The sequence below is a fragment of the Equus asinus genome, chromosome 25 (assembly GCF_041296235.1).
Source record: "Equus asinus isolate D_3611 breed Donkey chromosome 25, EquAss-T2T_v2, whole genome shotgun sequence".
Taxonomy (NCBI): domain Eukaryota; kingdom Metazoa; phylum Chordata; class Mammalia; order Perissodactyla; family Equidae; genus Equus; species Equus asinus.
In genome coordinates this window covers 15585475-15656374 of record NC_091814.1, presented here as the reverse complement: position 1 = coordinate 15656374, position 70900 = coordinate 15585475, and the positions used below count along the sequence as shown (strand labels likewise).

General features: G+C 45.5%; 2 protein-coding genes across 12 annotated transcripts; both read left to right on the top strand.

Moving 5' to 3' along the window:
- The first annotated feature begins 18681 nt into the window (after window positions 1-18681).
- PGLYRP4 (peptidoglycan recognition protein 4) lies at window positions 18682-31112 on the top strand. Of its 5 annotated transcripts, none has more exons than XM_014864990.3 (9): window positions 18682-19031; window positions 19593-19687; window positions 20622-20729; window positions 21147-21348; window positions 22705-22823; window positions 24117-24269; window positions 25551-25749; window positions 28710-28828; window positions 29410-31111. In XM_014864990.3, exons 2-9 carry the CDS (start codon window positions 19639-19641, stop codon window positions 29586-29588), a joined length of 1128 nt encoding a protein of 375 aa, XP_014720476.2. In that variant the 5' UTR covers window positions 18682-19031; window positions 19593-19638; the 3' UTR covers window positions 29589-31111. The 5 variants fall into 5 exon arrangements, with proteins under 5 accessions (XP_014720476.2, XP_070353785.1, XP_070353786.1 ...); XM_070497684.1 differs by having other exon boundaries at window positions 18707-19031; window positions 24117-24224; XM_014864989.3 differs by having other exon boundaries at window positions 18713-19042; window positions 29410-31112.
- A 6530-nt stretch (window positions 31113-37642) lies between these two features.
- On the top strand, window positions 37643-51533 carry PGLYRP3 (peptidoglycan recognition protein 3). Of its 7 annotated transcripts, none has more exons than XM_070497592.1 (9): window positions 37695-38003; window positions 39258-39328; window positions 39958-40053; window positions 42346-42492; window positions 44849-44967; window positions 45916-46068; window positions 47332-47530; window positions 49969-50087; window positions 50755-51532. In XM_070497592.1, exons 3-9 carry the CDS (start codon window positions 40013-40015, stop codon window positions 50931-50933), a joined length of 957 nt encoding a protein of 318 aa, XP_070353693.1. In that variant the 5' UTR covers window positions 37695-38003; window positions 39258-39328; window positions 39958-40012; the 3' UTR covers window positions 50934-51532. The 7 variants fall into 7 exon arrangements, with proteins under 7 accessions (XP_044614142.1, XP_014720479.1, XP_070353692.1 ...); XM_070497590.1 differs by having other exon boundaries at window positions 37871-38003; window positions 42291-42492; window positions 47332-47524; XM_014864994.3 differs by having other exon boundaries at window positions 37871-38003; window positions 42291-42492.
- The last annotated feature ends 19367 nt before the right edge of the window (window positions 51534-70900 follow it).

The window sequence follows — 70900 nt, the reverse complement described above, 5'->3', positions numbered from 1 at the left end:
ACTTCCTCCTCATACTCTTGGCCAGGACCCTTTAGTAGCCCAAGAGTACCCTGCTGACTACCTTTCTAGATCTTACTCTATGTTTTCCTCTATCCCATGGAAGTCTCTCAGAATGTTAACACTGATGACACCTGGGTGTTTTCCTAGTCTAAATGCTTCAAATTGAATTTCTTGAATTCCTCTGAATTCTTCAAAAAGGAAGAAGACAGAGGTCCAGTGAGGCAAAGTGATTGCCCAAGGTCTCTCAATGAGTGAGAGCTTTCCCTGAGTGCTCCCCCATTCTCATTTGGTGATGGAAGTGTTCCAGGCTTAGGCAATTCCAAGACCACCTTCTCTGCATCCTAAATTCGTTCGTCTTCTGCCAATCCCACTTCACCACATCTTCAGCCTTTCCACCTGGCCTCACCCCAAGGAGAGGGGTCTCCACAGGCTCCTCTTCCTCCCATGCTTTCCATACTTCCCTCCTGCCTCGGCTTTGCTTCAGATCCACATCTCACACATGCAGTAGTTTCCTCAGGCGGGTGATCCAACAGACCTCCAAACCCAGGCCTTTGTGGTCAGGATTTGTCACTTCCTGGCCTCAGTTCTGAATCCCAGCCTCCCACACATCATCTCCATAGGACTTTGCATTCAATAAAGCAAAAGACAAACCCAGTCCCTCCCCCAAAATAAAGCTCCCCTTCTCTGTTTTCCTCATTTCTGTCATACCTGGGCTTTAGCAAGTTACTTAATCTTTCTTAAATTTTGTCACAAGCGTGCCCTTCTAGCCTGTTCTTCCAGCCGAACAGGAGCCAGGGGGAGCAGCCATTGGAGGGTCTGCCAGCCCAAGGCTGTGCCCTTGCTGCTGCTTCCATGGTGTCTCAGTCAGCTCTGGCTGATGTAACAAAATGCTATACACTGAGTGACTTAAACAACAGACATTTATTTCTCACTGTTCTAGAGGCTAGAAGTGTGAGATCAGGGCGCCAGCATGGTCAGGGTTCTGGTGAGGTGGTCTTCCTGACTTGTGGATGGCACCTTCTTGCTGTGTGCTCACATGTCCTTCTCTCAATGTGTGTTCATGGAGAGAGAGAAATCTTTCTGTTCTTCATCTTGTAAGGGCACTAATCCCATCACAAGGGTTCCACTCTCATGATCTAGTCTAAACATAATCATCTCCCAAGGCTTCATCTCCAAATACCATCACATTAGGGGCTATGTCTTCAACATATGAATGAGGAGAGAACACAAACATTCAGTCCTTAACATATGAGTTGCTGACATCCTGTCTAATTGGAGTTTGACCCCAAAGGGGCACCTCATCTATCCCAGACCTGACTCAGCACCAGGCAGGGGTTGGAGGGCATGGAGGCCCGCAATAACTTCTGCTGAATTAGAATGAATACAGTTCTCACCTGGGCACACTGATCCAATGCCTGTTCCTTAGGAAGATTATTACTTCCCTTAGAGGCCACGCTCCCTTCTCTTTCCCCCTGAGGCCATTTATAGGGACTGAAACCAACAGCCATACTGATTTCCAAACATTCATTAAGGTAAGAGATATTTATGAAAGACCTACTGTGTGCCAGGAACAGTGCTGATGCTAGTGACACAGCACCTGCTCTCAAACCCCCTAGTCCACTGGAGGAGACAGACATTGCACACACATCACATCAGTGGCTACAGACTCACAACTGGAGAGAAGAGCCAGGAAGAAGAGCAGCATGTTCCTAGGGGAATGTTTTCCAAAGAGCCTGGCCTAGACCAGAGTTGGGAGGAGGTCTGGCCAGAGAAGTCTTCCCTCCCCTTACCTGTGTTGCACAGAGCTAGCGCTCTCCTCCCTTCTACTGTCTCCCCTGTTCCTCCCAGTTCCTTCTTGTGGCCCCCTTGCCCCTGCCTTGAGAGAACCTAAGAAAGACATTCTTTACTATCCCATACCCATGGAGTGGAAATTCTGCACCATTCTCCCCTTGTCAAAGTTCTACCCTAAATTTCATGATGAAGTGTTTATTCCTCCAGTATTACTAAACCAAAGTGGGTTCACTTCCTGGTGTGTTAAAATCAGACTCTCCAGCAGAAGTAGTTGTCATACAATGTAGAGTTTATTTGCAGCCCATAGGAGACCACATGAAATCATTTCCAAAGCCATGGCTCTGCAAACAAAGGGAAGCAGGTGACTTTTATTTTGGGTGGGGGAATGAATATTTAAAAGGGAAGTTTTATCATCACATGTAGAGGGGGGTATTAGCTGGCACAGGTTCAGTCTGAAAACATGCTCTCTTGTACATTGTATGTTATGCTAATAAGACCTAGGTTCCTTGTAGGGCAGAGATTTTATTATTAAGATGCAGTAAACCACATCTTTTGTCCATCTCTGGGCTGTCTGTGCAAGCACTACCCTTGCAGTGGGGCTTGATCTGGTTCAGACCAGTTGATGCTGGTGTCTCTTCCTAACATAGCTCTGATAAAGAACCTTGAGGAAGTGTTAAGAACCTTTAAACTTCCTTCAAGCTGCTTAGGGCATACAATGGTGACAAAATCCCTCCTGTAGTTTTTTATCCTTCTCCTCATTCTTGAGGGTCATGGGTTGAAGGTCCATCTTCCATAATTACTTCCTGCTGGGTATGGGTCTTGTCATCATAAGGACCAAGAGAGGAGCAGAATTTTTCCCCAGCTAATCTAAGCTATGTTTGTGGGTCACCAGGCATTTCCCCAAGCTGTTGTATCCATGTGTAACCACTATTTGTACTTAGTTGCTTTAATGTACTTTATCACAAACTACACCAGGCAATTAAATATTCAGGTTACAAATAGTAATAACAAGAAGATCATTGCTACAGGTCTCAACAGGGGCATAAATTAGGTAAGACTAGGTATAGCCTTTTAAATTATTTTTCATATTTGGGCAGGCACTGATTTCCCAGAGGGGACTGGGAAGTGGGGTGGTTTCACTTCTCAATGATTTCAAGTGAAAAGGATGAAAAAAAAAAGGAAAATATTAGTTTGGAGCTTTGGACCAGACATTTGAGGAAGCTAGAAGTGTTCAGGATCTAGTCCAGTTTACAGACAGAAAACAAAAACCTCAAAGACAATTAATAGAACTAGAATTTATTATCCAGAAACGTACATTACAGTTTTTATTGAAACATCATTTTTTCTCTAAAATCATCCTCATTTTAACCAAAGATAGCCAAATTAAGACTCACTGGTTTGCAAAATGTCTAATTTTAATAAACTTGTCCTAATTACTTATATAAGTACAGCAAGAATATCAATTGATCGTATAGGCTCTTTCAAATCTGTTTTGCTGGAACTTTTAGTAAGGAATTTCAGATTGAATTTTAAAGGCCTCTTGAGGCCAGGCCAAGCCAAGGACTTGTCATCAGACTCCACCTGTAATATCTATTGATTTGGGTGAACCTCTCTTTTTGAGGTTTTCAAAATATCCTGACGTTTTTGCACCTGCTTGGGAAGTGACCTTCTTTATTCACCTGGTAAGGTTGCTGGGAACTCTGTGAGCAAGGTACCCGGCCAATAGATCCAAGTGGATTTATTTTATAAAATACAATCTTTGTTTCTTACCTGTCTGGTCATATCCTAGTCTGTATGTTTCTCTCAAACATAGCATTCCAATTAAAGCCTTGGCAATATGACCAATGCTTTTGCGTCCTGGTATAAGGAGATCAGATTCTTATTGATTTATGCAAATAACTATATTGCGATGAAAATAAGGACACTCACTCATCAAGAGTTTCCAAATTCTGGAGGGGTCTGATAGAGAGAAATAAACGTTTCAGTTCTGTTTGCAAATTTCTCTAAGTTGGCTTAAGAGAAAGAAGAAAGAGGTTTCCTTAAATCTGGATAAACAAAACATCAAAACTCAGCAATATCTCAAAAGAAAAATCATAAAAATGATAATTATCCTCATCACTTCATCCAGTATTATGTAACCAATGCTTGATCTTTTGTTCGCAGTTTTATGAAGCCATCAGTTTCTCCATTAAAGTTCTGTGATTTTTTTACCCAGCTCAGTTTTATAGTCTGAAAATTTATCAGAAATCTGGATTCTAGAGCAAATGTTTGAGTCCTTTTCATGAATCTTTTTGAAGATGAAAGACATCTGCAAAAACATCAGAGTAGAACAACAACTATCTGCAAATGACAGAAGACTCAACAAGGACAATTGGCAAAGAAACTTGGCTATTTCTGTGACATACAACACTTTAAGATAATAACAAAATTATGGCTGAGAACTAGGACAGATCAGAAGTTTAGAAATGTTATATAATTAAAAAAACCACTTATATTAATAACACTTACCCATGCAATATAACCTTAGAGAGTTTATCATCATTTATTTGACAATGCTTCCCATGTAGTTTAATATACAAGATAAGCCTGATTAGTTTACTATAATATACAAGACAAGCCTAAGTAGTTTACTATCTCCCTTTATATAGGAAGAGAGAATGAATTTTTTGAGAAGTTTCAGAGGCCCTTGGCAAATTCTCAGAAAAATTCTCAAGTTAAAAGAAAGACTTTATTTAGGATATGAATTTTGGGGAAGCTAATAAAAATATTGAAAGGTTTTAAAACACTTGGTCAAACAAGATCAAGTGTTTGTTTACCTTGTGTCACTATGAAACAAGGCTTAGTTATCCATTTAACCAAAGTGACAACAAGATGACAGCAACGACACATACAGAGTTAGATTTTAGCCTTTTAGAACATAGGAAACTATTTTGACAAAACACAGAATTTGTGTCATGAACTTAACCACTGTACCACTGGGCCAGCCCCTTTATCATTTAATTTAATCAAGCAAAACTTTAACGTTTCAAATTACCAAAGGGATTTTGGAAGTTACTTTAAATACACACACTACAAAATATAATCATTGCTAAAAGTTTATCCATAAAATCTTATCTCACTTATATCTGGACAATTTGTTTTCAACAATCCTGTTTAGATTACTCACGAAAACTTCATGTGACACTAGAGCAGTCAGTCATTATCTTAAGTTCTTTTAAGCACATACATCATAGCACATAAGTATTGTTAAAAAGTTTCTCAAATGCTTTTGTCTTTTTTAAAACAAATTTTGTAACAGAGATAACATGAGTTTGTTTGACTAATAATGCTACATGTTTCCATCATATCCAATGGTGATAACTATAAGGACATGTTAACTTTAATCAAACCAACAAACTTAAACAAGTTTTTATTTACCAAAGAGTATTTTATATCATGTTACGTTGAAAGACATATGGGCTAGTTTCTATCACATATAGGAATAATTTACACAAGTGCTTATTTCAAGCCAATTAAATAGAGCTCTCTTTAGAAATGATGTTATCCAGACACACATACATAGACATATAGACAGACACAAACAGAGATTTTTAGAATCTTAGCCATGTTTTAGGTACAAAACTGAAAAGAATGTTGGATATGGACCTGTTCAGATGCCTAAGATTTTTACTAAAGATTCTTTTTGCTGTAAGGATCCTTTTTTATAGCTGTTTTTAAAGTCATTTTACTTTTTAGGAGCTTCTGTATATTAATCAAAGAATGCATTTCATTGAGAGAGGGTTTGAATCCACTCTTTTAAGAGTGAGTCTTTAGGTAGACTTATCTGAAACAGAGGTTTCCCAGAACGATCATTACAATTTTAAATCTCTCAAAAGTTTGCTTATTTTTACTGTTTAATTTAGATCAGGAATTTTGGGGGAGTTGAAGTAGGGGAGCTCAGAGAGAGAGGAGAGGAGAGTAGGTTTGGTTTTGCTTCATTAAGATGGTTACTGGCACAGCTGATGCCTTCCAATCTGGAATTATTTTCTCTTAAAGAGGTAGTACATGATTCCTGATCTTGTTTAGAAACCTGTGTGCACTGGCATAGTGCAACAGTTTGTCTGGCTCTAGCCCAGTGTCAATGTCACTGGGACTAAGCTGGGCTGGGATGGTCTGGGCAGGGCTGAGCACAGAGCCCTCTCACTTGGCTACCCAACCACCCTCTGGCCAACTCCCCTGTCACCCTCACCACTACTGTCAATTGGGAGAAACTTGGCTGGAGAGAAATTTTTCAACAGAGAGAAAGGGAAAATAAAACTGGAGGATATGGGATTCTGCCTGGGGAAGGCTGATAAAGAAGGCAGGGAAAAGACTCAGTGACTTCAGAGAGAATTCAACCCCACCTATGGGGACCCCTCATCTTGTCACAGACACAACACAAACACAAAAGAGGACTCGAACACATAACTTATCAGCTCAGACCTGACAAGTTAACAGATGAATTGCTCCCATTTCCTGGGTCATGCAATACTTTTTCCTGTTTACAGAAGCCAGGCTTAAACATACTTTGTGAGACAACCCAAAGAAATAACTCATAGCCATGTTGTGGGGTTGGTACTGCTTACTTCTGTCAGGGGAACCTTGGAGCAAAAGAGCTCAGTGTGGCTGCTGGGTAATGATGCTGAGCAGCACAAGTGCTAGGAAGAGAGCACTTCTCAGCTCCTCCTGAGGTCCAATCCTCAACTCCCCATAGTGTGAAAGGGCTAGCCCAGGAGAGCTGCTGCAGCCTATCATCCTATCCATTGGGAATCTGGTGGCCAGAGGACTGGAACCTCAGAGGGACAGAAGTCCCTTCGTGTTCACCAGATTCGTTACTGAATCAAAGTGTGTTCACTTCTTGGTGAGTTAAAATTAGATTCTCCACCAGAAGTAGTTGTCACACAAAGTAGAGTTTATTTGCACCAAGTAGGAGATCATGAGGAATGACTTCCAAAGTTGTAGCTCTCCAAACACAGGGAAGCAGGTACCTTTTATTTTTGATGGGGAATGAATATTTAAAAGGGAAGTTTTGTCATTACATGTAGAGATGGATATTAGCTGGTGCATGCACAGTTTGAAAACATGCTCTGGTATTCATCCCATGTTATGCTTATAAGGCCTAGGCTCCTCCTAGGGTGGAGATTTTTAGTATTAAGATGAAGTAAAGGGCATCTTTTTGGGCTGTGTTAGGGTGGTCATCACGATGGTGGTGATGGGCAGTCAGGCTATGGATACATCTGAAGGTGGGAAATGAGAAATAAAGTATTATTCCAAAGGTTTTTCCTTAAGACACTGAGTTGTGAAGATGGGTTCCACTACTCTATCCTTCCCTGGCAGCCCTGTGCACATGCCTGAACACTTCCACAGCTGAAGCAAGTCCCCATAGTACTGCTGCAGCCCCCAAAGTGGGAACACACCTGTTGCAACTGTGGGAAGGGGCTGTGGCAACCATGGACTCACTTGTGAATGCTTTCCTGGATGGTGGGAGAGCCCACCATGTCACTGGGGTCCCAACAAGTGGCTTAGGCTCAGACCTTGTGAAGAAGCCCTACCCACCAAGCACAGCAGCTGGCAAAACTGCAAGAAGAGGCGGTGGCTGATATATGCATGCACATGAACACTTTCCTGGCTGGTGCAAGTGCCCATAGTATCTTTGTGGCCCTGAAAGCAGGGGTGTGCCTTGATGCAAATGTGGGAAGTGGCTGTGGCAGGCCTGGGCCCATGCACGAAAGCTTACCTAGCCAGAGGGAGAGCCCACCCTGCTGATGCACTCCCAATGAGTCGCCTGGACTTGGACCCCGTGAAGAAGCCCTGCCCACCAAGCACAACAGATGGTGCAACCATAAGAAGATGTGGCAGCTGATATACATGTGCATGCGAATACTTTCCTGGCTGGAATGAGTGCCCATAGTAGTGCTGCAGCCCAACAAGTGGGAATTGCCTTTGCACAGTGGCTGCCCTGATGCCACATGAGAATGCTTTCCCAGCTGGTGGGAGCACCCACCTTATCTGCACAACTTCCAGCAGATGGGTTGGGGCCAGAAACAGAGCTCCTGCTTCCCTCCAGAGGTAGTAGGTGGAAACTGTGACCTGATACTACCATAAACATGCCAGCAAAAGATTAGTTCATCAAACGCCATGAGAAACTACAGAAACAATTCAGAGCAGAAGGAAAATGAGAAATCTCCAGAAACCAACCTGGAAGTCACAGAAACTTACAATCGAAATGACAGAGAATTCAAAATAGCTGTCATAAAGAAACTCAACAAGTTACAAGAAAACTCGGAAAGACAGTCAGATGAGCTCAGGAATAAAAATGAGAAGAATAAATACTTCACCAAAGAGACTGAAACTATAAAAAAAAACCAAGCAGAAATTCTGGAGCTGAGGGACACAACTAATGACATAAAAAATAATCTAGAATCCTTAAAAAATACAGCAGGTGTTGTGGAGGAAAGAATTAGTGATTTAGATGATAGAATATAGACGCGCTTTAGGTGGAGGAGGAGGGAGAAAAAATGAAGGAATTCTTTGAGAAATATCTAGCTCAATTAGGAAAAACAACATAATGATTATAAGTATTCCATAGAGAGAAGAGTATGAGAAAGGAGCAGAGAGTTTGTTCAAAGAAATAATAGCTGAGAACTTCCCAAACCTGGGGAAGGTACTGGACTTACAAACATATGAAGCCAATATAACTTCTAATTATATCAATGCTAAAAGGCCTTCTCCAATGCATTTAATATTAAAACTGGCAAAAGTCAATGACAAAAAATAAATATTAAGGGTGGCAAGGCAGAGTAAAACAACCTACAAAGGAACATCGATCAGGCTTTCAGTGGATTTCTTGGCCAAAAACCTTACAGGCTAAAGAGAATGGAATGATATGTTCAGAATACTGAAAGACAAAAACTTTCAGCCAAGAATACTCTATCCAGTGAAACTATCCTTCAGATATGATGGAGAAATAAAAGCTTTCCCAGGTAAACAAAAGCTGAGGGAGTTCATCACCACTAGATGTCCCCTACAAGAAATGATTAGGGATGCCCTCACACCTGAAACAAAAAGGCAAAGGTCTACAAAGCTTTGACTAAGGAGATAAATAGAAAGAATCAGAAAACTACAGCTATCTTTCAGAACAGGGTAGCAAAAACTTATTTATAACTTAAAAGATAAGGGAAGGAAAGCATCAAAAGTAACTGTAAACACTTCGACTGAGTCACAAACTCACAACACAAAACAGAATAATTTGTGACAGTAATAACTCAGAAGAGGAAGAGGAAAGGGATGGAATCTGCTTAGGCTAATGGAGAGAAGAGGCTATCAGAAAATGGACTATCTCATCTAAGAGATGTTTTATACAAACCTCACAGTAACCACTAAACAAAAAATCAGAGCAGAGCCACAATTCATAAAAAAAGTGAAAAGTGAGAAAATCTCCACAAAAAAACACCAAAATGAATGGACAGTCAGAAATACAGAGGAAGAGAAACAAAGGAAATATAGAACAAGTGGAAAACAAGAGCTAAAATAGCAGTTTTAAGTCTTCATACATCAGTAATCACTCTAAATGTAAGTGGATCAAATTGTCCAATCAAAAGATACAGAGTAGCTGGATGGATTAGAAAACAAGACCCAGCAATATGCTGCCTCCATGAAACACATCTCAGCTCTAAAGACAAAAATAGTCTCAGAGGGAAGGGATGGAAGATAATAACTCCAAGCAAATGGCAACCAACAGAAAGCAGGTGTTGCCATACTTATATCAGACAAAGCAGACTTCAAGATAAAAATGACCATGAGGGACAAAGAGGGGAAATATATAATGATAAAAGGGACTTTCCACTAAGAGGATATAACACATAGATACATGTGCACCTAACACAGGAGCACCAAGTATATAAAGCAACTATTAACAGACCTAAGGGGAGAAATTAACAGCAGCACAATAATAATAGAAGACCTCAACATCCTATTTACATCAATGGATAGATTATCCAGACAGAAAGTCATAAGGAAATAGCAGATTTAAATGAAACAATTAATCAGGTGGACTTAATAGATATATATAGAGAGAGCATTCCATCCAAAAAGAGTATAATACACATTCTTCTCAAGTGCGCATGCAATATTCTCAAAGATAAACCATATGTTGGGAAACAAACAAAGCAACAATAAATTTAAGAAGATTGAAATCATATCAAGCATCTTTTCTGACCACAGCACTATGAAACTAGAAATCAACTACAAGGACATAGCTGGGAAATCTACAAATATGTGGAGACTAGACAACATGCTACTGAACAACCATTGGATCAATAAAGAAATCAAAGGAGAAATAAAAAATACCTAGAGACAAGTGAAAGTGAAGATACAACATACCAACTCTGTGGGATACAGCAAAAGTGGTTATAAGAGGGCAATTCATAGCAACACAGGCCCATCTCTACAAACAAAAAAATATTTTAAACTACACCTAACAGAACTAGAAAAAGAAGAATGAACGAAGCCCAAAGTCAGCAGGAGGGAAATAATAAAAATTACAATGGAAATAAATGAAATAGAGACTAAAAAAACAGTAGAAAGGATCAATGAAACTAAGAGTTGATTCTTTGAGAAGATAAACAAAATTGACAAACCTTAAGCCAGACTCACTAAGAAAAAAAGAGAGAAGGCTCAAATAAAATTAGAAATGAAAGAGGTGAAATTACAGCAGATTTTGCAGAAATACAAGGGATTATAAAGAATACTATGAAAAACTGTATGCCCCAAAATTGGATAACCTAGAAGAAACAGATAAATTCTTAGACTCATACAACCTCCCAAAACTTAACCAAGAAGAAATAGAGATTTCTTCTATATACAAATAGAAAAAGAGATCGAAACAGTAATCCAAAACTTCCCAAAAAACAAAAATCCAGGACCAGGTGGCTTCTCTGTAGAATTCCACCAAAAATTCAAAGAAGATTTAATACCTATCCTTCTCAAACTATTGCAAAAATTGAAGAAGATGGTCTGCTTCCTAACTCATTCTGGGGCCAACATTACCCTGATACCAAAACAGGCAAGGACAGCACAAAGAAGGAAAATTACAGGCCAATATCTCTGATGAACATAGATGCAAAAATCCTCAACAAAATATTGGCAAACCAAATACAGCAATACATTAAAAGGATCATACACCATGATCAAGCGGGATTTATACCAGGAACACAGGGATGGTTCATCATCTGCAAATCAATCAACATGATATACCACATTAACAAAATGAGGAATAAAAACCATATGATCATCTCAAAGATGCAGAGAAAACATTTGACAAGATACAACATCAATTTATGTTTAAAACTCTCAATAAAAAGGGGGGAAAAGGAAAGTACCTCAACATAACATAATAAAGGCTGTATATGGCAAACCCACAGCCAACATCACGCTCAGTGAGGAAAAACTGAAAGCCATTCCTCTGAGAACAAGAATAAGACAAGGGTTCCCACTCTTGCCTCTCTTATTCAACATAGTACTGGAAGTTTTGGCCAGAGCAATTAGGCAAGAAAAAGAAATAAAAGTTATCCAACATGAAAGACCTATACACTGAAAACTATAAGACATTATTGAAAGAAGTAGATGATGACATAAAGAGATAGAAAGATATTCCATGCTCATGGATTAGAAGAATAAACATAGTTAGAATGTCCATATTACCTAAAGCAATCTACAGATTCAATGCAATCCCAATGAGAATCCCAATAATGTTCTTCAAAGAAATAGAACAAATAATCCTAAAATTTATCTGGAAAAACAAAAGACCTCAAATAGCCAAAGAAATCCTGAGAAAAAAGAACAAAGCTGGAGGCATCACAATCTTGGACTTCAAAATATACTACAAAGCTATAGTAGTCAAAACAGCATGGTACTGGTACAAAAACAGACACACAGATAAATGGAACAGAATTGAAAGCCCAGAAATAAAACCACACATCTATGGATAGTTAATCTTTGACAAAGGAACCAAGAAAATACAATGAAGAAAGGAAATTCTCTCAACAAATGGTGTTGGGAAAACTGGACAGCCACATGCAAAAGTATGGAAGTAGACCATTATCTTACACCATTCACAAAAATCAACTCAAAATGGATTGAAGACTTGAATGTAAGACCTGAAACTATAAAACTCCTGGAAGAAAATATAGGCAGTATATTCTTTGACATCAGGCTTAGAAGGATCTTTTCGAATACTAGGTCTCCATGCCCTTCCAAGCAAGGGAAACAAATAAAAAATAAACAAGTGGGACTACATCAAATTAAAAAGCTTCTTCAAGGCAAAAGAAACCATGAACAAAACGAAAAAACAACCCACCAACTTGGAGAAAATATCACATATCTTACAAGTGGTTAATTACCAAAATATATAAAGAACTCATACAACTCAACAACAAGAAGAAAACAACCCAATCAAAAAAAATGGGCAGAGGATATGAACAGATATTTCTCCAAACAAGATGGCCAACAGACACATGAAAAGATATTCAAAGTCACTAATTATTAGGGAAATGCACGTCGAAACTACAATGAGATATCCTCTTACACCTGTCAGAATGGCTATAGTTACCAAGACAAAAATTAAATGTTGGAGAAGATGTGGAGAAAAGGGAACCGTCATGCACTGCTGGTGAGAGTGCAAACTGGTGCACCTACTATGGAAAACAGTATAGCGATTTCTCAAAAAATTAATAATAGAAATATCATATGATGCAGCTATCCCACTACTGGGTATTTATCCAGAGAATTTGAAGTCAACAATGCAAAGAGATTTATGCACCCCTATGTTCATTGCAGCATTATTCACAATAGCCAAGACATGGAAGCAACCCAAGTGCCCATCAACTGAGGAATGCATAAAGAAGATGTGGTATATATATACAATGGAATACTACTCAGCCATAAAAAAGGACAAAATTGTCCCATTTTCAACAACATGGATGGACCTTGAGGGAATTATGTTATGCGACATAAGCCAGACAGAGAAAGACAAACACCACATGATTTCACTCATATGTGGAAGATAAACAAACACAAGGATAAAGAGAACAGAATAGTGGTTACCAGAGGGGACTGGGGTTGAGGGGTGGGCAAAAGCGGTAAAGGGGCATGCATGAATGGTGACGGATAAAAATTAGACTACTGGTGGTGAGCACAATGCAGTCTACATAGAAATTGATAAATAATAATGTACACCTGAAATTACACAATGTTATAAACCTTTCTGATTTCAGTGAAATAATTGAAAAGAATAATATGGGAGTCTGGGTGCAGCTATATGGGAACTGTCTATACTGTCTTCTCAACTTTCCCATGAATCTAAAACTGTTCTAAAAACTAAAGTCTGTGTGTTTAAAAAGTGACCATGTATTGTGTACTCACAACATGCCAGACACTGCTTTACACACACCCACACTTAATCCTCCACCCTGTGGCATGAATACTAATAGGACGTCCATTCTGCACATGAAGAAAATGAGTTTAGAGAGGTTGAGTAACTTTTCTAAGTGTCAAACCCTAATTTGTCTGTTTTCAAAACCTTTGTCTTTATTGTAATTTTTTTCCCTAAAATGAGGAGAGTTTTTTTGTTATAAAAAAATACATGCTCTTATTTTTTTAAAAAACATAATTTTTGGTAAGTGTAGACAATCTTATATCAAACTCTGATCTTTCCTTCTAGTTTTTTTCCTAATACAGTCAATTCTTGAGTAGCCTTTTTGAAAATGCACCCCCTCTTGTCCACGCACCCCACCTCCCCTGAAGCACTGTGTGGAAAGCCCTGTGCCAGGCTCAGGAACAGAGAAGTTATCTGCAGGGCCATCCATGGTGACCATAAAGTTCGATTCAGGATGAAAGTAAAATGGGGTGGGGGAGCAGAATAGGATCCGCAGTTGGCAGGAGTGAGAGGCTGGACAGGGCTTCATAAAAAATGGGAGTCTGCACTTGGGGATCCCATGCTGGCAGTGGGTTCCCTCCCATCAGAAGGCCAAAGCAGGCCCCATGGTCCTAGGCTAGCCCAGGCCTGGGTATGGCCAAGGCTGATCCAGAGCTGACTGCTGCTGTCTTGATACATAGGTGCCCCAACCCCCTCCTAGCCTTCTTAGTGCCAGCCAAGGCCAGAGGTTGGGATGAGGGGTGGTGGGAAGTGGGTTCTTCTCCCTGGAGAAACTCAGAGCCTCCTGCTAGCGCATGAATTAGGGCAATTTTCCCAGTTCTGGACAGTGACCCTGCAGGTTGCCATGGGAAGGAGAGGGTCTGGTTTCTTCAGCTGCGTTAACCAATAGGCAAACAAGCAAGCAGGCAGAGGCTCCCGCAGCTCCAGTCCTGTCGCCACGCTCCTCCCCCAGGCCCGGGACCAAGGGTGGCTCTGTGTCTGTCCCTTTTTCTGCAGGAGTCCTGCCCTTGTCCTTCAGGGAAGTGTGCCCCTTCTAAGTTGTTGATATTAAGTCAGGCGCTATAACCGGTATTGTACCAGGCACACAGTGGGGCTTCCCCAGTCTCTGTATCCTTTAGTCTATGGGACCCCGGTTGAAAGCTTACAGCGGAGAGAGGGGCCGAGAGCTGGGTTCTATTTATAGCTCTGCCAGCCTTGCTGGGTGGGCTTTGAAAGTCACTTCCATATCTGGACCTTCATTTTCTTATCCATTAAGTCAGGGGTTTGGATCAGCTGGCTTCTAAGTTATTTCTAGTGCTGACTCCTGGTTTGATGGAACCTTGGAGAGCTCCACAAAGACCACAGCCAGGTGGCTCCAGGGCTCTGACTCTCCATTTACCTGCTACTCCCCCCGCAGATGAAGTCAGGTTCCCCCTCCCCACAGGGCAGCTGGAGCCTGGGGCCCAGCCCCTTCCAGCTACAACCTGCTGCCTCTTCCTCCACTCTTTCCCTTCCTCCTTCCTGCCCTCTTTACTTCTGCCCCGCCAAGAATTCCCAGATGCTCTTCCATGCAGATTTCTGGAACTGGACTCCTGACCACAGCCCCCCTGGCCTCCCCTGTCCTCCTGCTGCCTAGTCTGTGTCTCTGGTGCATTAGAATGGCTCAGAGAAATTATTCACGGGTAACTTCAGACCACTGTCCTGCACGTTTGGGCTCAGCCTACACCAAGCCTTGACCACCGCTTTGCATCCTCGGGCTTTCACTGACGTCTGTCCTGAGGTCTCTGAGACACCCTGCTCACAGCAGCCGGTTCCCTGCCCCCTGCTGCGCTATTCCGGCATCCACAGTGAGGCCCCTCCAGTAACCTGGCTTCCCAGATCCTTGACCACAGTGTTCCCAAGTCTAACAACTCTTCCTGCCTCCTCCTTGGCTGGCTTCTCCCACAACCCTCATGATTTCTGGGAGACTTTACCTTCCAAACAGAAAAATCTGGTGTTCCATTTTCTGTTCCCTGGTTCTGTTTTCCCAATCCTTCTCCTGTTCTGTCTTTTGCAGAAACTGGTTTTTGTTCTCATTATGTTCCCGAGGTTCCAGATCCTTCCAGAAATTCCTGGAGAGTATCTCGCTGTTGGCTTCCTCTGCCTCTCGGGAATCCCTTTGAAGTATTCAGCCCCTTAAAGAAAATAAGGGGCTTTCACATACGTTACCATGCTGGCATTCTAACTCCTAGCCTTTGGGTCCATCTCCCTCACAAGGTTGTTAAGTCTTTGAGAGCGAGGGTTCTGGTGTTTACTCGTCCCTGGATATGAGAGACATCTAATAAACGCTTGCAGCATAATATGTGGGTGACTTGGTTTTGATGGAATCAATGTCTGGACTACTGTTTCCTGTAATTAAGAAGTTGTGCAATAAGGTAGAATGCAGAGAAGGTAAAAAAGGAAGTGAGGAGGTGTGAAGGTGATAGGGAGATGGAGGAAGACTCCTGAGGGTGAAAGGCAGCCCTGGGATTATCAGAGTGCGTGCTGCCCCCTTGTGGCCGCCTGCATCAGGACAGCCTGCGGCGTTACTGCCTTCTCAATCTTTTCGTTATGGACTCTTTCACGCTTGAAAAATTATTGAGTATCCACGGAGCTTTTGTTCATGTGGGATACATAAACAAAATAACTGTTACATCTTTTAACATTAACAATATTAGAAATATTAAAATTTTACAATACTTATTAATTCACTTAAAGTAGTAAACCCATTATATATTAATGCATTTTTTAAACGAAAAATAATTATATGCTCCCAAAAGAAGCTACTGAAAAGAGTGACATAACTTTTAAAATTTTTGCACATCTGTTTAAAAGAAGACAGCTGGATTTTCATATCTAATTCGGCATTCAGTGTGTTGTATATGTTGTTTCCGTTGAAGAAATGCAAAGAATCCAGCCTCATACAGATACGTAGTTGGAAAGGGGAGGAATATATTAATAGTCTTTAGAAGTCATTGTGGGTAGTCTTCTTTGATAACCCACCAAAACTCAGCAAGTGGAAGTTTTTTAAAGATTAGTTGCAATATAGAATCTGAAACCATATCAAGGAATCCTTGGGGTCTATCACGAAATTTGAAATCATCTTTTATCCGGGCATGATTTTATAACTTCACCTATTGGTCATTTGGAAAATACTGTTTAACTGAGTTATCCACATCTTCCAAATGCAGACGCATTTCTCTATCTAACATGTACACACAAAATCACATTTATTAACACCACCATTGATCACGTCGGAAAAGTCTTTAAGCATTGGGAGGCTGTCAACTTATGGTAGTAGACACAAATTTTCCAAAATTCTAATCTATGCTTGAAAGCTCCAATTTTATTATGCTAACAAATCTCATTTGTTGTTTTCCTTAAAGTGAAGTTTCACTCTGTTCATTTTTGAGAAGATGTCTGCTACCTGTACCCTAGCATGAATATCCACAGTTGGGCTATTATTTGTTCCTTCAAGTAAAAAGTATGTTCCATGAAAAAAGTAGCTAGTCCAGCTCTGTTGACTCCATCACACAAGTGCTTTTCCTTGAGACGGCTATGGTTGAGGTCTAATAAAATGAACACTTTTCACTACTTCATCAAGAACATTCTCAAATAAAACTTTTTTTTCTTTTTGGAAGAATCCACTGTGAGGAATGCAGTGATGGCTTGCACAGTTTGGGGTCACCGCCTTGGCTCTTGCTAAGACACTCGCAGTTTTACCCACTGTTGATAGTGTAAGTATCAGCAGTGATGAAGAGGAGGACCTGGGGAGTCTTGGTTTGCAGGGAGCTTCCTGTGGTGGGTGGTTCAGGGTATATTATTCTGGAAATAGCGTTGACCTCATGGCCCAGGTTCCCCGGACCACTCTTTGAGAATCACTGCCTTAGGCGATGCATTACTTGAAGCACACATGTGTGCCCACCTTCTTTTCTTTTCCTTTCCTTCTTTTCCACAGGAGACCTCTTGGAAGAAGCCAGCATGCCGTGGAGCCTCAGGCCCGAGTGAGGAGTGAGGTGGGGATGCTCAGGAAGGGAGCTGCTCTGGCAGAAAGAGGTGAGAGAGGGCTGGGGAGGGTGAGCAGGGCCTAGTCATTCATAACCTAGCAGGTCCTGTTAGGATTTTAGTCCTAAGTGCACAGAACCAGAGAGGGACAGCCACACTGAACTCTTCCTCCCTTCTGATGCCCTCATCCAGAACAGGCGTTTGCCTCAGGGAGCCTCTCAGCCTGTCAGTCCCTAAGAATTTGTTGGTCTCGGGATGGGGCCCCAGGTTCTACTTGCTTTCTCTTCACTCAGAAAGCCACCACCCAGTCTCTCCCTGCGCTTCCTATTCTCCAAGCCTCTCTGCAGAAGGGAACCACTCTCCTCAGCTCCCTGACTTGATGCCCCGAAGCCGAGCCCCTAGGCCTTCTCATTGTTAGAGTTTTACTACCAGGCAGGATGGAGAGACCGCAGAGGCATGGAAAAGCAGAGCAAGTCACAAGGTTCGGGAATGCTACATGTGCCTACATAATTGGTCCCCAGGCTTCAGTTCTTCATCTCATCCATCTCTGTCTCCAGGGCTGCCCCACTTGCACCCTTGCCCCTGGACAAGCTCACGAACCTCCCTGCTCTCCTCACACTGCTCCTGGGCCTTTCTTTCCAGCCCTGGGCCTGGGTGGATCGACTCGAGAGAATAGTAGGCTGAACTGGCATATTCGAGGGGTCCCTTCGAGGGGGCTTTTCTGGGGACTCTGGGGCTGAGGGTGAGACTGAAGCTCCACTCAGGGCACCCTGTGTGGATTTGGGGCATTCCCTCAGAAAGGGCCATCCAGCAGTCTCAGGAGGCTGTCTCCCCCATGCTGGGAGGTGAGAGCCCCGGCAGGTCCCTGTGGAGGCACATGGCCTACTGCACGTGTGGAAAGTGTCATGTGGAGTTTCCCCTGTGGAGATTCAAGGACTCGGGGAGACCAGAGCTGCAGACTGTGGAACATGTTGGGTGATGACGCTAATGTGGCATTGAGCTGGGAGTGGGCAAGGGGCTGGAGATCCTGGTTTGTAGGAAGCATCCTGAGTGGGTGACAGAATGATGCTGAGCTGGGGGTGGAGGATGAATGGGCCAGCCGGCCACAGGGTCAGAATAAGTTCTAGTGGTGACGACACATTGTGTGCTGCCTCCTGGAATGTCCCTTTCTCTTGCTCTGCCTCCATCCTGCCCCTGCTGGTGACCCAGGTGGAAGGGGACGTGTGGGGCAGGGCGTTGGTGAGTGACCTCCACCCCCAGCCTTCGCACTCCTAGAGCAGATCTGTCTCCACAGGGAGCAAGTCTCCAGATGTTGGGACACTACCCCAGGTCCCTCAGGCACCTCCAGGTTGGCCGGGCTTCCAGAGGGCTGGGGACGAGGAAGGAGCTCAGGGAGCATTGGGCAATCTCGTCCTTTCCCAGGGAGGAGGTACCTGGGCTTATTCACAGGGCGAGTCCCTTGCTCTCAGCCTGAGTCTGTCTCACTGAGTTCCTCTCGGTAGTGTGGACAACACTGGCTCGGAGCTTCAGAACTCTGCCCTTCTCTTCTTCTCTACCTTTCGTTAGGGATCCTGGGCTTTCCCCTTCTCTCTGGAAAGCCAGAGCCCCAGTGTTCCTTCCCAGGGAGGGAGTGCCCTCCAGTGCGCGGGAGAGTGAAGGCCAGAGGAGGCTGCAACTGGAGAAGGGCAGGGCCAGGGCCAAGTCTGGAAGGGAGGAACTGCCAGCCAATGAGGGGCGAGCCGCCTGCACCCTGACCTTTGAGTCTGGGACAGCACGGGACCCACAGGTACTTCTGGGGTGAGTGTGAGTGTGTTTCTTCTTGAGAAGCCCTCTCCCATCAGAGGGACAGGATTCTGCCAGGTGGGGTGTTAAGATCAGGAAATGTCCTAGGCCCCAGACCTGGGGCACTCCCAGTCCTGTACTCCCTCAGCTCACCCTGTCCCCCCCTGGGAAGGAGTTCTCTGTACTAGACCCATCCATGTGCCTTTGGATTTCTTGGTCCTGGTATTCCTGGATCTTGCAGTCTCCTCTTTAAGAGTGGGGATCAGCGATCCTACATTGCAGGGTTAGTGTGAGGATTAAATAAGACTGAATGTGCCAATGTCCACACAGGCCTTGCACATAGTAGGCACTCAATGAAATCAAGTTGCCCAGGGAAAGAGGATGAGGGTGTTTCCCCATCCGATGACCACCTGAGATGTGCTGGGGACCAGAGAAGCCTGGCCAGGTGCTGGCCTCCAGGAGACCCACAGTGTGGCAGGGAGCCAGACAGGGGTGCTGTGCAGTAAGATGGCTGTCCCATTTGAAGAGTGATCACAGGTGGGTTAACTGTCAGCCTCTCTTCCAGGGCTGTCTCTACACTCTCCCTGTCGGTGTCCTGGGACCACGTGAGGATGCTGCTGTGGCTCCGTGTCTTTTCCGTTCTGGGTCTCGGGGTCTGGGGTAAGTTTTCCTTCTTAGATCAGAGAGTAACTGAGAAGGATCATCCTAAAGTCTCATAATAGGAATTCTTTAAATGCTTGCTCTCTCTCAGGGACAAAGAATAGCTTTGCATTTAGAACTTAGGACTGTGAGTCCATAGACTGGGGTTCAAATCCTTGCCTCGCCTCCAGCAAAGATTTCAAACAAGTTATTCAACTCTTTCACCCCTAATTTTCCCACATGACAATTCAGACAAAGTTATGATCTCCCAAGCTTGTTGTGAGGGTTAAATGCAATAATGCACATGAAGGACTTTGCATTTGGGCAATGAGAAAAATGATCTTATTTGTATTATTATCATGTCAACCAGAGTCAGCCTATGACTGGGGTTTGTGCTTGTCACTAAGAAAAAGTTCCTTGGGGGTAGGATGTCATCCCCATGGTCCCTCCCACAGGAGCGTGGGCATAGCAAGTGCCCCCCAAATCTATCCCCTCCAGAACAACTGACTTGATTTGCGCAAGTTGTTCTGATCCCTTCTGCACATAGTCTCGCCCGTAGCTTCCATTAGGTAAATCCACACGAGAGAGGATGTGGTGGTTGAAGTGTCTGGATGCATTTCCAGGTTGGCTGTTTTTTTTTTTTTTTGGCCAATTGTGTGTATAGATACAGCTGATGAGTAAAGGACAATATTTCCGACTCCCTACCCTTGGCTATTTGACTGTATTCCTGGGGGATAACTTGGAGTTGGTGTTGGAGAAAACCACGCCACGTGCTGCTATTGGAGGTGGTCCTCTGGTCAGCCTGGAGGTCAGCCTCCTGAGAGGGCTTGGGGATCTGGGAAGGCAGACGGGTTGTGGAGAGTAGGTGGCCACTTCTGGCCTGAGCCTGTGCCCCTGAGATGGCTCATTCTAGGGCTCTCTGAGGATTGATGCTGAGTGGAATATTCCTTTGCAGGTGACTCCCCCTGGGATGCAACACGAGCTAAACGCATGTCAGAGGGGCTTCGGTACCTGTTTGGCAACATCACCCAGCTCATTGAAAAAGGCAAACTCGGTGTCAATGGTGAGGAGGCCTGAAGACTGGCTGGAGTTTCTCATGTGATCAGAAGTGTTGCTCAGATCTGACAGCCACTTGTGGCTGGGATGGGGGCAGATGGGGCTGAGATGCAGAGAGGTGCACTGGCAAACCACCTGCACAGATGGCCATGGGCCTTGGGGGCTGGAGGTGGTGCTGGGAGGGATCCGAAACCCAGGAAAGGGAGAGGTAGCCTCTGCACTCACAGGTCCCCCAACCTGGGGGCGAGTAGAAGTGAAATGAGGATGTGGAAGTGAGAAGAGGAGGGCTGCCCCCTGGCTGAAGACCTCTTCCTAGGGCTCTCTCACCACCATGGGGCAGACACAGTCTAGAAGGCTTGTATGGCCCAGGGGCCTAATGCGGCAGCAATGGGACAAGATGCACTCCCCTGTGATTCTGCTACAGATGTCTCCACTGTGGTCTCTCGCAAGGAGTGGGGGGCGGAAGCTGTTGGCTGTGGCACACACCTGACCTCTCCAGTGAATTTTCTTGTCATGCACCACGTCCCTGGACTGGAGTGTCACAACCAGACTGTCTGTAGTCAGAGGCTGCGGGAACTGCAGGCCCATCATGTGCACAACAACAGCTGGTGTGACGTGGCCTACAAGTAAGAGGCTGGGCTGGAGGCACGTGGAAGCACGTGGTCAAAGCTTCTCCTTAGGGTGTTTCTCTCATTCCCTCTTATCACTGTTTTCCTCATTTTCCAGTTGAGGTTATATGGGGTTTGTAGTGAGTAAAACAGTAAAAAACTCTTTAAAATTCCAAATCCTTTGGAATTTTTATGAGGTCCTTGACTCTGAGATCTCCTAAAAGGAAGCAAGGAAGGTTAAGTAATAACTATACTTTCTGCTTGCCTCTCCCCTGCCACACAGCACATGGCAGGTTACCAATGACTTCCATGCGCATGAGTGCGTTTGCTCCACCGACGATGTGTGAGGTTGTAGGGCAGGCGTTACTGTCCCCATGCTGTGGGCGATGGGACCAAGCTCAAAACTGGTTCTTTGCCCATCGCCTGTCCCACTACACTGCACGAAGGCGCTTTCACCTGGGTGAGGCATCTCATACCCCAGAGGTCACTCTCGTAGACCATTTTGGTGCCTAGGACCACATACCCTTGGCCCATCTCTGACTTCTGCTAGGGTGGATAGCTCCTGTGCATGGTGATGGCTTTCTGCCACAAGTCCCCACTGCATCTCTCTCTTTTCTGCTTCAGGCTTTCATTCAAGACTCTGAGAGTGAAGGGGAGTTAATGCCCCCCGGGGAGCAGGAGTTGTATATAACTTCCTTAGACCAAAGTCCTTCTAAGGGGCAATTCTAAGGTGCATACACACGGTTACTTGGAAGGTCATGTGTCGGCAGAGGGACTGAGACCCAGGTGGCCATGGTGAAGCCAGCTCAGTTCCACCCACTTTGTTCCACTCACTCTCCTTGTTCCCTCACTCTGACTTCAAGGGATCCCTTCCTGAATAAACTTTGGGCATCCGTGTCCTTGTCTGAGGCTCTCCTTCCTGGGAAGTCTATGTAAGACAGTCACCCTGGCAGGGAGAAACCACATGAACAGGCTGCGTGGAGATTACACGGGCAGTATGCATTTTGGAGGAAGGAGGAGGCCATGTTTGAGGAAATGTGGAAGATGAGAAGAAGCTTACGTTGTGTGGTTGGGTTTGTGTTAGTTACTGTGGAGGCTCCAGGACCTCTTCTCCTTCTGAGTGTGCAGGATGACTTATATAAAACCCTGGCATTTGAACAAGGGAGGGAGGTGGGGAGCATAGGGGTGGGTCCTTCTGAATTCTCAGGATGAGTATAAGTGACTTGGTCTTTCCGTCATCTGGGATGAGTCCATGCCAATTCTCTTTAGGGAATGTGGCTGGAGCCCTTCTCCCTTTGGAGGCTGGGTAAGTGGTTCCTCTTGCAGGGATGTGCCATGTGCCAGCCACTAAACCTGTATTACCCTGCCCCACAGCTTCCTGGTTGGGGACGATGGCAGAGTGTATGAAGGTATTGGCTGGGACATCCAAGGCATGCACACCCAGGGCTACAACAACATCTCCCTGGGCTTTGCCTTCTTCGGCACCAAGGAAGGTAATGGTCATCTCAGCTGTCCCTTCTCGGAAGAGTTATCTACTTCTTTGTCTCCAGACTGTCTCCCCACCCTTCTCATACTTCCCTGATGATCCACTCTCTCCTGGAATTCTCCTCTCCCCTGACTTCCATGAATGGCGTTAGTGGTCCTCCTCCTACTGCTCTGGGATCCCTCTGTGGCATCTGTAGCAGAATCCTTTTCCTCTGGCCATCTCACAGTGCAGGTGCTAGCCAGTCTTCTCCCCACAGCCTTATTCTCCTCCCACTCTCATCTTGGAAGGATCACTTCAGCTCTCACTTTTGTGTCAACGACTATCACATATTCCTCTCTAGCTCTATCACTTCTGTAGCACCAGGCTGTGCTTTCTTATTTCCTGCTAGGAGCCTCTCCTTCCATCTTTCTCACTCCAAGATTTTCTATGCAATTATTAAAAACCACTTGAGGGCTCTGATCCCTGAGTCCCTTCCGCTTTCTTCTAGTCTCATTGTGGCCCCACTCCACCCTCATCCTACATACATACTCCAGGACCATCCATTGACTTTCTGCACCCTTGACTGGTAACAAAGCTCTTGCACATCTAGTTTCTCATTGTCCCCTCACAATACCCTTTGAGATGGTCCAGAGAAATTTCATGGTCACTAAGACACAAAGGTACAGCCTGAGTTTCAGAGAGGTGGGTGACCCAGGTGACACAGCTGTAAGGAGAGGAATCAGAGCATGAGCCTATATCTTCCATTTCCATCTCCAGGGTGGTTTCCAGGACACCAGAAGACTCTTTGTGTTCAGCTTGGTTTGTTTTCATGACCACTCTTTGCCTCCTGGGCATCACCTTGTTAGCTGTGGAACCTTGAGCATGTTATTTCCTAGAGCCTCAAGTTGCTCTTTGTGAGCGATGGGGTTAACAATAGAATCTACCTCAGAGGGTTGTGGTGTAGATTAAAGAAGTTAATGCAGGTAAAGAGACCAGCATGTGCCTGGAAGGGCCTCTACTGATGGGAAACCCTGACCCAGTCAGGTGGGTGCCCTTGAGCATGACACCGCCTTCCAGCTGTTCCACAGAGACAGAGAGAAAGAGGATGAATGAGATCTTGGTGGGTCATTGGGAAAAGTCTTCGTCTTGGGCCACCGAGTCTCTGTCTAAGTGGGTCCTTGACTCTCAGGCTTTCCGACCTGGGGGATGAGCCTATTCCCCTGCAACAGCTATGCAGGGGTTGGCAAGGCATCCCATCCTTTCCCACAGCCCCCTGAAACTCAGGTGAGACCAAGGTTTCCCACAGATCACCTTTTTCCAGGCCATAGTCCCAGCCCTGCTGCCCTGTCAGCCATGGAAGGCCTGATCTCCTCTGCTGTCCGGAAGGGCCACCTGTCATCTCTGTATGTTCAGCCACTTCTTGTGAAAGGTGAGGACTGCCTGGCCCCTCTGCAGAAGGCAAGTCCAAAGAAAGGTAAGGCCTTCAGGCCCGCTGGGCCTCCCTCCAGAGTCCCCGCCACCAACTTCCAAACACCATGGGAGTGACCCTTCCAGTGAGGCTACAATTGGATTCATTTTGACAGGCAAATGGTCACCTAGCTCTCTGAAACTTTAGGACTGGCAAACCTTGAGTGGGACCTTTCAGGTCATGTCTTTATCCTTCATATTCCTAGAATGATAGAGCCATGCACTATCTCTGGTGTAATATATGTGCACTCACTTCTTCAATCATTCAACAATCATCTACTGAGCACCTGCTAGTCACTGAGGATATTCCAAGGAAGGAAAGGCACGGGAACAGTGGCCCCATGGAGTTTCAATCTAGAGGGAGAGAAGGACAATAAAGAAATAAACAAGTGAAATATTTGGTATGTTTTATAGTGAAAAGTGCTGTGGAGGAAAAAAGAACCATGGAGAGGGATGGGATATACGAACACACAAGCACAAACGCACATCTTTCTGAACACAAAAACTAGAACAATGCGGATAGACTGAAGTGCTTAAGTCACTGCTTACACTGAATTCAGAGGAAGATTTTAACATAATTTAGGTAATAAAAAGCAGATAAAAGGTAGATTTTGGGTTTAACACGCAGGAACATCAAAATCAGTATAGTTAATGAGCACTTACAGCCTTTTCTGGGGCTTAATAAAGTTGTAAAGAAAATTAACTCTATTATATTAAAGCTCTGAGTAAACTTGATCTCTGCCTTTGGATTGGTGCCATCTTGCAATATTAATAACTGCTTACTTTGAAAGAGAATTTTGTGGACTATAAGTAACTTTCAAAGACATGTCTTCAGATGAAAATTCAGCTGATTTCTCCAAAAGGCTCTGTTCCACTTGTACACACACACACACACACACATATGCATGCACACACACACACACACACACATATGCACGCATGCACACACACACACACACACGAGACAATCCTGCAGATAAATAAGCACACCATGCTCTTGGAATAAATCATCCATGTCCCCTCAGGATCAACATTCCCACTGTCCTCTCGGTTCTATTTTTTGGGTTATAACCCACAGGTTTATGGTTCCTGCCTCTTGAGTCCAATCCCTCTATGCAGACTTACGCTGTTCCCAGGTGGGCTGTTCTGAGAGCTGCTGGGATCTCTCGAATTCCACAGTCAGGGTCAGGTCAGGATGCCCAGAGGGTGGTGAGGATGTTCAGTAGTAAGGTGGTGACAAGGTGGGCAAAATGAATCCTCACGTCCATGTTTTCCTGCCCCACCACAGCTTGCCCCTACATTGTCCCTCGGTCTGATTGGGAGGCCAGGGAGACCCACTGCCCCAAGATGAACCTCCCGGCTAAGTACGTCATCATCATCCACACCTCTGGGAGAGTCTGCAACATGTCTGATGAGTGCCGCCTGCTGGTCCAAGATATCCAGTCCCTCTTGATGGACAGATTCAACTCCTGCGACATTGGGTATAAGTAAGTCAACCTGAGGACATGAGGGCTTCTTTTCCATTGCGGGCAGACCCTGAACCTCTGAAAAGGAGGGGAAAGGGAACTAACATTTACTGAGTGCTCACCATACGAGAGGTGCTCCATGTATAACCACGTTGATTTCTCACACAACCCTGGGTGGGTCCTAGTTAGGATATAGCTAAAGGAGTGGTCATTCCCCTCGAGCATGTTCTCCAATCGTGTGTCCTTTTTAAAGGTCATATATTGACATGATGGAGGCCAAGGCTCTGCTGAAAAGATATTAGAGGAAGTTGTATGCATGCAAGACTGTGAAACCTGTAGAAAGGATAATCTAAAGGTTGTGCCTTTTTCCTGTAATAGCCTCCCACTACTCAGTGGCTCAGGCTCTGCCCCTCAGTTTGGCCACAACCTGAAGTGTGTCTCCTTGGTGCTAGACTGTTCCTCTGCATCTGGGAGCTCTCAACCTTCTTGGGAGAATATCTTTCCTGTTTCAAGGCAGGGGAGAGACCAGATAATACCTTTTTATTTCTCTAATGCGAAGGCCTGTAATTCTTTAATAGAGAAGGCACTAACCTAATGGGAGAGTAGAAACTTCTTGAAAGATGCTCTCAGAGCTTGTGGATAAGATGTCTGGGATTGGATGCCATCTAATGTACAGAAACAGTCACACTGAATTTTAAGTGTTAGGATGGGCCACCACTGGCCCAGATGGCATATTGGTGCACAACAATCAAAGGAGCCCTTTCCTAGGGCTCTTCACGGCTTAGCTGGTGCAGCTGGACTTTAGTCCCTACTTGCCCCAAAGCCAGGCTCCTCTCTGCAGGGTGCAACCACCAACCTGTGCGCAGAGACCCTGCCTTAGATGGATTTACCATTACTTGGCATATCTTCTGGGCTGACTGCCTCTCCTCTCTCTGTTCCCATTTTAGTAACAACCCTTTGAAGATAGGAGAAAACTTTTTCTCTAGGATCTATCATCTATTGGAGCCTACCACATGCTTTGCTAGGTCCTGCTATGCAGAATTTTTGCAGAATTGCTCTTTTCAATTAGAGTGGATACCTGAGAATTGACTATAAATTTGGAAATCCTACACTGGAAAATGATATAGGCTGAGGGAGGTCCTTTCCCTTTTCCCATTCAGGTTTCAGAGGGCAGTTTCCTGTCCCTTGGCTTTGGCCTTTTGTTGTGTCCCCTGTATCATAACTCAGTGACCATGCTGTTTGCTTACCTTGAGATGGTCTGCAGTCAGGAGGAAACACCCACTTGGTATAAATTAACCCACTGAGAACATGATTGAGTGCCTGCTCTGTGTGGACATTAGGCTCTGCTCTGGGGACGCCATCAGGTGTTGCTCAGATATGGTCCTTACCTTCTGGGCTAATAGTCTGGTGAAAGAGAAAGATAATTACACAAATAAATCCTAATAGAGTACATTAGGGGTTATGATAGAGGATGCACAGGGTGTAAACAGGAAGCGTTTGAAACACTCAGGTTTCTGAGGGAATGGATGTGAAGGAAGCGCTAGGGCAGGGAGTAACACATTAGCTGGGACCTTAGGGATGAGTGGGAGCTGGTCAGAGGACAGAGGAGTGTTTCAGGCAGAGGGAAAGGACCTCTGTGGAAAGGCCTGGATGCAGAACTGAGAATGGTGGCTTTGAGGAGCTGAGAGAATTTTATCATGATAAAAATAGATGCCAAAGAGGGGTATGGTGAGAGGTGAGGCTAGGGAGGAAAACAGGGGCCTTATCATCAAAGATCCTGTCACTTAAGCTGGAGGGTTTGGACTCTGTTACAAGGGCTGAAAGCAGCAGGGTTTGATATAAGATTTGTATTAGAAGGCCACTCACAACTTCAGGAATGGAGAGGAAAAGGGCAAAACTGGTGGTGGGGAGATCAATCTGAGGACTGTGCAGCAATCCAAGCAAGACAGGTGGTGATACGGCTGGGGGCTGGCAGCTGCCGTGGAGAGGAGCGGAGGAATCTAAGAGGTCAAAGGATGTTGGTGGTTCATGAAGAGGGTGCAGGGGTCGATGCGGGAGAGTGGTTGGGAGAAGCAGTGGGTGAAGCCGGTGGTTGATGCCTGTATTTCTGGCTGGGGCTGATTAGAGGATGGGTGGTGGTGCCTTTCACCAAGATGGGGGTCCCAGAAGGCAGAACAGGTGGGGAAAAAGGTGGGTCCAGATATGGACAAGTGGACTTTCCTGAGTGGCAACTGAAGCAAAGGCAGCGGATGGGTTAGTCCTGGGAGAACGTGTCGAGTGAGAAGGGGAGAGGGCTTAGGGCAGCATCCTGAGGAACCCCACATGTACTGGAAAGGGCACAGGAAGACGAGGTGCAGAGAAGTCTGAGGCGCAGAAGCCAGAGAAGAAGACAGCTGGGAAAGTGCAGTGGATGGGAGCTGAGGGGAGAGAATGCTTGAGAAGCTGCAAGGGAGGGGTCTGCAGGGCACATGTAGAGGGATCAGGTAAGGCACCGTCAGAGAAGTGTGTTTTATACTTAGTCGTATGGAGGTCACAGGTCACCTTGGGGGAAGCAGTTCCATAGGTGAAGTGTGACAGGCCAGGTGGCACACTGTCATCCTTTTTTCTTCATAGACTGAGAGCTACTGGGGGCAGCAGTGGTGTTGGAGCCAGATGGGCTCATGAGAGTGGATTGGTGGAGATTCAGGAATTTCGAGAACCAGTTGTTAAATCATTGGTAGCCCGTAATCAGCCATGCTGGGAGTTTTACACCAGAGAAATCAGCAAAGGCTACAAATCTGGGCTTCTTGCTCTTCCATCTCCCCCGTGTGAGCTGGTTTTCTAGCACACTACTGGCAAGGACTCTGTCTTTTTTACAATCCAGTGCTTAGAATTCAATAGCTAATCAACGTTTGATGAGTAAAGGCATGAATGAATGAAGGAAACAATCCCAGAGTATCTTTCTTTCATGCTGATCTCCATCTCCCCTTGCTGTCCTCTAGCTTCCTCGTGGGCCAGGATGGTGTCCTTTATGAAGGAGTGGGCTGGAATGTCCAAGGCTCCCACACTGCTGGCTACAATGACATTGCCCTGGGCATCGCCTTCATGGGCACCTTCTCAGGTAAGTGGATGCTTTGGGCAGTAGTGGTCATTGTACAGTCACACATCATTTAACCTCAGGGATACGTTCTGAGAAATGCATCCTTAGGCAATTTTGTCCTTGTGTGGACAGCATAGAGTGTACTTACACAAACCTAGATGATATAGCCTACTGCACACCTGGGCTATATGGTACTAATTTATGGGATCACTGTCGTATATGTGGTCCATTGTTGACCGAAATGTCATTATGTGGCTCATGACCATATGGTGTTTGAGGGAGAATATCTGACACGGAAGACAACGATATCAGACTCAGGCATCATTTTAGTGCTTGCAAATGCTGGATTTTCCCAGCTTAAAATTTGATGTAATAATTGTGTATATTATCTCAGGCTCTGCTCTTCTGATTCAGGAAGAACTTTGGTGCAGAGGAATCTGAAATCTTGACTTGGTTTTCTGTCTGTCCCTATAGAGTAGCTGGCAACAGTAGATATGCTATCTTGGTGGTTTGGGTGGGTCGGGGAGGGATCTAGGAGTGTGTCTTGTCCAGGGCAGGGTGCTCTGGAATCCTATAACTGACTGGCCAGCTGTGTTTTGCAGGTACCGCGCCCAATGCTGCAGCCCTGGAGGCAGCCCAGAACCTGATCCAGTGTGCAGTGGATGAGGGATATTTGGATCCCAACTACCTGCTGGTGGCACAGAGTGATCTTATCAAAACCTTGTCTCCTGGGCAGGCTTTGTACAACATCATCAGCTCCTGGCCTCATTTCAAACACTGAGGGAGCCCCTGCTCCTTCTGAGGCTGCTCCCTCTGCCACCCGGCTTCTAGCCGCCCATGCTTTCACCCTCCATCCTAGCTCAACTCCTCGTGTCCCCTCCCTGCCACTACCCCTCCTGTCTTGGGTTAGTATGGTCCTCTCCTGCTGGCATCCTCCAGCATCCTCCAAACCCCATAGCTGGGCATTCCCAGCCCTCTGAGTCTGGGTCCAGCCTTCCTCTCTCCTCATCTTCCTCTCCCCTGGGCACCCACCTCCTCAGCCAGGTGAGAATCTAGGCTGGTCCACGTTTGAATTCTCATTCCCTTTGCTCACACCCCTCTGCCTGGTGTGCCTTCCCCTGCTGTCTGCCCGGCAGCCCCCAACCTCACCCATGAGCCAGGTCAATACCCAGCCCCTCCTCTCTGCCCACGTGCTGACTTGTCATATTTGGATGCAGCCCTGAGTTCAGGGCTCTATTTTTTATAGACGTGTCTGTTCTCGCCACTGGATTGTGAGGTCATCCGGTTTTATTCCTCTCTATGTCTTCAGTTTTTCAGCAGTATCTAGAAGCCAGTAAGTGTGACAGATGTTTGTTGAAGAAATGGATGACGAAATGAATAAGTGGATCAAGTCCCTTGCCAGTTTCCTCTGTCGTCCCCTCTCTGGGGATGCCTTCCTGGACAGTCCCCCATCCCACCAACATTTTCTCTGTTCCTGTTCCCTCCCAGTCCTGGGCCAGAGCTGGCTTTGGTTCCTTTTCTGGAATGTTTGCTGTGTCTCTAGAGTTCTGTGTCCCTGTCCTCTCTGAGCTTCTGAGGGCAGGGACGTTGCACTCCTCCAGGCCCATGTCCGGGCTGTGTTCACACAAGTCAATCCAGTGCCTGCTGCCTTCTCTTGCCTGCCAAGCCCTCTGGACGTTGGGCTGAGCGAGGACCCAGAGTCGTGGGACTCTGCAGCCCTCCCTGCCCTGGCTCTTCAATCTCTTATTGGAAGCAGAAGATGTGTCCTTTGTTTTTTCTGGGTCTTGGTCTGGAAAAAGGGGTAGGAAAGACAGAGGAAAACTGATAGGATAAATAAAAGGAAAAAAATTGTGTATAAAGAGCCATAGATTTTGACCATGCTGTGGAAGATCTGTGTTTCTATTCTCCAGTCATGCTGTGATTCCTTATTGAAGGGATTTACTCACATGTTCCCTGAACACTGCTCCTCCATCTATTTCTTCCTGTCCACGTGCTCCCCTCTAAAAGAGCAGAATTTTAAGCAGTATGTGTATTTCTTGCTTTGCCTGCATGATAAGATGTCTCCTGTGGGCAGTGGCTAATGGTTTGGCCTGATGACCAAGGACTGGAAAGAGTAAGATTGGGCAATCAGTGTCCCACGTGAATGCTCATCAAAAGGTATTTGTTGCAGAGCAGAGTCTTAAAAATCAGGTAAATAAGATGATTTTAGTCTATTTCACTAAACACCTGGGTACTTGCTCAAGGGACTCATGCGGCAGAGATGAAGGCTATACCTGGGCTCAACAACAATGAATATCTATTCGCTAAACTCATCTGGCTACCAATTCTGTTGAATGTCAAACCTACCAGTGGCAGAGGCCAATGATGAGTTCCCAATTGAGGCTGTTACCTGGGAGGTCCAGCTACTGCCTGGCAATAGGCTGATTACCTTGTGGTAGGTTTAGTGGCCAGGACAGATACTTGATATGGATGTGCCACCTTGCACGCAATGCTTCTGGCAGCACCACCACCTGTGGACTTCTTGAACACCTTATTCACAATGATGGAGTCTCACACAGCATTGTTTCTGGCAAAGATAAACGCGTGACAGCAAAAAAGGCATGGTCGAAGATGGTAGCCCTAGAATAAATTTTGAATGTCCCCAAGCCCTCCCATAAAAAGACATAAAGCAACTAGGATAGCAAAACAAATGAAAACCCACAGGCAAAATAAACTCAGAGGAGTGACAAAGTCTCTTCACAAACCGCAAATACAAGCAGGTGGGGACAAACCACCAAGAGCCATAAGATCTATATGGTACGGGCACCTGTGTAGGAGGAAACAGAGGAAACAGCAGGGGGCCTGATGGATCTGAGAACCTCAAATAACCAGGAGGTACTTGCCCAACGGGTTAGACAGCTCAGCGGCTGAGATCAGGATGGATTTACACACTCCAGCGGTGTGTGCCAACAAGGGTTCTGTGGTGCATCTGCGGGACCTGGAGCAGTTGGTTCCTATGACCCTCGACACCAGCCAGCCAAGGATCCCTTCTAGAACCAAGTCCCACAGGGGAGAACACCTGGGAGAGAATCTAATACAGGTCATGGATAAGAGATACAGAAGAAAAGAGGAAGGTTCAGATAAAGGGCTGGGAGAGTCAAACTCAGAGCTCTCTGAACAGAAGCCGCCACATCCTTGAAGACTTGCTTGACAAGAATGACAAAGAGGGAGCTCTGGAGCGATGAGATTAGGAAAACTATCCCAAACCATACATCCCCTTTAAAAGCTCAGGAAAACTAATTTTTCCTAATTAAAACTAATTAAAATAAGCAAAAGAAAAGAATTGAGGTCCAACCTCATATAAAGTTATTATAAGACAAAAAGAGAGTCAGGCATAGAGGAGGTCATGAGGGTGGAGCCCTCATGCTGGGATTTGTGCCCTTAGAGGAAGAGACACCAGATCGCTTGCTCTCTCTCTTTCCCCGCTGTGTGAGGACACACTGAGGAGGCAATTGTCTACCAGCCAAGAAGGGAGCTTTCATCAGAAACTGACCTTGCTGGCACCTTGATCTTAGACTTCTAGCCTCCAGAATGGTGAGAAAATACATTTCTGTTGTTTAAGTTGCTCAGTCTATGGTATTCTGTTAAGGCAGCCCGAGCTAAGACATCAATATATCTTAATTTTTATTTTTAAAACTCCAGATATTTAAATAATAGCGGCTGATTTAGTGGAAGTACAAAACTAAAAATCATGTGCAGGCCCTGTGAAACGTGTCTCCAAGAAGTCAGGTGCAACCTCTGCTCTGAGGGTAGCTGTTGGGGTGCTGGTCCAGTGTCCCCCTTCTGGCCCTGAGCTTCTTAGGGCGGAGATCTTGTCTAGTTCATCTCTGTATTCCAAGCACCTAGCCAGAGCTAGGCACTAGGTGGCTTAGTAAGTTTTGTGATTTTTGGAGTCCATTTCAAATATAACCCTCTTGGAGAAGACTTCCCTTCGTGTCCACCTACCTGACCCCTGGACCTGCATCCTTGGCAGAAGACGCCTCCAGCTTCCCTTAACACTGTGCACCTCCTTCTATTAAGCCAGACTGCCTAGCACCTGCTTTATGATAGTTGATGTCTCTGCATCTCCTCCAGATTATGATCTCCTTGAGGCCAGGGCCTTATTCATGGTTCTACCCTCAGTGCTTAGCATGGTGCTGGGCAGTGCCTGGCCCACAGTTGATGCTCAGTGAATAAATGCTGAATAAATAAAGGCATGAATGAGTGAATGAACAAATGAATGAACATCAGGTCTGTTCACCATTGCCCTATGATTTTGCTCAGAGCCACTGACTGTGATTACATATAATCACATGATATATATTATATAATTACATGTAATCACATCATACATATCATTATACATTACGTATGTTATATATGACGTATTTGATTCAGGTGGAAAATAAAATAGAGGGAGGAGAGGGAAGGGAAGAAGGATCGGGAGAAGCCTGGAAAGAGGAGGTGGACTGAAGCCAGGGACTCCACATTTACTGTGTGCCATCCACAGAGAGGAGTCCTCACTGTGGAATCCCACGTCATTGGTGGGTCCCTTGTCTGTAAGCCCATGGCAGGCAGATGGTTATTCCAACCTCTGCAGGGCTGAGGGACTCAAAGTTCTCACCCTTAGCCTGACACACAGGAGCCCCTGCCCCCGACAGGCTCCTAGCTAAACCAACGTCCCCAGTTAAGAGTGAGGGGACACAAAATGTAGGTTCTTCTCCTCAAGGGTACTACTCATCAAAGAGGGAGGCAATTCTGCTGGTGCCTGAATAGAGGCAACTGTCCTGACTGTGTTTTTAGTCACTGGGAGGGAGCCATGGCAGTTTCTTCAGATGGCTATTCAAACATGAAACAAAACAAAGTAGAACAGAGGTGTATTCACACCCAATCAAACCAGCACTCTTTCCCCATCCCCAGGACAGAGAGGCTTTGTCCTCACATCCTGCTGATGCCTTTGGAGCTTTTCTCCTTCTAGAGAGCAGTCAAAGTCATTGTAACTTGATTTTGCCCTCTCCCATCACTGAGATATGGTGCAGGTTGTTCCATCTGATATACAGAATGACAGTTCCAAGTTCTCTTTCTCCCGCTCTGAAGGATCAGAATTCCCCGTGCCCACTAGATGGTGGGGATGAGAGCTGGATTCTAGATCTTGCTTTGCCTGACTTCTTCTGTGGTCTTGCAAAAGTATTTCCGTCTCTGGGCTTTAGTATTCTTTTACGTAAAATGAGGAGTTTGGACCACTTCTAGAGCTGAGTAGAGTTTCCAGATTCTGTGTTATCTTGAGCCTCAAGGCTACAGGTCCCTCTTCGGAATCCAGGTTTTCCTGCTGCCCCACCAGCAGAAGACACCCCCGTCCTATCTGTGTACACTGACCTCTCCTCCTCAGAGGGATCTGAGGTCTGGAGAGAGTCTCAGACTCTCAGAAGTGGGCCTTGAGCCTAGCACCTTCCAGAATGAATTCCAATCCTTTGCCTCCCCACTCTCTCCCTTCATCCCAAGTCTCCTTCCAAGGTGCTTTGTGCAGCCATAGTATTATCTGGCAGTATTGTCTGCTAACTTCCTGACACTGTCTAATACATTCACAGTCTACTCACTCCCCTGCATTTTTTTGTGCATTAGAAGGTCTCAGCATACGCTTCCTGTCCCCGAAGTGTCTTCAGACCATGGTCCTGTGCTTTGGCTCAGTCAAGACCAAGACTTGACCACCCCTTTGGCCTCTGGGCTGCTTCGACATTCGTGTTGAGAACACTTCCATTATCTTGGTTCCTTCAACCCTCTCAATTCCAAATGCTTTCCCTTGACTTCATCTCAGTTGTCCCTGATCACAGAAGTCATCATCTCTGGGGAATACCTCACCTCCCAAACTGAGAACCCTGGAAATCCCTTTTATAGTCCCAGTCTCTTATACTTCTGACATTGCTCCCACCATTTCACTCCCTTGCTGAGCTCAAGCATGAAGCCAGGGAATTATGGCTTAATAGCCTATTTAATAGCCTCAATTCTTGACTAATAATCCATTCCTGGCCTCCCCATTCCTCCTTATAATTCCTTTTACAGTATTTCACTTTACAAACAACACGGATTTCCACATTACACCTCATTGTCACAACAATTGTTGCTGTGTCCCACGCTGTATTATTAACTCCTTGAAAGTGAATTAATTCTTGTTTTACTTATCCTTGGATAATGAGCTTCACATAGAGTATACCCTAATAATTGTGTGCAGAGTAATTGAATGAATAAGATGGTTTTGATTTGAAGGATTGGTGTGGCCAGGATAATGCTGCAAATACGTATAGAACACTTACAAGTTCTCCTCAAAAGATACTAAAAAAATTTCTAAAAAAATTCTGTGGTCCTTTTGCTCCGAAACCTTTAAACGTGGTAGTAAATGAAGGAGCTGAAAGTTTTTTTGACCGCCCTAATATTTTTTATGTTGCCCAAGAGCTTAATACCTATCTTTCAGTGTCAATAAAATATTGAAGTATATTGAAATGAGATTTAACAAAAATTAGCTTAAAACCATCATCTATTTTTGATGGAAAAGTCAAATTAATGCCCTTAATAAAGATACATTCCAGACCTCAACATAAGTTAGATATTTTATAATAACCATTTTTAAATTCATTTGCTCAATACTAACTTGGCATAATGTATTTAATAAAATTATTTTTATGAGCAAAATTACGTAGGAATCACAATTCAGTGTTTTTAATGTCCTTGAAAGTAGAGAACTTAAAGAAATTATTTTAAAAGGAGGCAAAAATGCTTATGAAATGTATTAATGATGCCAACAAATTAGGAATCCCTTGACTTTGACAATAACTTCTCCAGTGTAGAAAATATTAGAAAAAAGGAAGAAGACCCACTTCACTTGTGAGACTCATATCAACCCATCTATGAGTCAACCTAATATTTCAAACTTTTTAATAAAATGGATATGCAGTGTCCTTTTTACAAGAACATTCTACAATATGGATAGAAAATTATTGCCTTTTTAGTATGTAGATTTCATATAAAGTTTGAAAAACTATGATGAACTTGCACTATTATAACCAGGTAAAATTTTACAATTGAAATAAATTGATGAACATAGTAAGGAAAGTGAAATTGATTAGACATCCTTGTATTAGAGAGAGGAGACTGTTCTTTTCTGTCTAGTGTGAATCCTGTTGAAGTTGAAGCACATTTGCAGCAAAAATATACTAGACATCTTTATGAATACTTTTGTAGCTTTCAAGATGTATTTAACTTGTATATCACTCACTAGTGGAGAATATCACTTCCCAAATTAAAATGTGTTTAAAATGGCCCAAGAAAGACTAGATGGTAATCAGTCTCTCATCTTTAAGAAAATGAGATACTGGATCAAATAAGCGTCAAAATTAGCATAAAGGTTGTTTCTATGAAAGTAAACTACATAACAAATTATTACCTCAATGACTTTGAGTTCTTAATTTTTATAGTTAAAAGTTTAAAGTGCTATTTTATGTCTAATAATTTTATTTACATGATTTATACAAGGTGACTACCTATCATAATTGTTTTTATTAAGAAATAAATAACATATTAACTACAATTCTTAACTATGGAAGGAGGACCTTTTCTGATTCTCACAACAATACCAAATGGACTATCAGTGGCCTTGCCTCAGACTTTCCACCAGTTAATTCCCAGGTGTCCTTTAATCTCTAGTCAGGGATCACAGGGCTTCACCTAGTTTCCTTTCCCCTTTGGGGCTGCCACCACTCCCTTTATCACTTGGATTTCTTCTTTTACAAGTCTGGGCGTCAGAGTGAGAAGTCTCCTCAGCTCTCCCTAACTGACTGTTCCAAAGATGAGCTCACAAACCATTCTCATTTTAAGGATTTTTCTACTAGTCACAATGGGGAAACATCTGGAGTCATAAACAAAAATTTCAGACTTGAGGATGTTGCCAAGATTTAGGAAAACTTGTAAGGTAGTTTCTGTCATTGTCACCAGCTGTAATTCCTGGTCCTTTTGCTAGATGTCTCTCTCTGAGGCCTTCACCCAAGATCCCCCACCTTTATGGAGGATGGAGCTCATTAAACATGTCTCCTTCAGATGCCAACAGGCATATGAAACTCTAGGTTCCAAGAGGGCTCCTCCCGGATCTCGTCCCTGAAGTGTGGTTGGGGCCTGTCAGTGTGTAGAACACAGCAGTATTCAAGTAGCCTCTCATGCAGGCAGCATGCTTTTCAGGACCTCTGGTGTGCACGTGCCCATTTCATGGGGCTGCAACTCAGGTACCCTTGGCAGACCATGACTGGAAAGTCTTTATATTAACCCCCTCAGAAAAGGTATAGGGATTCCGGTAGACCAGAGCTGAAGACTGAGGCCACTGTCAGGAGTGGGTGAAGAGGTGGAGAGCCTTGGTTTGCAGAATGCTTCTTGTGGTGTTTGTTTCAGACAGTTTGATGCTGAGCTGTGGGTGGTGGATGAATGGGCCAGCTGGCTACAGGGTCAGAATAAGTTCTAGTGATGACGACACACTGTGTGCTGCCTCCTGGAATGTCCCTTTCTCTTGCTCTGCCTCCATCCTGCCCCTGCTGGTGACCCAGGTGGAAGGGGACGTGTGGGGCAGGGCGTTGGTGAGTGACCTCCACCCCCAGCCTTCGCACTCCTAGAGCAGATCTGTCTCCACAGGGAGCAAGTCTCCAGATGTTGGGACACTACCCCAGGTCCCTCAGGCACCTCCAGGTTGGCCGGGCTTCCAGAGGGCTGGGGACGAGGAAGGAGCTCAGGGAGCATTGGGCAATCTCGTCCTTTCCCAGGGAGGAGGTACCTGGGCTTATTCACAGGGCGAGTCCCTTGCTCTCAGCCTAAGTCTGGTCTCACCAAGTTCCTCTTGGCGCTGTGGATAGAGCCGGCTCAGAGACTCAGAACTCTATCCTCCTCCTCCTCCTCTCCACCTTTCGTTAGGGATCCTGGGCTTTCCCCTTCTCTCTGGAAAACCAGAGCCCCAGAGCTCCTTCCCAAGGAGGGAGCGGCCTCCAGTGCGTGGGAGAGTGAAGGCCAGAGGAGGCTGCAGCTGGAGAAGGGCAGGGCCAGGGCCAAGTCTGGAAGGGAGGAACTGCCAGCTAATGAGGGGTGAGCCGCCTGCACCCTGACTTTTGGGTCTGGGACAACATGGGACCCACAGGTACTTCTGAGGGTGAGTGTGAGTTTTTCTTCTTGAGAAGCCCTCTCCCATGGAAGGGACAGGACTCTATCAGGTTAAAATGTTAACATGGTTCTCTTCTTCTACCGAATAAGAAAATTTCTCTGTTCTAAATTCTCCTAAATGACTTTGGTTCTACCACTCTTGAGTCTTCCTTGCCAAGGTCAAGGTCCTAGGGTTAATTCTACCCAATTTCTTCCCTTTCTGTCTAGCCCTGGACCCCTATCTACTATGTCTCCCTTGTCTCCTGTTTTAGTATTTCATCTTTAACTATACAGAATGCATAGTAATGTGAGCCAAGGAGGCTGATTCTTGGCTCCAGCCTATCCTGCCAGCTCAGTGTTTTGCATTGGAGGTGGGGTGGGAGACACCACCAGTCCCTGCCCTGGCATGATCGGAGGCTGGGTTCAAGCCTTGTAATTTCAGCTGTATGATGTGACAAGCTCAGGATTGCTTTCACCACATACACATTCCTGTTTGAGGAAGCACTGTGATCAAACGACCAACGTCCAAACTTTCTGTTGACCAGAACTGATTGCTGGTTTCTAGGTAGCTTTGCAGAAGGCCACCTCTTTTCCTGGGAGGCCAGCCTACAGGGCTTCCATCTTGGATAAGTTAATCCTTGCCTTTCATTTGGCCAATAAGGGAGGCTGAACACATTCCCACATGCTTATTAGGTGCCTGCTGTCCTCTGTGATGGGCTCATTTCATCTTCACTGCACAGTTTCCCCAAATGAATGGAATCCTGGGTGTTATTTGCTAAGAAATTGCTTGTCCTGATCCAGGAACCTCCTACATGCTCAAATCTCAAATTGTGGTTCTAAACATTTTCCATCTAGGGACTACTGATTATAATACAAAAACTCTGGAGGGCCATGATTTCCCCCATTGTATCTCAAACCTCCTATAGTTTCTCAGTAGGATTATTGGGAGAAAAGTTGTTGTTTTGATTGACATCTCAGGGAGTTGATATTTCATTTTGATTGAGTACGAGCAAGCAATTCATTTCTGCCTGAGAGAGCAGAAGAGGTCCCTGCAGCTGGAAAGGACCATTGACCCTGGAGCCTAACCTCTTGGGCCCACCTTGAGAATCTCCTCCATCAGAAACTCAAGCAGCTGGTGGAGAAGTTCCAGGCAGAGGCCCTGGAGTCAGACAGACCTGAGTATGAATCCTCATCTGCCCCTCCTGGTTGAGTAACTTAAAGTCTGTGAAACCCAGTTTCCTGATGATATTTGTGGGTCTCCTAGGTCATTGTGAGGATTCTTAACGACATATCTGTGGAGTCCTCAGCAAATACTTGGAACGTAGGATAAAATCAGTAAGTGGTAACTGCTGATGTTGCTATTATTCTCACTCAAGAAGAAGGTAGTTGAGCATCTGTCAGGCATCTTTTCAGGGTGTATGGTCAAACTGGATACTTAATACATCTCTGACTCTCAAACAGTGGTGGGGATGAAGCCCACTCCTGCCTATATTTGTAGTTCACTCCTTCTGAGCCTCAGTGTTCTCACCTATAAATTTGGGGTTACGAATATCTAAGGGGTTATAGGAATTTTCTAAGGATTAAATATAAAATTGCAGCACTAGGTGTGAAAATATCTACATAGAGCTTATTCATAACAGCTACTCAAGGATTTTAAGCATTGTCAACATTATCTACATTGGAAGGCCTAAGGTGAGGCACTGGGCTCTTGTGAGGGACCAGGAGCTCTCAGGGTAGCAGGAGTTTGGGAGGGTGGTGGCTAGACAGAGGTGTTGGCACCCTCACCTTTATTGAGCACCTGCCAAGGGTCAGGCCCTGTGCTGGGGACCCTGAGAAGGCTCACAAGGTGCTGGCCCTAAGGAGCTCCACAGTTTGGTGGGGAGGCAGATAGCCGCAGCATTCAGTGGGGTAGGTGCCCTTTGAAGAGTGAGCACCGTCTGGTTAACTGTCAGTGTCTCTCCCAGGGCCGAGGTTCACACTTTCCCTGTCAGTGTCCTGGGACCACAAGAGGATGCTGCGATGGCTTCTTGTCTTCTCCACTCTGGGTCTTGGGGCCTGCGGTGAGTTTTCCTTCATTGGTCAGAAATGCTTTTGGCATTATCCCTAGCCTGGTTTCATTTGTAAATCATTCTCTCCAGGCTCATCGCTCCTCCCTGTCAGTCCTATGTCCCACTTCAGAGCCCAGCTCAGGTCCCCTCTCCCCTGATGAGATGGGCTGCCATCCTCTCCAGTCTCTCCAGCCTGCCCAGCATATCTTGGCCTCACTGTTGTGGTCATGTGTCTGCTCCTGATGATTTCACTTAAGAGTAGAATCTCATAACCATGGTGGAGACCCTAAATGACCTGGTCTTACAGAATGAGAAATAAGCCATATGTGGCAGTGACTTGTCCAAGGTCATCTGACAGCTTTGCAGAGGCCACAGTGTATAGTGGCTATGAACATGGCTCTGGGGTCAGACAGCCTGGGTTGGAACTCAAGTCCACTGCTTAAAACCTGTATTATCTTAGACGAGTAACTTAACTTCCCTGGGCCTCAGTTTCTCATCTGTTTAGAAGGAGTAGTTAATTTGCTTTGTTTATCTCATAACCTTGTTTTAAGCCACAATTGTTAATGCCCTTGAAAATGTTTTATAAACTACAGAGCTGGCCTGTGGGAGGTGACATTGGTGACTTTGCTCATTCTAGTGGTTATTGCTCCCATGACCTCTGGTGTTGAGCAGGCAGAGGGGGTTAGGCATGCTCGTGGCGAATAATCCTCAATTAATCCTGTCTAGAAAATCTGCTTTGTGAAGGCAGTCACAATAGTCTACAAGTTTCTATATTTCAAGAGCCTCTTTTGCATCGATAGGTGCTTAATCTATACATGTTAGCTCAAAATGATGATGACCGTCTTGGTATGTGGCACTCTGATCTATTAATAGGCATGCAGATGAACCTGGAAAGGCAGAGCTGCTCAGATAAGGAGGCAGGAGAGACTGCAGTGTACCTGGCATGGAGGGAGGACTGGAGGAGGTGGGCGAGCACGGAGCCTCACTGGGGCAGACGGGAGAGGCAGAGAGGCAGAGTGAGGCCAGAAACATGTGTGGTTCTCCTCTGCATTGTTTCCTAGAGAAAGTCGGGGGACTTGGGGAACCCAAGAGGCTGTGGTCTGTGCAGTGGGGATGTTGAGCCCGTTCCTCTGAGCTGGTCCAGGTATTCTCTGAGGACCAGCCCCAAGTGCAGTGTTCCTCTATAGAGGATTCCACCCAGTTCTGCTGGAATGAAACTCAGGCCAAAGGACTACCAGACGGGCTTCTGGACCTGTTTGTTGGCATCTCACAGCTCATTCTCAAGGGCCGCGGTAGTGAAGCAGTTTAGGGATTGGCTGGGGCTTCCTAGGTGGCCAGGTTTTTCTCAGGACTTCTTTATGACTGGACTGGGTGGGTGGGGTTGGGTAGAATCCCAAGAAGGCCTCTGCATACTACTTCCATGGATTGTCCTGAGTCCTTAGGCAAAGGTGGGTTCCGGGAAGGAGGGAAAATCCAGGGAGAAAAGACAAGGCCCCCAGTCCCCAGTTCTCTGTAGGAGGGTGGAGACACTCTAATCCCTCAGGGGGCTCCTGGGAGCTCCCAAGATAAGGATAGTGAGGGAGCCCTCTGGGGTCCTGGGGTTCTGTGTGGGGCTTTCACAGCCCTGCCCACCGTGAGTTTTCATCTGAAAGAGAGATATATGTACCCAACCTTCATGGAACTTCCCATGGTCTCTGGAACCAGGGAGCCCCTGATTTGAGGAGAGTAGCAGACGTTTTCTCAGAGTCACTGTTCTGAGGGACGGGACAGATGAAAGACACAGTCAGAGACCTGGGGCAAATGCCTGTGAAGAAAATGCATCCTGAGGCATCCATGCTGAGCTACTTCAAGGGAAGTCATATCAGAACCACCAGGGTTGGGTGTGGGTGTTGCTGGGGCTGCTTTCTGGAGGTGGGGAGCATAAAGCAGGCCAGAGAGGGTTGTGGGTGGGATTTGTCCTCTAGGGAATATGAAGAGGAAGTGTTTGGAGAGCAAAGCAACTTGACTTCTGAGGCTGAATGCAGAATCTATGTGGGGATTCTTTTGGCCTAAATGGGATGTGGAGATGCAAAGGGGAGGCTGTCGGGGTCAAGGCCTCCTCCAGATACCTCTCCCATCACAGTGAAGCAGGCGGGGCCCTGGAGTGAGAGGACTCAGGGCAGGGTGGACCGCTGGCCGCCTGCCGCCTGCCGCCTGCTGGAGGAAATGGGTAGGCCCTGGAGCACGCCATCCTGTGGTGCACCCTGCAGGTGCTCCAACCATTGTCTCCCGCAAGGAGTGGAGCGCGAGATCTCTGACCTGCAGGGCCCAGCTGACCCTGCCTGTGGCCTTCGTCATCACGGACCAGCTCATGGGGATGGAGTGCCAGGAGCAGAACGTCTGCAGCCAGAGACTGCGGGGCCTTCAGTCCCATTCTGTCTACACCAAAGGCTGGTGCGACGTGGCCTACAAGTAAGAGGTTGGACAGGTTCTCAGAGCCCACATTCAAGGTACCCCTCTGAGGGGGCCTCCACTTCCCCTTCTCTGTTTTTCCCACTTTCCCATTCACGTTGCTTTATAATGAATAAAAATATTGAAACAAACAAGCAAAATCCAAAATCCTCCAGGGGTCATTAGGAGTGACGGCTCAGAGCATTTATTCATATGTGGTCTTGGACGCTGGGAGCTCCTGGGAAGAAGCAGGGGAAGTCGTGTAATAATGTAAAGGGAGCCGCCGCCTTGGAGTTTGCAGAACTTTACAGTTTACAAAGGTCTTTACAGGTATTGCCCAAGTAGGCCCTCCTGGCCGCTCTGAGGGATGGGCAGGAGAACTGGTACCACCACTGATTCTCAGGTGAGAAGGCCACGGTCTGGGGAGGTTAGAGAATTTGCTCAAAGTCACACGTCTAGGGATTGTGGATCCAGAACTGTTCCCAGACTGCCAGCTAGCCCAGCACTTGTTCCACTTCTCACACAGGCAGGCCTTTCTCCCTGAGGAGCGGTCTCCCACTGGCTACCCTGAAGGGCCACCAGGAGTGAGACCCCGATCCTACAGGAGCAGTGACATTGGGTTTGGAGGGAGGAGTGCCCGTGTTAACACAGTGTGAGGCATGGGGATCCTTATATTGAGTGCTGAGTATCCACTTTGAGGATTACCAGTGGAGGCCCAGAACCTCTTCTTTTCTCCTCAAGAATAAGGAGATATATACATATGGAGAGAGAAAGAGAGTGGGAATGAGGCTTTCTTCCCTGAATTCTAAAGACAAATATAAATGATTTCTGATTTATGCATTTTGGAAAGGATAACCCATGTCTTCTTATTTATTTATTAGCTGCAAATAAGTAAGAACAGCTCTAGGTTTCCATTGTAGCCACCAGAGCCCCAGGGGCCGGGGTCAGAGGCCTTTCTGTCCACACTCTGGATGCGGTCTGCACTCACCACAGCTCAGCTGCTGTCTGTCCACACTGTGTGGATGCGGTCTGTACTCACCACAGCTCAGCTGCTGTCCGTCCACACTGTGTGGATGCGGTCTGTACTCGCCACAGCTCAGCTGCTGTCCGTCCACACTGTGTGGAAGCGGTCTGTACTCGCCACAGCTCAGTTGCTGTCCGTCCACACTGTGTGGATGCGGTCTGTACTCACCACAGCTCAGCTGCTGTCCGTCCACACTGTGTGGATGCGGTCTGTACTCGCCACAGCTCAGCTGCTGTCCGTCCACACTGTGTGGAAGCGGTCTGTACTCGCCACAGCTCAGCTGCTGACCATCCACACTGTGTGGAAGCGGTCTGTACTCGCCACAGCTCAGTTGCTGTCCCTGCCACTTGTGCCTCTATTGTCCCGCTGCTGTCACTGCTGTGTTGCCTACTTCAGCCACAGTATTTCTAAGGGATTTTAGCCACTGTGTCTCTAAATCAGGTTTCTGCAGTGACAATTTAACAGTCTCTAGTTTGTACAATGCAGCTGACTGTAGCCAAGGGACTATTCACATTGGACTAACCAAAGGTGACTGCAGAGTGACAAAGGAACCTGCTGAAAGTAATGGCAGTGGAGCCAGGAACACGGTGGACATGCTGAGGCCCCCACTTCATCCTCAGGCCAATGTGGGCACACGGGGCAAAGTTGACGTGACTCAATTCAGGGGATTTGGGCGACCTCAGGGAAATGTTCTTCCTGTGTTCAGTTTGCTGTAGAAACTCATAGTCTGATAAAAGCTGAATATGGCAAGAGTTGTGAAAACATCAATTCTGAAGACTGATTAGAAAGTGGAGGATGAGAAAGAAAATAAAGAGGCAGAAAGAAAGGAGGAGGTAGAACAAAAGAATAGATACATTTGTTTTAAAAAATAAAATGAAAAAAGGAACATTCTAAACAAATTTCTGTGATAAAGAAGGACTTATGGGAATTCCTAAGGAGAAACTGAAGAAAAATCAATAAGAGGAATTCCTGAATTCAGATTGATTGTTTTAAATGTTCACGTGCTTGGTCCCATAATTTAAAAATGATGAATGAATACTCATGCCCTTGAAAAATGATGAATTACTGTCCTCAGGCCCTTGAGAGTCATGCATTCAAATCCCACTTTGAACCAAATGAGTATTTTTAAAGTGAGGTTCTGGGAAACACATGTAAGCTAAGTCACAAGAAAATCTAAAGTATATTCCCACATCTCTTGAAAGTCCAAAATGAGTTATTCCCCCTCCCTCCAACTGTTACATCATTGAAGCATAGTACATGTTTATGAGCCTCTAGAACCGTTTCCCTTCTGAGGAGGGTGAAAGCTTTTGTTACAGGGATTTGCCATTGAGTCCATATTTCCCTGCCCCATAGCTTCCTGGTTGGGGATGATGGCAGAGTGTATGAAGGTGTCGGCTGGAACGTCCAAGGCGTGCACACCCCAGGCTACAACAACGTCTCCCTGGGCCTTGCCTTCTTTGGGAATAAGTTAGGTAACAGTCATCCCCTCTGCCCCTCTGCCAGAGAGTTGTCTACACTCTCTTCTTCCACTCCCTCATCTCAACACTCATCTTTTCAGCCTACATCATACTTGTCCTCTCTTGCAATTGTCCCTCTCTTGAAGTTCTTTTCTCCCTTGGATTCTAGGACATAGCATTCTCTTTGTCCTCTTCCTCCTTTCTGGTCTGCACTCCTGTGAGACTGCTGAAGCCACGACTGACACTGAGCTCACAGTCGTTGTCATCACTTCTGGAGTCTGAAGTTGTGTGACTCTGAGGCTGTGGCTGGCAGAGGCAGAAAAGCGTGGCTTCTCTCTTCCTCCAACATGTCCCATTGGTAGAGCCCAACCAGAAACCAGCAGGCAAGGAAGTCTGGGAAATGTAGTTTCCAGATTTCTAGTCCCAAGGGAAAAAAAGGAGAGCACAGAGCAGGCACAGCATTGAGAGCTAATAGATTAATAACTGGAACCTGCAAGGATCGTTATTTACCAACTCGAGTTGGTGATAGCATTTATCTCAGAGGTTTTCTGTGAGAATTATATGAGTTAATGAATGTAAAGAGCACTTGCCACATGCCTGATTGTGGGAGCTACTAAGTAAATACTGTTACCCTTTTCTCCATGCTAGGGCATACGTGACTTGGTCAGGTGGGCCTCCTTTGCATGTAGCTTTTACTACTTCCAAGCTCTTCCACCTAGAGATGGAACAGATAAATAAAGTCTTAGTTTGGTACTCAGAAGGGGTGCCCAACCTTGGCTTCCGAGAGCTCTGTCCAAGTTATTCCTTGCCTCGTAGGCCCTCTGTTCTGGCTACTGGGCCCATTTCCTCTCTTCCCATCCATCAGTTATTCAGGCTCAGGTATTCATCTCATCCTCCCTTCACATCTAGACCTGATTGGAGTTTCTTGCTGACAGTTCTGTGTTCCGTGTTGTCGTCTTTCAGGCAGCAGTCCTAGCCTTGCTGCCTTATCAGCTGCAGAGGGCCTGATCTCCTACGCCATCCAGAGGGGCTACCTGTCACCCAGGTATATTCAGCCACTTCTCTTGAAAGAAGAGATCTGCCTGGCCACTCAACAGCCAGTGATGCCCAGGAAAGGTGAGACCCTCGATCCCACCTCACCCTCCTCCCAGTTACCACCAACCACACGAGAAGGTGTTCTTTCATGTTGGTGTTCACTGGCTTCTTGGACCAAGAACATATATCTCCTGCCTATCATAACTATGTGATCTGGAAAATTCTGAGAAGATAGCTTCCTGACCTCCTCTCCTTCCCACTAGAATGCTATAGCCATGGAACCATTCTTGACATAAACATATACGTACACACATTTTCACCCAATTAACATATATTTACTGAATACTAGGAACTCTTCTCAGTACTGAGGATACAGCTACAAATAAAACAGACAAAACTGCACGTTTCAGTGAAGAAAGAAAATGAAGAAATCAATACATGAAATATATATGATGCCAGATGGCATGAAGGCTATGGAGAAAAATAAGCATGGAAATGGGGTTGAGTAAACATATATGCATATTTATGTATACTACATGAATACACACACACACACACACACACACATTCATTTCTAAATGCAAAAACCAGCCAACCTGCAACATGATCACAAGACTGAGACAAACTTGAGTTCACAGGTTATACTGTCATCGGAGTGAATATTCCAAGAAGTTCGATAATAAAAAAATGTACACTATTTTGGAGTGAACAAGCAGCAACCTAAAACCATACAATTAACAAGCACTTTCAGTAGTTTAACACTTTCTTCTAGAGTTGACCTTTCCTTGGACTCAAGGATATTTTTTATTAAGCTTTTCAAAACTGCAAATCTTTAAATGAAGCTTTTCTTGCTTTCGGACAGGTGCTATCTTCAATAATGATAATTCTTTAACATTTTTAGAGTTTTTGTAGATTTCAGATTATCTCCATGTACATGCAATGAGTTCAGAGAGTCAGCTGATTTCTGCATATTGGCCCTGTTCCATAAGTAGACATGTCTGCATGTATGGGCAGTGAATATTCAAGTATGTAGGTATACTTTGTTTTTTGAATAAAATAATGATGCTCTGTAGGATGAACAGTCCTTTCCCTTCTGCTCACACACTGTTTCCATAGTTGTTATCAGAACTTATAGATTATTGCCTCTGTCCCTTGGTTCCAGTCGCATGACCCAGACAATCCCTATCCAGACTTTCCCAGAATCCCACAGCCCAATTCATGTTCGGATGTGCCAAGGGTGCAGAGGTTGGGGAGACTGAAGAGTAGTCCAGCTTGCAGGTGTGAGATTCTCCACATGTGGGCACAGGCACATTCCCATGTCCTTGGTTCTTCCCCTCACCACAGCTTGCCCCAACATTATCACGCGGTCAGCTTGGGAAGCCAGAGAGACACACTGCCCTAAAATGAATCTCCCAGCCAAATATGTCATCATCATCCACACCTCTGGGACAACCTGCAATGTTTCCATGGACTGCCAGATTCGAGTCCAAGACATACAATCCTTCCACATGGACACACGGAACTTCTGTGACATCGGGTATCAGTAAGTGGGATCGGTGGAAACATGACCCTCCTTTTCCTCAGGGCTGTAGGAAGGATGGCTGTGGGAGGGAACCAATATTTACTGAGCCCTTCCTTTGTGCCCGGTGCTTGACATAAGACATCATATTTTATGCACTGAGTATCATTCAGAGCACAGCTAAGGGTCAGTTATCTTTCCTGGGCACATTCTCTGCAAGTTGTTAGGAAGACTCTGAAAAAACAACATTGAAAGCAACAGTAATAAAAGCAAGACTATGAGACCCTCATGGAAGGACATCAAAGGACTGTGCCTTTTTTATGCAATCCCTTCCAACCACTCAGAGACACAGGCCCTGCTCACCCACTACTGCAGTCTGGCTCCATCCCAAACTTGCTCTCTCTGACGCTAGAATCTTGTGATACCTCTGGTATTGCTTACTCCATTTTACAGACACAGGAAGTTTTAACCTCGCTGGGCTCTTTTGCCTTATCCCTGCAATTTGGATAATAATACCTTGTCTATCTGAAGATAGAGAATGAAATAAAAATGTTCCTTTAATGCCAGGTCTATAATAAAGAAACACATTAAGCTAATGGAAGAGCAGAAGCTACTTAGAAGATGCCTTGGAATTTTCTTAGAAGAGATTTAGGGTTAGATCACTATAAAGTTCAATTATTCATCGGTGACTTAATCACAACAAATTTCACAAAGTCTCAGGTGGATTTGCTTTGGCATATGTCTCCTTCTGGGCTGGCTGCCTCTCTTCTCTTAATACCCACTTTAAAAGCAACGTTTGCAAAAAGGAGACAACTGTCGCTGCACTTTGCAGGATTTTTACAGTCTCGCTATGATTATTTAACACAGATAATAGAGAATTGACTATAAATTTGGAAATTCCAAATGGAAAATTCCAGAAGCTGAGGCAGTGTTAGTTTTCCTTTTCGTTCACTCTTCAGGAGCTCGATCCCTATTCCTTGGCTTTTGAAACCTTTTATGGCGTCCCCTGCCACTCTAGCCTCATGATGCATTATCTCTACCTCCGATATGGACTCCAGTCAGAGCACAGCACCCACTCACTCACCATTTTCTAACTTTTTAATCAATATTTATTGGGTATCTGCTATGTGCCTGGTGCTTGGTAAGATAGTTACGGTTCCTTCCCTTGTGGAGTAGAGAGAGAAGATAGTAAACAAGCAGTGACAATTCAGAATGTTAGGTACTGTGACAGGTGAAGAACAGGATATGCACAGGATGAGCCTCTAACAGACTTTGGGGGAGTGAATGCGTCAGGGAAGGGCTTCCGGAGGGAGGGGCATCCAACTGGGACATGGATAAGGAGCGGGGGTTAGTCAGGCAAAGAAGGACAAGGAGTGTTCCAGGTAAGAGAGCAGCATACACGAGGCCCCAGGATCCAGACAAAGTACATATCTTTGAGGAACTGGAAGAAGTTTAACTCAGATCCAAAAATAGATTTCAAAGAGGGACATGGTAAGAGGTAAGGCAGGAGAGGCTGACAGGAGCCGCATCACGGAGGACCATGGGGTTGGTCCTTACAGATTGACTCTATCTGAAAGGCAAATGGAAGGTCATGCCTTATGGTAGGGTTTGTATTTTAGCAAAACCACTCTGGGTGCTATTTTAAGAATGGATTGGAAGGAGGCAAAACTCGGGCTTGGGGCTATTGCAGTAATCCAGACAGGAGGGGATGGTGACCTGGAGTAGCACAGTGGCAGTCAGCATGGAGAGATGTGGAGGAATTTAAAATAGGAAATACATGTACATTAACCATGACTAAAGATTGGATGGGACTGGAGAGCGAGAGGGAGGCATTCAGGATGATGCCCAATTTTCTGGCTGAGGAAATTACAGAAGAAGATGGGGTTTTTAAGCCATGTTGGTTTTTATAGCTAGTGAATGAAACTGTGGGACTGGATGGTTGTCCAGGGAGAATATGTTGAATAAGAAGAGAGAAGGGCCTAGACCAGAGTCCCAAGGAGCACCACATTTGAGGAAAGGAAGGTTGGAAGGCAGAGGGACCTGCGGAAGAGCTGTAGAGTTGAGCAAAATCAGGAGGATGCGGGCTTGCGGAAGCCCAGGGAAGAGAACATGTCAAGAAGAGAGTGGGCAACAGAATCACTGTAACCCAGAAGAAAAATGTTTCCACTGTTCCAGCATCAAGGCAGTCCCTGATCACCTTGGAGGGGTCAGATTCAGCGGAGTTGTGGGGACAAAGGCTGTGTTGCAATGGGTTGAAGTTGCTGATATTGTTTGTCACTGTAAGTCTTCATTTCTTAGGTTCAGGAATTGCTCTTGTTATGTTTTTTGTCTCTGCACACATTGACATACAGAAATGTTCAGTCAATAACTAATAAATGCATGAAAGAATAGATTAATGATCCAAGGAGTGGATGAAGCCAATTCCCTTTCCAGGAGTGACTTTCTCCATTTTCCAATCCTAGCTTCCTGGTGGGCCAGGATGGTGGTGTGTATGAAGGAGTCGGCTGGCATATCCAAGGCTCTCACACCTATGGATACAATGATATTGCCCTAGGAATTGCCTTCATAGGCAACTTTGTAGGTAAGGGGTGAGCATGGGGCAGAGGGTTCTGCATGATGAAGTATCCTGTGGAATGTCTGGGAAGCATGGGAGAAAAGGCAATGCTGTGGTGCCTGGCAGTGTCAGGGAAACATTTTAGCTTTAAAGTGGACTCTCAGTACAGGATGCAGGTCAACAGGAGTCCCTCCTTGGCAGAACATTTCCCCAAATCCACCCATCCCCATCCCCACCTCCAACTCTCTTTCTAGCCATACCTAAGGCAAGCATGGAGCAAGACAGAACAAAATCTTTTGCAAACATTGGTGCTTTTATGGCAAATGCATCCTCTTCCTTGGTAGCCACGGCAACAATATGGGGGAGCATCGCTACCTGTAATGGCAAGGCAGTTGGATGGCCCAGTGGTGCCACGTCTGCCTTGTGGTGCCCACTGAGAAGTGGTGCGTTGTGCTGCAGTTCTCTTCCAGAGCAGTTTTGAATTTTCTGGAAGAAGCTTTGCAAGGAGGAATCAGGGAACACAATGATTGTTTTCTCTTTGTGGGTGGTTGCCATCATTTATGTGAATTTGTTGGCTATGGTAGTGGTGGTGGTGGTGGGGGCGGGCAGAGGGAGACTGGACTAGGTGCTTGTCCCTACCCTAAGAAAGTATCCTTGAAACCCTAATGATTGATGGAGTAAATATGTTTTGCAGAAAAGCCACCAAATGCTGCAGCTCTGGAGGCAGCCCAGAATCTGATCCAGTGTGCCGTGGTCAAGGGGTACCTGAGTCCCAACTACCTGCTGGTGGGGCACAGTGATGTTACCAATACTCTGTCTCCTGGGAAGGCTTTGTACAACATCATTAAGACATGGCCTCATTTCAAACACTGAGGGAACCCTTGCTCCTTCCGAGGCTACTCCCCTCGCCACCCCTGTCCTCACCCTCCATTCTGGCTCAACACCCTGTGTCCTCTCCCTGCCAGCCCCATCAAGTTCCTCCTGTCTTGGGTTAGTATGATCCTCTCCTGCTGGCATCCTCCAGCATCCTCCAAACCCCATAGCTGGGCATTCCCAGCCCTCTGAGTCTGGGCCCAGCCTTCCTCTCTCCTCATCTTCCTCTCCCCTGGGCACCCACCTCCTCAGCCAGGTGAGACTCCAGGCTGGTCCTTGTTTGACTTCTCATTTCCTTTGCACAAGCCCCTCTCCCTGGTGTGCCTTCCCATGCTGTCTGCCCGGCAGCCCCCAACCTCACCCATGAGCCAGGTCAATGCCCAGCCCCTCCTCTCTGCCCACATGTTGACTTGTCATAATTTGACGCAGCCCTGAGTTCAGGGCTCAGTTTTTTTTAGACATGTCTGTTCTCTCCGCTGGGTGTGAGATTGTCCAGTTTTATTCCTCTTGGTGTCCTCAGTTCCTCAGCAGTGTCTGGAAGCCTGTAGATGCGACAGATGTTTGTTGAAAAAATGGATGAATAAATGAATAAGTAAATCAAGGCCCTTAGCAGTTTGCTCCATCACCCCTTCTCTGCGATGCCTTCCTGGACAGTTCCCCATCCCACCAGCATTTTCTCTGTTCCTGTCTCCTTCCAGTCTGGGGTCAGAGCTGGCTCTTCTTGCTTGTCTGTAATGGCTGCTGCGTCTCTAGGGTCCATGTCCCTGTCCTTCCAGAGCTCCTGGAGGGCAGGGACTGTCCACACAAGCTGCCCGGTGCCTGCTCCCTGTGCAGGGCTGAGCATGGACCCAGAGCGTGGAGCTCTGCAGCCCTCCCCGCCTGGCTCCTGTGCCTAGAGGGAAGCCCACCCTTTCAGATGGGGAGACAACATACTGCTGTTGACTGGAAGCACACAAGCTGTCTCTTGTTTTCCTGATCTGGAAACAAAAGGAGGAGGAGGAAGGGGAAGACGACATAGAAGGAGCCAGACACAATGACTTTTTTCCCCTACACCTTTGGTGTTCATCTTGTGTCTTTGCTTTTAGAGTCTTTTACATCTTTTACAACAAGGCAGATTTTAACAGCCTCACATTTTTATACCCTTTGTGCTTTTCAAAGACTGTCTCTGATCTGATTGGATTCACTCTGTCCATATATCACTTACCCTCAAGCCACCTGGCATGTGAGCAGGGGAAGGAATGGTTTTCCTAGAGGGTCAAGTAGGCCCAGGGGGACTCAGCAGCCCTTCCTGACTACACAGAGAGGGGGAGGCGGCTCTGAGAGGACAGCCACTTGGGATGGATGTCACTCTGTGGGAGGATGAACCTGGTCCTTTCTGTGGGATGGGGGCTGGGCACATTCTTCCCAGAGGAACCGTCCCAACTTGCTCATGTATTTCCCCTTCTCTTACAACACCCAAGTGAGCTTAATAGCCCCTCACGCAGGAAGTAGCTAAAGAGGTGGACGTGAGATGCTGAGAAATAGTCTAATGAAAAAAGACGTCCTTCAGATTTCTTGGCCTTCCTTATAATCCTCCGAAGCAGAGGGTCTCCTTGCCCTGATTCAAACCATATTTCCAGGCTTCAGGGTCTCCTTCCATGCTCCCCTCTCCGGCCAAGTCCTGTGGACTCCTTCACCTACGTCAGCACTCATCCACGTTTCCTCAAATCAACATGATTGCATGGTCTGGATTATTGTCTTCTCAAAATTGTTTACTTTTATTCATCTTAATGATACAATCTAACTAAAATCAGAGCACTCAGCTGGCAAATGCTTTTTTAAGGCTAATGCTGAGGCAGCCCATTCCATGCAGTTCGCCTCTTCTGAGTCCTGAGTATAGAGAAATTCTTCCCAGCTCCCCCTTGATCATTTAAAGTGGGGTTCATGCTAACACCCCCCTCAGAGGGGTGTTGTGAGGATTAAGTGAATTAAACGTGTTAGAGTCTTTAGATCTCATGGCTGGCATAAATAATGGTTCCATTAAAGTTAGGGGAGGTATTGTTATTGTTGTTGCTATTATTGTGATTGTTGCTATCTATTACTCCGGTTTGACTAGGTCAGGCAGGCTGTGCCTTCGTGGGCACCAGCCTCAGCTGCCCCGGGGGTGTTTGGCACAGGCTGGTGAGCGCAGGCAGAGCCCAGACCTTGTGACAAGCAGGGAGGAGCCAGATGTGCCGCAGGTCGGGCAGGTCTGAAGGAGCCCACGGTGAAGGAGGGACACGTCTTTCATGGCCCCCTGGACTGGCGAGTGGGAGGGACTTGAGAGCTCATCTTGTCAGTTATTTTCCACAATTGTAAGCTGGACAGAAAAAAAAAAGCCACCAAATGAACTTTTCTTTGGTTCCAGAATAGAATACCAATCTGGTTAAAACCCCCTATTTTACAGAAAACTCAACTCAAAGGGGACAGATGACCTGTTCAAGTTCCCCCAGTGAGTTAAATAAAGGAAGAAACAGAGATGTTGAGCAAGGCGCTGTTCCTATTGTCGATGAAAATAATCCACAACCAATCTATAAATGAAAATTTGGGTGAGTTTATGATGAGCCAAATGTGAAGACCATATAGCCCAGGGCCTTTCTTCCTGAAGGAAGGAAGGGCACCAAAGAAGTGGGGTGTACAGAGTGGTTATATACCCTCAAAGAGCATGTCTCACATGTGATTGAAATGTTGCTTTTACAATAGTCACGAGACCACTCTGTCGGCACAGTGATTGATGGACACAGCAGGCAGCAGGTTTGCTGTCTTGGAGGACACAGCAGGGTGGCAGGTGTGCTGTCTTGACCTGGGTGGTCACAGATGAGCACACCAATCAGTTCCCAGCATAGGAGAGATGCTTATCCTTAAGGAAATGCCAATGTTGGGGGAAGTTGCATCTTTATCTGAAGGCCATTTGTTCCGGTCCTTGGGACATAGCAAATGCTTAAGCAGATATACAAGGCATGCTCTATGGCCAGGTCAGCCCCTTTTGGAAAAACAAGGTCAGGCCGAATTAGGTTTACACCAAATGGCTTCCTCATATACTCCAATATATCCTATTGCTTGCCATTTATTTGTCACTATCACCCCTCAGGTCAAAATCATTTTATGTCCCCTCCTTTCTGACAGAGTAAAGTAAAACACCTTAGCACGGCAATTAGGGCTTTCCAGAACGTCATTCCCACCTACTTTTTTCCACAGAATGAGCCCACATGGGCAATATACAGGCTCACCTCCTGGGCTTGGAGCCTTTGCCCACACTGTCCCGCTCTCCTCTTGATCTCTCCAGTTCCACCAGGTTTTAAGATACGTATGAAAGCTAGCTTTTGGAAGGCTTCCTGCTTCTCCATACCAGCAAAGGACATCTCCCTCCGCCATGTGCCTGTGGATTTCACCTGGGCTTCTCGGTGGTTCATCATTGCTGCCCTCCCCCCACCAAACCTGGACTCCAGAGGCTGCACCTGCATCTCCCTAGTCTCTGTATCTCCAGGGTCCAGCGCGAGGCCTGGCACACTGAGGGGCCACCTCATGTCTGTGGAAGGGAAGGGTAACAGCCACGCCAGGGCAGGGCAGTTGAGTAGAGGCAGCGTTCCCAGCCTGGGAGGGTGGCAGCTCTTCCCCTGGCTGGTCTTGGGACGTTTGTCATAGAGTGGAAAGTCCCAGTGTCTTCATGCTGCCTGAAACCCTCCCGCTATCATAGCATGTCAGATTTCTCACAGGTTAATTCCATCTTAATTCCAGGCCACACATTTGTCCAGTCCTCTGGTGGCCTCCCCATCAGTGCGAGATTTGGAGGAAGACATTCTCCAGCATCAAGGGTCCCCCGCTATCCTTGGAGGCTTCTGTGACCTTCTTGCTGGTGGCTGCAGTCTGGGGGGAACCGTGTTGTGGGCTCCTGTGGCTGCTCCCTCCTAGCTTGCCCATCAGGAAAAGGTTTCTCCCCAAGGTCCCTGCCCACCCTCTCCCTGTGCTCCCTGGCTCTTCCTCTGTCTCTCTGGCTTCTTTCTTCCCACACATTGTTTCTTTTTCTCTAGCGTCTCTTTGTCTCTGTCTCTGTCTCCCTCTCACCTCTTTGCCTGTTTCCCTCCCTTTCATTCTTTCTCTCACGTTGCCTCCCTGTCTAGTCCTCAATGCTGCTCCTTTTCTCTCCTTCTGTCCTTCTGCTTCTGTGTCTGTCCCTGCCTTTGCTATTTCTCTTTAGCTTTCACCAACATCAAGAACATGTCAGTGTGCAGAATTATTGAGAAAAGGGCGTCTGAGCCTCAGCACTGCAGACTCCCACCAGTGGGCGCCCTGACCGAGCCCTACTCTGCCCTAGGGCTGCCAGGAATGCCAGGGACTGGGAGGAGGGGGCAGAAAGCCAAGGGTGGGGTGGCCATGGGGAAGGTACACGTGTTCCAGAAGCTTAGAGCCATCCAGAAGCGAGACAGGTGTGTTTCTGGCCCAGCAGGTTCTACCAGGCAGGGCTGACTAAGAACAGGGCCTTAATTAGAAGAGCCGGCTCTGAAGCGGGAAGGTGTTATTAGTTGGGAGGAGTGGTGGGCGGGGGTGGGAGCTCCTGGGAAGTGTGGCAGGGAGCTTTGGGGGACTTTCTGCAGTGGGCTGGAGTAAGAAGTGCTTCTCCATGAGTAGGGAGCTGGGGGTTCCCTCTCAGGGTGGACAAGAGCCCTTTGGTCCCCACGAGTGATGCAGCTGCCTGCATGGGAGGGGAGCTGGGGAACTTCTTACTCATCCTCTGGTGCTCAGCTCACATGTCCCTTCTTCTAAGAGTCCATGTCTTGAGGCCCCCAAATTAGCATTCCTCTATTCTGTTCTTCTTTGGTGCTCTGTTCATGTGTAATTATTATTTATGTGTTTCTCTGTGTGTGTGTGTGTGTGTGTATGTGTATACATGTTTTATTGTCTAACTTTCCCACTAGAATATAAGGGCCATGAGAGTGGGGAGCACGCTGACCCATTCCTGTCTGCACCTGCTCCTGGTACACAGCAGGTGCTCAGTAAACATTTTAGACGTGGAATCCCGAAGTCTGGGAAACAGGTACTGTGGTTGTCTACTGACTTGTCTTGGAGCAGGTGGCAAGTATGGTTGGTTTGTCTAGTCTGTCCCTGCTGGGCTCCCACTGGCTCATCATATGGGGTTGGTAGAGGAGGAGAGGGAAGGGGCCCAGGGTGTGAAGATGGAGGGATCAAAAGGAAACTGACCTGGGATCAAACTAGGTTACAGCTGACCCACAGCATGGACGCCCATACGTGGATAACTAAGAAGGCTGACTGCCTAATAACCTTCAGAGGTCTTCCCTCTGTGCAGACCTGTGCTGGGCACAGGATGTATGTGATTTCATTTAATCCTCAAGACCTCTCTGTAGGGCAGGAGCTGTCATTCCTATCTCATAGCTGAGGAAACTGAGGCTCCACTTGGAGAGGTGAAGTCCTTTTCTTAAGGTCACACAGCTGGTGCATGCTGGTGCTGAGCTGGGTTTCTGTTCCTTTGTCTACACAACATCAGGCTGTCCTCCAGATCGCTCACAGTCCTTTTACAATCGGTGACCAGATGTGGACAAGATACCCAGGGGTCTCCTGACTCAGACAGAGTTCACTGGAGTAATTACTTCCCTTAATCCAATTATATGCTTCACTTATAAGGGGGTACGTGTAAAAACCCTGTGTAAATGGTCTAGTTCTGAATTCATGTTGTAACAATCTTAACAGCAATGCAATCCAAGATTGCCTTACCTTTTGGTCACACCGTCAGCCCCGCTGGCTCAGTGGGTTTTTCCATCACAACTGCTATTGAACCACCTGTCTGCACATCATGCCCTCACCAGGCCTGTTTTTCAACCCAAGTGAAGGACTCTGGTTTATCTTGATTTAGGGTCGCGTTAGGAGTGTTTCCTCATAGTTAAGAACTATTGAAATCTTTTTGAATTTTGATTTTGTCATCCTCTATGAGCCATCACTCACTTCTTCATCTTCAGCATTTTTATTCATATCGTTCCTTATCATCCCCTAAACATCCACATGTATTGCGCAATGAGCACCAGGCACTCCTATATAGATCATCCCATTTGACCTTCACAAGACCCCATGAGGAGGGCATTGTGATGCCCATTTCACAGATGAATAACTGAGAACTTAGACTGAGTGCCCATTTCCCTGCACCTTCATTGCCCTGTGTGCTTTTTCCAGAAATCTAACTCTAGAATGACAGTAATCCATTTGCCACAAGTCTCTGCTGTTCCTTGCACCAACCAAGCTGACAGGTCCTATGTATTATTCAATCCTTGTAATTCTGCGACTGCTGGAGGGAGAGAGGAATTGTGGCAAGACACGTGTGTGTGTGTGTGGTGTACCAACAGCACTGTTCATTAGTATCAGTTAGTCCATTTTCATTATTGAACACCCACAGTCATCATTTCATTTATCACCAATCTTCTTATGAATCCCAAATCTGGAATTTTTCTTCTTGCTTTTCACTGAAAGACGAACATATCCCTTAACTCCTGTCTTACTTACTCTCTCTCTTTTTGCATACATGTAATGAGGTGTATGTTTCACGTGTGCATCTTCTGGTATTGCGGCAACTGACCTGGACATGGCCCCTTGGCCCTTCAAGGTAACTTTGGACACACTAGCCTGTTACTGAACCAGGTACATAAAGGGTTGTATTGTATTTATACAGTATACCAAATATGACAAGTGTAGGGACTTTTCTGATTGATGCGTGGCTTGTGGAGTGTGGATGGAGCTTCATGATCCATAGACCTAGTGTTTGAAGAGGTTGAAGCTGTGTTTCTGCTTAAAATCACAGAGAATCTTGGTTTCGACTCTAGTTTCAGTGAAACCAAGGATACCTGTTCAACCCTCTTGGTTTGTTATTTTGCCAAATTTAAGTAATAATGAAATTCTCTGGGTTGGTATTTAAAGGAAAAAGAGAGGAAGAACTTGCAATATTACAAATAAGTTGAAGTATAAAATACTCACATTCTTACACTGAGTAAACTAAAGACAATCAATATTGCCTTCTCTTAATGAGGTTTTCATCTGGAGATGAGTGGGAACGAAGAAAGGGAGGGGACCCACCGGGGAGCAACATGAGTGAGACCAAGCCCCACTGGTCAAGGACTGTGGACCTCAGGGCTTCTCTGCCTGGAATGTTCTCCCTACTCCCTCCGTTTCTTTGCTTGGTCAATTTCTAGTCATCCTTCGATTCCCAGTCTAACTGCTATGTGTTCAGAGAGGAACTCTCTCCCTCCCCCCATTCAGAAACTTGCCCCTTTCCAACACTGAGAGATTTGGAAATGTATCCTTAATTCTGTGGTTATTTATTTTATGTCTGTTTTCCTTACTAGACTGTTAGCTTTAAGAGGGCAGGAATCTCCCCTGTGTATCCTTAGCTGCTGAGATGGCGTCAGGTACACTAGCGCATAATGGTAGCCCAATAAATATTTGTGGAATGAACAAATGTCCTCAGTATCTGCAACAGTGCGGTGGAAACAGATGACCTGGGCATTTTCCAGGTTTGAGATGCTCTGGGAACCAAGGTTTCAAATGTGGCCTCTGACTCCAGCAGCTGTTGGGGTGGAAGGTGGTTAGGGAACTGTCACAGAAGGGAGCTGAGTCCTGCTCTGCCTTGGCCAGTAGGTGGTGCAGATGAACTGGCTTCCTAGCCAGGGCCTGGGGGCTGGGCAAGCCCTGGTGGGTGTAGAGTTTGAGCACCTGGCCAGGGGTGACTGCCTGGACATGCTGAGTGAGGAGGTGGGGCACCCAGCTGGTGTAAGCACAGGAAGGAAAGGGGAATGGTTGGAGATGCAAACCTGCTGGGGCACTTCCTGCAGGGGTGTGTCGGGTGTTGGCGTCCTGGTAGTTCTGGCCACAAAACTGCTCTTGGCACGTCAGGATCCAGAGTGGCAAGGCAATCGGTCCTAAGATTGGAGGTCAGTGAGGAGTCCTGCCCCGCCTTTCACAAGGGTCACCAGCGCTGCCTTGGGACAAGTCTCCACTTGCCCTTGGTCAGCTCCTGCTCCCACTGTCCTCACAAATATCCCCACATTTCACTTTCTTCCCCAGGCTTCTGTCCCAACCCTCTTACTCTGAGCAGAGAAAATGGAGGTCCATCCAGGAGGACCTCTCTCAGCTTCCCGTGACCTTGCAAATGTTCCTTCAGCCACATCCCCAAAGCTTTCCTCGCATCAGCCTCAGAGGGTGAGGAGTCCTCCCTCTGTAAACGTCCAACTTCCTACTCTGTCTCCTCATCTGCTCCTGTTCACACTCTTTTGGGATCTCTCTTTCTAACTCATCACTTTTACTTCCCAAATGTATGTTTACAGCTAAAACACCTTTCCTTAACACTAGGTTCAAATTCTAACTGTGTGCTTGTCTCCACTTGGATGTCTAGTAGGCATCTAAAATGTTCATGTCCAACGCTGAGCTCCTGATCTTTCCTCTAAAACTGCTCCCACCGCAGTCTTCCCCAGCTCAGTAGATGGCAATGCCACCGTGTTTCCAGCTGCTTAGGCCAAAGACCTTGGGGCCATCACTGAGCTCCTTTCCTTCTCTCATTCTCCTCCTCCGCTGGCTCTATCTTCAAGATATACTCAGAATTCAGCCACTTCTCAGCACCTCCCTTGCTACCATGATCCATCACTTGAAGTGCTGTAATGGCCTCCTAATTAGTCTCACTAATTCTGCTGTCTCCCAGCCTGTGAGTCTATTCCTCCCCTCTCTCACAGCACTCTAGCTTCAGGGGCCCCTTCCCCTCCACTCCCTTCAGTGAGATCATTTCATATATTTGTAATACAGCTAGATTAAAAAAAATGCATTCTGGAAAAAACAAAAAAGCATTCTGCATTCTATCTTGGAATTCTTCCTACCTCTTAAATGAATTTTTTCAGATTGCATACATTTAGGATCATTCTTGGTGCTGTATGGTTCAACGGGTTTTGACAAACGCACAGTCATGTTTCACAACTGCAATGTCATACAGGATAGTTTCACTTCCCTAAAAACTCCTCTGTCGTCTTCCTATTCAACGCTCACCCCACACCCTGAACCCATGGCAACCACTGATCTTTTTACTATCTCTAGAGTTTTAACTTTTTCAGAAGGTGATACAATTGGAATCATACACTGTAGCTCTTTCCAACTGGCTTCTTTCCGTTATCAGTATTCACTTATAGGCCACTCACGTTTTTTCCTGAATGATAGTTCATTTCTTTCTAATTGCTGAATAATATTCCACTGTATGGATGTGCCACAGTTTGTTTATTGATTCACCTATCGAGGGGCATCTTACTTCCTTTCAGTTTTTGGTGATTATGAATAAACCTGCTGTAAACATTTGCACGCAAGTTTTTGTGTGGACATACATTTTCAGATCAGTTGGATAGAGCCCTACAAGCATGATTGCTAGGTAATATGGTAAGACTATGTTTAACTTTGTAGGAAACTGCCAAACTGTCTTCCAAAAGAGCTGCATCACGTTGTGCTCCCAATCTGTTTAGCAATGAATGAAAGTTTCTGCTGTGCCGCCTCTTCACCAGCTCAGCTCGTTTGGCTTTTAGGCATTCCAATGCATGTGCAGTGGTATCTCAGTATGGTTTTAGTTCGTAATTCCCTAAAGACAAATGCTGTTGAGCATCTTTTCATGTGCATATTTGCCATCTGTATGTCTTTTTTGGTGAGATAGCTGTTCAGATATTTTGCCCATTTTCAATTGGGTTGTTGTTTTATTGTTGAGTTTTAAGAGTTCTTTGCATATTTTGGATATGGGTCCTTTATTAGATATGTGTTTTGCAAATATTATCTCCTAGTGTGTGGCTTGTCTTTTCATTCTCTTGTCATTGTCGTTCACAGAGCAGAAGTTTTTAATTTTAATGAAGTTCTATTTATCAATTTTTCTTTCATGAATTGTGCTTCTGATGTTTGTCTAAAAACTCACCACCAAACCCAAGGTCACATAGATTTTCTCCTATGTTTTCTTCTAGAAGCTTTATAGTTTTGCATTTTGCATTTACATCTATGATCCATTTTGAGTTGTTTTTGTGAAAGATGCAAGGTCTGTGTCTAGGTTCATTTCTTTTTCTTTTTTTTGCTGAGGAAGATTCGCCCTGAGCTGACATCTGTGCCAATCTTCCTCCATTTTGTATGTGGGTCACCATAACAGCATGACCGCTGATGAGTGGTGTAGGTCTGTGCCCAGGAACTGAATCTGGGCCACCAAAGTGGAGTGCACCAAGCTTGACCATTAGGCCATGGGGCTGGCCCCTCATTTCTCTCTCTCTCTTTTTTTTTTTTGCATAGAAACTGTCCAATGGTTCTAGCACAATTTCCTAAAAAGACTATCTTTTCTTCATTGTGATGCCTTTATTCTTTTGTTAAAGATAAGTTGACTAAATCTGTGTGAGTCTACTTCTGGGCTCTCTATTCTGTTCTATTGATTTATGTGTCTACTCTTTTGCCAATACTACAGAGTCTTGAGCACTGTAGTTTTGTAACAAGTCTTGAAGTCAGGTAGTGTAAATCTTCCAACTTCCTTCATTTCTTTTGGCATAGTGTTGGCTCTTCTAGGTCTTTTGTTTTCCGCATAAACTTTAAAATCAGTTTGGCAATCTTTATGAAACAGCTTGCTGGAATTTTGATTGGAATTGCATTAAATCTATAGGTCAAATTGAAAAGAATCGACATTTTAACAATGTTGAGTCTTCCAATCTGTGAACAGATACCTATGAATACTCTCCATTTATTTAGATCTCCTTTGATTTATTTCATCAGAGTTTTGTAGTTTTCTGCATATACATCCTATACACACATATTTCAGTTTATACCTAAATAATTTTATTGATTTTGGTGCATTTTAAATTATATTATTTTAAATTTTACACTCCAATTGTTCATTTCTGGTATATAAGAATGCAATTGACTTTTGCATATTAACCTGGTATCCTGCAACTTTGCTATGCTTATTGGTTCCAGGAGTTTTTTTTGTCAATTCTTTGGGATTGTTTACATAGACAATCCTGCCATTTGTGAACACAGACAGTTTTATTTCTTCATCACCAAGCTGCATACTCCTGTATTTCTGTGGCTCTCATTTGTGGCTCACATTGTATTTCTAGTGGACATGACTGATCTAGACCATCCCATAGCTGAGATATGTGATTGGTGATCGACAGGGCTGGGGAAGGTGCAAAATGGCGTCTGTGAGGGGAAACCAGCTTGTCTCACTTATCAGAGCATTCTGAAGGGGTGAATATGCAAGCCTGTTTGGACTTTGAAACACATTTTGACAGCATTCTACACCAGTGACTTAAGGTGGCACTGAGGGAGACTGTCTTGTCTTTTGCAGGGGTCTGTCCTAAGAACACAAATAAAAGTGTAAAAAGTAGCATTTCTGAGACATCAGCACTAGACTGGTGTAATTTCACTGTTTTCATTGAAATTTTATCTTGGGGGTAACAGAGAACCATCAAGGGGCTGACGGGTCAAATGTGGTTTTTGTTTGTTTGATTGATAGTTGGAGTTGCATTCTGAAACCCAGGTTTGCAGCTCTTGAGATCCAGGTTACGCCAAGCTTTCCTTGGCAGAGAAAACTCAAACCAGCAGAAGCTCCTGGGGGCACATGTTCCTCTTGGTTTTCTTCTTCCCGCTTTGGCTGCCTCTTATCACTCTCCTCCCTAAGTTCTTTTCCTCCAGCCGCTTGGAATATCAGAATTCCCCAGAGCTCTGTCCTTGTCCTTCTTCTCTTTTCCCTCTACTCTTCCACAGATTATCTCATCCACTGCCATACTTTTAACCTCCCATCTATTGCAAATGCTTAAGTCTACAGATCCAGCCAAGATCCTTCTCTGAGCTTCAGATCCACTCGTGCAACGGGCTGTCCGATGGCCATCTCAGCTCTCGCAAGCCCAGCAGTAAATGTACCTCCTTTCCCCAAAAGCCTTTTCCAAACTGGAAAACTCCATGTCACTCTTCCCTGCTCTTCTTCATCCACATCCAATGTGGGTGGCAGTATTGTTACTGGCTCAGTGTTTATAGTTTGGAGCTGAACAGAACTGGGACCAAATCTAAGCCTCTGTTTCCAGGTCTGCAAATTGGGATATACAAGTACCTAACTTATCAGGCCATTGTGAGGACTGAATGAGATAATGCAGATGAAGTGCCTAACATAACCAAGAGCATAGTAGACTTCAATAAATATTCACTCTTATTTACAAGCAATTGGCTGCAAGTTTTATGGTTTTGAGCTCAGAAATGTCTCCTGACTAATCTCTTCCTTCCTTTCCCACGCCTTGGCCTGAGTTAATGTTGTCACCATTTCTCACCCAAGTACTTCATTAGTCACATGATTGGCTCTTCATTTTCCATACTGCTGATGGTGTAATCTTAAAACAAAAGAAAACAATCAAACAAACAAAAAACATGCCTGACCTGTTAGGTCCTTGCTGGTTTCTTGTTACCCATAGGATACAATGGAAGCTTCTTGTCTTGGCACACCAGGCCCTTTACTCACCGTGCTCAGACCCCTAAGCTGCATCCACTCCCTTCGTCATTCCCACGATTCTCTCCTGACTCAGCCAATACACCTGTTCCCTGCACACACCAGACCTGTTCTCAGATCAGCCTTTGAACGTGCCTGTCCATCTCCTTGGGCGTTCCTTCCCTTGCTCCTCAGCCTGACAACCTAATGGTTCTTAAAAACTCAGCACAAACATCACATCTTCTGTTTATCCCTCTTTAATCCTCCAAGACAGAGGTCCTAATTTGAGACCCCAAGAATTCTTGCTTTTCTCACTGGGATTTTTGATTTGCTTTTCTCGCTGTGTTGGAATGTTGGCTTGTTTCTCTATGTCACACGTGAGGTTGTGAGCTTTGGGGAGGCTGACATTCTGTCTTATTTTGAGAGGTACTCCCAACTCCCAGGGAATCAATAAACATTTGTGGCCTGGCTAATGAACTAATGGTGTTGTTGGTTTATCTCTCCTACTAGACCTTGAGCTCCGGGAGGGCTAGGACCTGTGTGCTGTTCGTCTTTGTGTCTTGGTGTCTAGCCTGATTCCTGAGTGTGATAGTTGCTTAACAGTTTTGTGAGAGATGAATTTCACCACGAATAACGTCAGAAGGATGCCCTCAGGTTAAAATCGCTGGGATGATCCTTTGGGCGGTGGTGCTTAGGCTGAGTTAGACCCCCGCAAGGGATCTAGAAGTCTCTGCTGGGGGTTCCTTGAAGCAGAGTTACCTTCTTCCATGGGAAATTCCTAGTTTCTCCCTCCACTCCTATCCCTGAACCTATCCAGCTTTCCTCTAGCATAATGGGTTTTTCCTTTAGTTTAAGGTGATGACCACCATTAAAATAAACAACAATAGCATTAGAAATAAAAGTAAACCTGGTGCCTCTGGATAAATTAACTAATCTCTCTGAACCTCAATTTCTTCACCTCTACCTATCAGATTGCTATGAAAAATTTGTTCTGTTTCCCACAGTGATGGAGTGACAATCTCTTTAGTAATATGACATTGTTTGTTGGTCTCAGCTAACATATTTTATTTCTCTTAATATTTATATTTTCTTAAATGATCAAGTGGCTTCAGAAAGGTGAGAACCAAGTGGTTCTCGATAAATGCCAGTTAGGAACCCAAGGTGGCCTAGCTGGTCAGGGCACAGAGTAGGGTCTGCAAACTCAAGCCTGTCCGGCTTCACAGCCAGTGCACTTTCCTCTAGTCTAATGTCCATAAGGGACACAGGGACACTTCACCCCTCTTTCCTGGAAACTGTGATTGAGCCAGTGAGTTCTTGTCCCAGAAGACTACCTGTACAGCTCTGAGACTGAGTGAGGCAAATGCTTGCTAGAGTGGGAAGGAAATCTTAAACCTTTGGGTTGGAGAGGCTCCTGTGAAAGATGACATGAATGGAGCCATATTAAAATAGAGCCGGAGCAGTCATTTCAGAGGAATTGCCTTGCACGTTTGTTTTCTTTATCTTCCAAACTGGATCAAACTGCCAACATTCCAAGAAGTCAGTAAGGACAAGAATATCCTGTTTGTAAAGACTGATGAAACTGGACTTTGTTGGTGCCTGAATTGCTAACCAATCAATGAAGGACAAGTCTAGGTTTCTGCCTGATGACTGAATTTCAAGCCATTCTATGAAGTACAAACCTAGCCTCACCTCATCTAGCACCAACAAACTCTTCCCTCATACAACTCACCTCATCTTCCTGCCTTTTTTCTGTAAAAACCCTAAGCCCCTCTCCTGTAATCAGAGCATGGTGAAGTTTCTATTTGAATCTGTGTCTCCTGAATTGCATTTCTTGAGACCCCAAATGAACTTTTTGCTTCTCTTGCAGTTTATACCTCATTTGTTGACGCTCCAAATGACACGGATAGGGTGCAGTGCTGCTGCTTACCAGCAGGGGGGAGGGCGAGTCCACGCGTGCTCACCGGGTGTGGGCTATAGGTGGCCCTGGGACACTCTGAGTCAGAGCTTCAGGCAGGTTGAGATTGCAAAGCACCAACAATGACTTCTTCCAACTGAACGAGGCTCTATAGCTGTGAACTCCACAGCGGCCCAGTGAGCTGGACTTTACTGTCCCCATTTTACAGAGGCTGGGACAGGGTGAGTAGTCTGTCCAAGGTCACATAGCCTTGCAAACCCTAGGTCCCCAAGTCTAGTTATTTGACTGCACATCTTGGGCTCTTTCTGTCACATCACACTGGCTCTTTGGTAGGGCTGACAATTCTACAAATATATATAAATATACACGACATTTCCACATACTTAACTCTACCTCCTATTTAACTGCCAGCCCACCAAAGGATCATCTGGCCTCTTCTAAAATTCCTGGCAACAAGGAACTCACCATTTCCAAATGCTTTTTTCAGGAGCAGAGGGAGCAGCTTTGTAGGGAATTGTCTGGTGCTACTTCTCCCGGGTCTGGCTGCAGAATTTAGGGAAGGTTTTTATTTATTCGTTTATGAAATATATGCTAATTATCTATTAAGTAGCCACAAAGTTCATGTCTTTGGGGTTACCATAACAAACACTGTAGATTGGGTGACTTAAACCACGGGTGTTTATTTCTCACAGTTCTAGAGGCTGAAAGTCTACCAGGGGGCCAGCAGGGCTGGGTTCTGGTGAGAGACCTCTTCCTGGTTTGCAGACAGTTGCTGTCTTGTTGTGACAGAGAGAGAGACACACACAGAGAGAGAGAGAGAGAGACAGAGAGAGGGAGCATATCTCTTATTATAAGGACACTAATCCCGTCATGAGGGCTCCATTCTCACAATCTCATCTAAATGTAATTATCTCCCAAAGGCCCCCTCTCCAAAAACCATCACCGTGGGGGTTAGGGCTTCAGCATATGAATTTGGGGGGCATACAATTCAGTCCATAGCAGTCCAGATGCCAGTTAGTGTAAAGTTGTATTCTGTGATATTGTGATTTATAAAAAAATATATATTTGTTCCTGTTCCTGGCACAGAGCTCCTCAAATCCTTGGAATTTCCTCTGATGAGAGCTATAGAGACGTCTTTTGTTATGTTAATGAGGTGACTTTTGGAAAGCTCCTGAGGGTGGAGGCTGGTTGCCAGGAGAATCAAGCTTGTGATTAGAGAGGGTTGAGCTTTGGGTCTGACTCCAGCCCTAGGGAGTGACTTTAGATAGACAAGTTTAGCCACTCTGGGCCTCAGTTTCTTCATTTATAAAATGGCAATAATTTCCACTCTGCCTGCGTCACAGGAGTGAAGAGTCAAATAGAATGCAGCTATGACGGTGTTTTGAAAATTGTGTCATTATTGTTACTACATTGTTATGTATCTGAAATCAGAACTCTGGACCTGGGAAGAGACCAAGAGAAGAGTAGCCAAAAGTATAAAAGCGTTTGAATGGATAAACAGGAAAGAAAAGAAAATGACTACAGAGCTACATTTCAGCTGTGTGAATGTGCGTATGTGTGTGTGTGCATGTGTGAGTGTGTATGACCTCTCTTTTATCCATAGTCAATGAATTTGATTTTCCTTTCAGCAGAGAGTGGGGGCAAAACAGATGGAGTCAGAGGCCATTGCTTCAGAAGAGATGTGTGGAGTAGAATTGGCACAATTCGGAAAGAATGTCTAAGTGAGCCTCTCTCCTGAGTTGGAAAACTCCAGCAGCCATGTTGTCTAAGAACCAAGTTCCTGCGGAAGTTTTTCTAAAAGTCTTTAGCTCTGATCTGACTCCAACAGCCAATGAAGTGAGAGAGATCAGAGGGTCTTTAAAAGAGGAAACTAACTGGTTCAAAAAAGGAAGTTGTTTTAACTAAATAATGGGAGGACTGAACTTCTAAATGAGAATTAGCATTGCCTTGAAAGGCCAGAAGAATAAAATGTTTTGAATGTTGACTTTACAGGACTCTTCCTCTCCAATAAACATTACCACTCTCTCAAAATAAGCTGGATATACACAGGAGCCCCTGAGGTCCTCATTAACAAACATTAAATAGTATCAGCCGTGGTCTCTCTGCAGCAACTCATCATCAATGAGGATGTTGAGACTAGGTGGCAGAGCTCCATTTGGAACCACCTGCTCCAACCACAGACCTAGTGCTCCTCTTTCTTTTTACTCATCCTGATAGAAGTCATCTCATACTTTTTTTGTGATTGTTAATTTCTCAACCAGACAAACATACTTAGTGGTTAAATATGCAGGCTCTGGGTGTATATTTAGGGAGATTAGTCTTTTGAGTCTCAGATTCCCTGACACACCTATAACAGCATCCAATAGACTTCCATATCTGTCAGTATATCAGACTGTATATTCTGAGTGGCCCTTCTGATTGAACCAACTAAGATGCTTGTTACAATTTAAAAAAAATTGAAATGCATTAGTGAACTGGTATAAAACCAAGAAACCTGCGGGATATTAAAAAGCAAGTGAAAGCAGGAACTGGAAGAAAGTTAAGTGCCAAGGCTAGCTCTTGCCCTAAGGCTTTCTGCTCAACCCTAGAGGCCCTGAGCATCTGCTTTGACAACAGCATGGATGTACCAGTTAGAGTTCTCCAGAGAAAGAGGACTGGGGGTGGGTGGGGAGTGGGAGGTGGGTGGGGTAAGGGGAGGGAGAAAAGTATTTATTTTAAGGATTGGTTCACATGATTGTCAGGGCTGGAAAGTACGAAATCCACAGGGCAGCCTGGCTGGCTGGCAACTCAGGCAAAAGTTGAAGTTGCAGTCTTGAATCTGAAATCTGTAGGGCAGGTCAGCTGGCTGGAAATTCAGGCAGGATTTCTATGTTACAATCTTAAGGCAGAATTCCTTCTTCCCCAGGAAACCTCAGTTTTTGCAATTAAGGCTTTCAACTGATTAGATGAGGCCCATCCATATTATTGAGGGTCATCTCCTGTACTTTAAGTCAACTGATTGTAGCTGATGACCGCATCTACAATATACCTTTACAACAATACATGGATTAGTGTTTGATTAAATAATTGGGTACTCTAGCCTGGCCAAGGACACACATCAAACTAACCATCGCAGATCCCAAAAGGCTACTCCCTCAGTGTAAGGGTGAATGAGAACTAAATCCATCCTGCAGAAGAGGACAGAATAAGAATCTGTTTATTGAAAATCAGCAGTAGGTGTCAGGAAAAAAGGCCCTTCAGAATTTGTAAGTCCAGCTAGAATTCATGTGAGTTTGTGATCTGAATGCATGCTACTAATATGATGCGAAAAATCTAAAATGATTGCATGTTGGTACTCCTGAGGCTACTGGAAGAACTAAGCAAAAATTCTTTCTAGAGGAACTCAACTTCACCCTAGGTCTCAAAGAATTCCCACAGATTAAAGCTCCTGGTAAATTGAATGAGACACGGTAAAAAAATCATAAGGCACAGAAAGATCCAAGATTCAACGAATAAGAGGAGAAACCAGAGACAGGAGAATCAGATCCACAAAGATATCAGATACTAAAATTGTCAGACATGCAATAAAAAATGACAATGCTTATTTATGTTAAAATAAGTTTAAAAACTCTTCCAAATCAATAGGAAAAAGACAATTCAATAGAAGAATGGGCAAAAGATTAAAACAGACATATCACAAAGAAGGACATCTAGATATAGAATACATATATGAGAATATGCTTAACTTTATTTTTCATCAGAGAGATGTAAATTAAAACTACAATGAGATATTGCTACACCATAATCAGAATGGCTAAAACTCAAAAAAAAAAAAGAAAAAAGCCAATTTTTGTCAGGGATGTTGGAAAAAATGTGGAGAAACTAAAAATTTTTTAACGTTAGTGACAGTGTAGAACCACTTTGGAAAACTGTTTGACGGCTTCTACTAAAGTTGGTATGCTAATATGCTATTATCTGTTGAATTGTGTCCCCCAAAAAGGTATGTTGAAGTCCTAAACTCTGGTTCCTGTGAATGTGACCTTATTTGGAAGCAGGGTCTTTGCAGATGTAATCAAGTTAACACGAGGTCATTAGGGTGGGCTGGCATCCAATATGACTGGTGTCCTGATAAGAAGAGAAGATAGAGACACAGAGAGGGAAGTCAGCCATGTGAGGATGAAGACAGAGATTGGAGCTGTGCTACCAGAAGCTGGGAGAAGCAGGGAAAGATTCACTTTCAAGGACTTCTGAGAGAGCATGGCCCTGCTAACACCTTGATTTTGGACTTCTAGTCTCTAGAATTGTGAGAAAATAATTTTATGTTGTTTTAAGCCACCCTGTTTGTGGTACTTTGTTATAGCAACCCTAGAAAATGAATACATATGCATATACTATGACCCAACAATTCTTGTGCTGGAGTGGCCAGTGATGAGGTGCTGAATACATGATCTCTGTTGGGGCCATGCAGGACTCTGCGGAGGATCTCATCCTGGCAGCCCAGCAACTCCTGGGCCAGCATGCCAATGTCAGCCACTGAGAACATCTTCTTCTGGGTGGTATAGCCCCTTTCCATGGCCACCTGAATGAGTCTATTCAGGGAGATTGCACTGGCAGGGGGAGGGCTAGAAAGTACTTGCTTTCCACAAAGCCACCAGCCTACACTGGCAATCTTCTTAGATGAGGAGGGGCAGGTGAGGACAGAGGAACTACTCCAGGTTATTTTTGAAGAGGCCTTGGAGACTCTTAGAAGCCACTTGGTATCCTTGTGTTCTCTCTGCCCTGGGGACCCTTCTGCCTTCTCCATGGTGTCCTTCAGGCCAAAGATGTGTGGGGGGAGTGTCCCATAGTGGGGGTGGAGGCATCAGTGGGGTGGTAAAGCAAGAAGGACTTGCTGGCTTGCAGTAGTCGGGGTGAAGAGGCTTGGAGACAAAGGAAGAGATGGAAGAATCATGGCCTGGGAGTCACGGTAATGGGTCTGAAATGTGAAGGCTCTTGGAGGAGGGAATGAGGGTTGTAGAGGAGAGTAGCAATAAACAACAATTTTAGGGTCCATTGGAAATTATGAAGACCAAGATAGGAAAGGGAAGGTGCCTCCCTATGAAGATTTGTTTTTGAGGGTATGGACCTGGATGGGGCTCAGGATTTTGAAAGTCTGAAAGCTGAGGCCTAGAATATGGGAGCTGAGCAGTGGGATTGCAAGGGCTAGGGCTGAAATCTGGAAGCACGGGAGCATACATTGGAGCTGAGTCTATGTCATGGCAGGTCTGGTGGTTGATGGGGTGGGTCTGGATGTGGTAACCTCAGCATCTGGGATCTCATTTTATGGTGATGGTGGGAGTGGATTTGGAGTTTGAGACTTAGGAAGTGGCCTGGGGAAAGTTACTCTGATGGCCATGGGGAGTCTGGGGACTTACAGGTAGAATTTAGGATAGGGAATCAGACTTGTGGGATGGCCAATGACTGGTGAAATTTGGGGGCCTAGGGCTAAGACCTGGGGACTTCTCAGGTGCCTCAGAATTGGGGAACTTCAACCTCAATGGGAGTTAGAGGCCAAGAAGACAAAGGACACTGACAGGGAAAATG

Excerpts from the sequence above, each read along its gene's own strand:
- PGLYRP4 (XM_014864989.3), top strand. The coding sequence starts at position 19,639 with ATGCTGCTGTGGCTCCGTGTCTTTTCCGTTCTGGGTCTCGGGGTCTGG. Across the intron at positions 22,824-24,116 it reads CTTCTTCGGCACCAAGGAAG|GCCATAGTCCCAGCCCTGCT; the intron begins GTAATGGTCATC and ends ACCTTTTTCCAG. Across the intron at positions 24,270-25,550 it reads GAAGGCAAGTCCAAAGAAAG|CTTGCCCCTACATTGTCCCT; the intron begins GTAAGGCCTTCA and ends GCCCCACCACAG.
- PGLYRP3 (XM_014864993.3), top strand. The coding sequence starts at position 37,979 with ATGGGACCCACAGGTACTTCTGAGG. Across the intron at positions 46,069-47,331 it reads GCCAGTGATGCCCAGGAAAG|CTTGCCCCAACATTATCACG; the intron begins GTGAGACCCTCG and ends CCCTCACCACAG. Across the intron at positions 47,531-49,968 it reads TTCTGTGACATCGGGTATCA|CTTCCTGGTGGGCCAGGATG; the intron begins GTAAGTGGGATC and ends TTCCAATCCTAG.